The 64,324-nt window shown below is 47.4% G+C and overlaps 6 protein-coding genes across 10 annotated transcripts in view; 4 read left to right on the top strand and 2 right to left on the bottom strand.

Moving 5' to 3' along the window:
• Positions 1-6,108: 6,108 nt before the first annotated feature.
• GALM (galactose mutarotase) lies at positions 6,109-20,994 on the top strand. Of its 2 annotated transcripts, none has more exons than XM_059467923.1 (8): positions 6,109-6,381; positions 6,818-6,972; positions 9,687-9,893; positions 11,258-11,339; positions 12,288-12,429; positions 12,521-12,695; positions 13,176-13,287; positions 20,489-20,994. In XM_059467923.1, the coding sequence occupies exons 1-7, from the start codon at positions 6,186-6,188 to the stop codon at positions 13,251-13,253; spliced, it is 1,035 nt and encodes a 344-aa protein (XP_059323906.1). In that variant the 5' UTR covers positions 6,109-6,185; the 3' UTR covers positions 13,254-13,287; positions 20,489-20,994. The 2 variants fall into 2 exon arrangements, with proteins under 2 accessions (XP_059323906.1, XP_059323905.1); XM_059467922.1 differs by lacking the exon at positions 20,489-20,994 and adding an exon at positions 16,476-16,919.
• SRSF7 (serine and arginine rich splicing factor 7) lies at positions 16,200-22,527 on the bottom strand. Its single transcript, XM_059467925.1, has 9 exons — positions 22,454-22,527; positions 21,936-22,116; positions 21,627-21,803; positions 20,664-20,738; positions 20,474-20,575; positions 20,051-20,104; positions 18,005-18,049; positions 17,430-17,465; positions 16,200-16,513 (listed from the first exon to the last, which is right to left on the bottom strand). The coding sequence occupies exons 1-9, from the start codon at positions 22,479-22,481 to the stop codon at positions 16,459-16,461; spliced, it is 753 nt and encodes a 250-aa protein (XP_059323908.1). The 5' UTR covers positions 22,482-22,527; the 3' UTR covers positions 16,200-16,458.
• Positions 22,528-22,576: 49 nt separating this feature from the next.
• On the top strand, positions 22,577-28,063 carry GEMIN6 (gem nuclear organelle associated protein 6). 3 transcript variants are annotated; one of them, XM_059468279.1, is made up of 3 exons: positions 22,577-22,810; positions 24,835-24,980; positions 26,802-28,063. In XM_059468279.1, exons 2-3 carry the CDS (start codon positions 24,853-24,855, stop codon positions 27,175-27,177), a joined length of 504 nt encoding a protein of 167 aa, XP_059324262.1. In that variant the 5' UTR covers positions 22,577-22,810; positions 24,835-24,852; the 3' UTR covers positions 27,178-28,063. The 3 variants fall into 3 exon arrangements, with proteins under 3 accessions (XP_059324262.1, XP_059324261.1, XP_059324264.1); XM_059468278.1 differs by having other exon boundaries at positions 22,589-22,835; XM_059468281.1 differs by lacking the exon at positions 22,577-22,810 and adding an exon at positions 23,515-23,648.
• Positions 28,064-28,650: 587 nt separating this feature from the next.
• LOC132070600 (serine/arginine-rich splicing factor 7-like) lies at positions 28,651-34,924 on the top strand. Of its 2 annotated transcripts, XM_059467460.1 has the most exons (9): positions 28,651-28,754; positions 29,104-29,284; positions 29,425-29,601; positions 30,559-30,633; positions 30,753-30,854; positions 31,368-31,421; positions 32,668-32,712; positions 33,344-33,379; positions 34,038-34,924. In XM_059467460.1, exons 1-9 carry the CDS (start codon positions 28,733-28,735, stop codon positions 34,060-34,062), a joined length of 717 nt encoding a protein of 238 aa, XP_059323443.1. In that variant the 5' UTR covers positions 28,651-28,732; the 3' UTR covers positions 34,063-34,924. The 2 variants fall into 2 exon arrangements, with proteins under 2 accessions (XP_059323443.1, XP_059323444.1); XM_059467461.1 differs by lacking the exon at positions 32,668-32,712.
• DHX57 (DExH-box helicase 57) lies at positions 34,274-51,710 on the bottom strand. Its single transcript, XM_059467459.1, has 24 exons — positions 51,683-51,710; positions 50,141-50,339; positions 49,276-49,428; positions 48,835-48,999; positions 47,708-48,510; positions 46,181-46,371; positions 45,929-46,050; positions 45,472-45,667; positions 44,620-44,744; positions 43,427-43,560; positions 42,571-42,625; positions 42,078-42,274; positions 41,531-41,647; positions 41,117-41,213; positions 40,513-40,686; positions 39,783-39,983; positions 39,061-39,337; positions 38,407-38,502; positions 38,224-38,307; positions 37,967-38,104; positions 37,476-37,550; positions 36,949-37,083; positions 36,417-36,617; positions 34,274-36,322 (listed from the first exon to the last, which is right to left on the bottom strand). Exons 2-24 carry the CDS (start codon positions 50,332-50,334, stop codon positions 36,179-36,181), a joined length of 4,074 nt encoding a protein of 1,357 aa, XP_059323442.1. The 5' UTR covers positions 50,335-50,339; positions 51,683-51,710; the 3' UTR covers positions 34,274-36,178.
• Positions 51,711-58,185: 6,475 nt separating this feature from the next.
• The window catches only part of ARHGEF33 (Rho guanine nucleotide exchange factor 33), a 22,749-nt gene continuing 16,610 nt past the window's right edge, over positions 58,186-64,324 (top strand). Inside the window, exons 1-2 of the mRNA XM_059469158.1 lie at positions 58,186-58,207; positions 61,461-61,510. Of these exons, the coding sequence (XP_059325141.1) occupies positions 58,186-58,207; positions 61,461-61,510 (72 nt within the window). The remainder of the gene's footprint in view (positions 58,208-61,460; positions 61,511-64,324) is intronic.

The following is a 64,324-nucleotide window of genomic DNA, read 5'->3' as shown; positions in this document are numbered from 1 at the left end:
AATTTCTGATACAAAAGCAGAAAACAGCCCAAGAGGTTTATGAAAAGGCCATAGGAAACCCAGCTTTAGTTGCAGCAGTATTATTAAACTCAAGCCTCAAACAGAAGAAACAGGTGGGCATGGCAAAGGGTCCTTTATCCAGCATTACCTGGGGAGGGTGAGGATGCTCGTGTAGCTCCCTGCTGCTTGAGCTCTTTTGGAACAGCTCTGTGCTTCAGCTGCAGAGCTGTGCAGGCACAAACCTGGGTGTGTGCTGTGCCTAAATTGGGGAGGGGGTGGGGGGCAGATCTGCACATCTACACGTGGGAAGCAAGTTCTTATCACCTGCAGCCTGCAAGCCAAGCACATCCCCCTCACACATGAAGGCCCAGTTTTGCCCTGTGGTTTCCCCAAACACCCCCCTCCCTGCATCTCTGTGTAGCTGTTGCTCAAACAGGAACTGTTTTGCCTTCACAGCCTTTAGCAGATGATGCTTTAATCTCCCTTTGGCATCTCCCTGCCAGTTGCCAATGCAGCCATGTGCACATCTGAGAGCAAATTTTCTAGGACAGCACTGGGAGGTAAAATGCTTTCCCTATTTGTTTTCTTTCTGCTTCCATCCTAGCTCCTCCTGCTCCCTTCTCTGACCCCTTTTTATACCCTCTCCACCTTTTGCTGGCCTCTGACTGCAAAAGCAAGCTGGCACTTGTTGCTGGTGCTGGGTGCTTATATAGGTCAGCCCCTGTGAGTCAAGAGTCTGAGCTGCAGTCAGCCTGCAGCTGCTCCATGATGCAGGAGGGCAATCAGGCTTACCACTTCTTGTGCCACTTGCCCTGCCTCTCTTCTGCTTCCTTGGCAGATCCAGAAGGGCCATGCTGTGCCAGCCCACCTGGCTGCCAGCTGCACAGAAATCCCTGATTTGTCAGTCCAGGAGCCCAAAGACACTGAAAGACCTTTCCAGAGCCACCAGCATGGGGCTTGTCCTACTGCTGGGAAATGCTTCTGCACAGTGTCCTTTCAAGCAGACATCCAGAGCTGCAGTTTGAAATGTCACTCAGAAATGCTCTGTGCCTGCAGATGGAAGGGGGGAGGTGGCATCTGCCAGCTGCTGGTTGCCCTGAAAGGCTGTTTTGTCCACTGTGAGACCCCCTTGCCCTCTCCAGAGATTCAGGTCCATACAGGAGTTGCCTCACCAGAGAGAAAAACGTTGAATGATGCAGAGCTGCTCTCCTTGTCACATTCCTTCTTGGCTTGCTTAAACATTTTTGAAACTCCTCTGAGCCCCCCACACAGTGTTTTGTAGGGTCCTTAGCACTGAAAATCAGCATGAGCCTCAGTCCCTCTCCTATCAGCTTTCAGTAACAATAAATTGAAAGCAAATCCAAATCTTTGCCCCATCAGAAACCGCAGCTGCAAAGCTGTCCTATTGTTTCATGAGCTACTTTTATTTTTGAGCCTTCAGGCCTGTGGCACATCCTCTGCAAAGGTTAAAATCAAAATTTGCTGCACAGGCATAGTGAGGAAAGTCTGTTTCTCAGCATACTTGAGAGTCCCCAGCCCCCTCCAAAACGAAATGGAAGTGTCTCTGGTTCAAGGCAGCCTCCACGGCAGCGAGCTGCAGGAGCTCTAAGCTATTATTTTAGTTCCCAAGAAAAGTAATTACTATAGCAACCAACAGATCCGAATGGCTCTTTGGCTGCTGCCGAGACACAAACAACTTGCACACAAAGGCACGTCAGAAACATGCTGTGTCAAATGTTCTCGAGTAGCTCTGTGTTTTCCAGAGCTCTGTAAAGTGTGGGTAACAGGCTTCTGAGAAATGACTGCCAGAACGACAGCAAGCAATTGTGCCGTGCCACAATCCCAAAATAACCTAATCAATGGCTCAGTATATTTGCCCCTGAAGAGATGAAGCAAAAAAAAAAGCAGAGGCTCCATTTTAAGCCTGTGTGCCTGGAAGTTCCCAGCAGAGCTGAAGAAACATTCAACAAACAGACAATAAAATGGTGGGGGAACGTCTCTGCTTTTGTTCTGCCTGCTGATTGCTGATTCCAATTCCCTGCAGGCTTCACGTGCCAGCTCATCCCCTCGAGCTTGTGCAGAGAGTGTTGGAAAAAGGGATTTAATTACAGCCTTGTAATGCTGGAGGGTGTGAGAAGCAATGTCTGTGTTCCTCTCTGTGTCTGTGCAGCAACCAGCCCCCACGGATCACATCTCCAGCTGCAGTGCTGGGCACTGCTGCTCTTACTGAACAAGGAAGTTTCTTGAGCAACAGCAAGCTGTAACCATTGGCATTGCTTAAGTATTACAGTGTTTGGAGTGTCCCTGTCACATTCAAATCAAAATGCCACTGGTGTGATAACAGCTGAAGAGCTCCTGGCCTCTGCCTGCAATGCTGCAACCCTTTGTGGTGCCGAGACAAACACCGTGGGTTCCCCAAAACAAGAGATCTGGTCCAAAAAACCTGGTCCAGGAGAATCGTCAAAGTTTCCTCACAGGACACACACCCTGTCACCTGTCTCAAAGATAGTGAGTGGCATTAACATCCCTCTCCTGTTCCATTGCAGAAGGCAGCTATGATGAAAATGGAGGTTATGGGTCTGGGTAATTCAGAACAGAGTTGGATCCTATAAGTGAGCATAACACATCAGAAACCTGAAATGCCCTTTAAAATTATTTTCTTAGTCAGTTGAGTCCTCAAGTCTCGCTCTGTGTCCAGAATAAACTGAAAATCACAGCTGGATTTAACATAAAGGCAAAATGAAGGAAGGAAATGTAGTGATGTAATTTATTACAGAAGTGCCTGATGACCAAATAAAAAGAGATCTCATAGAGACAGAGTTTCGGTTGACTGTAGCCCTTTAAGCAAAGTTACTTTATTTTGGATTAAAGAAAATCATGGGGGAAAAAAGCAAAGTATTTTGAAAAATATATTGAAAAAATAAACTAGTCCTACAAAAATAGCATAAGTATGTATAATATCCAATGCTTCACTTTTGTTGTGCAAAATGGTAGCTGCCCTGCAGGCACCTGGAATTTCCAGGCTTCTGATCCCAGGTAAATAAATTCTCCTCTGTAATTTTTCTCATAACTATTTTGTCATAGGAGTTGACTGTATGTTAAACGGCTCCTTTTAAAAAAACGAACAAAAAAACCCAACCAAACAAAAAAACCCCAAAAACCCAAACAAAAACCCTCAAAACAAGCAACAACAATAACAAATTTCCTTTTCACAGTGTGCCTTTTTACCAGCTTTGTGGTGGGGGAAAGACAGGATCACTCACAGGCTGACTTCCCAGCTTGCCTTTTGTAAAAACAGAAATGTCTTGCCTGGTGTAGACGAGCTGGGAGCAGTGGGACTGGGCACATAACCTGCCTTCATGTCACTCTTTTTCTATACCTGCTGTGATAGAGCAGATAAATCCTTGTTCCTCACCAGCATTTTGCATTTTGGCTTGGGAAGACTGCTGCATTTCCAAGTGTGAGACAGGGCAGATAAGGACTGGAGAGCTGATGCACTTCCCAGCTGTTTGTGCAGAGCTGCAAGGCAGAGAAGTGAAACCAAAGTCTGAGAGATGAATAGCGAGCTCTCCTGAGCACTCCCTGGCTGTGGAAGTGCCCTGCTGCCAATGCCAGGTGTGTTCAGCCCCAGTACTGCAGTTTTCTTCTGGAAAGAAAGAGGAGAAAATGAAAGGAGCTTGCATTTGACCATCAGTCTAAGCAAAACTCTGTCACAGTGAACAAGGCCCCAAAACCCCACTTTTTAAAAAGTAGGTATGACTAAAAAGAAAATCCAGTGTGGTGAGATGTTGAACACGACTTGCTTGTATCCTGCCCTCCCCCTTGCTCACCTCCCCCAGTCACCAGGGGCAGAGGGGCAGGATGAATGTGAAGGTCAGCCAGGAGAAACCCTCAAAGTCATGAAGCAGGATTCTTGGAATACCTTGCTCAGATCCTGAAGCTGACATTGCTCCTTACTGTTCCCTGCAGGATTCAGGCTCGTGCAAGCTGGTTTCTTTTCAAGTTTATCTGCCAGTCTGAAAATTGTGGGGCTGGTTCATGAACAGATTGGTCTGTGGTATTTCTTTTGCAAGCACATAGCCTTAGATGGTCACTGGGGCTCGAGTGGTCTTGCATGTGTGAAGGGAGGTAAAAAAATCAGTGTTCATGACTGTTACATCAGACAAAGAGGTGGATCTGGACCTTTTCTGGTGTGAATCAGAGAAGTAAATCAAAATGGCACCACCTCTTGTGTTAAAACCCTCACAGCTTAATGAAATATTGTCTTTGCAGAGCAGAAATCCTTCCTGTGTCTGGAGAAGTACATTAAGAGAGAGGTGCTGAGGGAGCTGAAGTGCTAAGGAGTGAACTTCTGGGAATACTCTGCACACGAAAACACTCCATGAATCAGTTATAAATGAGACTGACCTCTCATCCATCCATACATCCATAGCATTCCTCACTTAAAAATTTGGGCTGCTCCCTATCCTGTCTCATATGGGAGGTGCTGTTGATGAGCAGAAAAAAGGTAGGTTTGCTTCAAATGTTGTTTGTGGATAGAGAGCACGGGTTGTGAAGGTGCAGAAGGAAACACAGGAGCTGCCTTTGCTAACAAAGAAATGCAGATTTCCAAACCATCTTTGCCCAGCCCCGCGTGGGAGGTTCGGTTGCTGTGTTTGCTTGGAATTTGTAGATGGTCTTGTCAAAAGACGATGGCTGTGTTGGAAATTAATATTTAGCAAAGTCTGGTTGACCAATGGAGTTTTTTTGGTGGGAGTTATGGGTTCTTTTAACAAATTTTGAAAATGGGCTCTCATAGAAACACAACCATACCAAATTGTAGTGAGGTGTTCTTGTGCCTTGACCACTAGAGAGGTCAAAAATGTGCACATACATCACTTAAATGTTGCTTGGGTTTTCCCCACAGACTGAAAATACCTGCAAAGACAGGCAGAAGTTGGTATTTCAGAAGATGATGGTTTTTAATGGAGTCTGGGTCAGAGCCACAGCTTTGATAATAACAGCAACCCGGCCAGCAAATGCCCTGAGCCTGATTTCCAGCAGCATCAGCAGGCGCTGCCTTGTGCCTCTTGTGGAGGGGCTAAGGGAGGGCACAAGGGGAGGAAACAGCATTTTGTTGTGCCACGCTTTGCACGGGCCGCGAGAGCCGTGCCGGTGTGATGCAAGTGGGAGAGAAAAGCTGCGGGCAGAGATGCTCCGGCCCCCGAATTTGCGAGGTGGCGGCTGGGCTGCCCGGCCTGGCAGCGCCCACAGCCTCGCTCCCTCCCTCGGCATCCTTCCCTCTGCCCCTCGGCATCCTTCCCTCTGCCCCTCGGCATCCTTCCCTCTGCCCCTCGGCATCCTTCCCGCTGTCCCCGGTATCCTTCCCTCTGCTCCTCGGCATCCTTCCCTCTGCTCCTCGACATCCTTCCCTCTGCCCCTCGGCATCCTTCCCTCTGCCCCTCGGCATCCTTCCCTCTGCCCTTCGGCATCCTTCCCTCTGCTCCTCGGCATCCTTCCCTCTGCCCTTCGGCATCCTTCCCTCTGCCCCTTGGCATCCTTCCCGCTGTCCCCGGTATCCTTCCCGCTGTCCCCGGTATCCTTCCCGCTGCCCCCAGCATCCTTCCCTCTGCCCCCTGCAACCTTCCCTCTGCCCCCAGCATCCTTCCCTCTGCCCCCGGCATCCTTCCCGCTGCTCCTCGGCATCCTTCCCTCTGCCCTTCGGCATCCTTCCCTCTGCCCCTTGGCATCCTTCCCGCTGTCCCCGGTATCCTTCCCGCTGCCCCCAGCATCCTTCCCTCTGCCCCCTGCAACCTTCCCTCTGCCCCCAGCATCCTTCCCTCTGCCCCCGGCATCCTTCCCTCTGCCCCCGGCATCCTTCCCGCTGCTCCCGGCATCCTTCCCGCTGCCTCCAGCATCCTTCTCGCTGCCCCCTGCATCCTTTCCGCTGTCCCCGGCCCCATCCCGCTGGCCGCTGCCCCGCTGTGACCGACGTTGAGCGGCCACAACCGTTCCGCGCTCCGCTCCGCTCCGCCGGACACGGCGCGGCTCCGCCCCGCACGGGAAGCGAACAAGGATTGTTCTGGCTGCCCTTTGGAGCTGGGAGTGCTCCTCTCCCGCCGCCATTGCTTCTTCGTCCTGAGCGTCCTTCCCGAGCAGGGTTGCGGCTCCCGCCGGAGGTGCCGGTGGCCGGCTTTTAGGGAGCGATGACGACGGTGCGGAAAGAGGAGTTCGGGCGGATGCCCCCGGAGGAGGGAGGCGGAGAGGTGGAGAAGTTCGTCCTACAGTCGGACAGCGTGAGAGTGGAGATCCTGTCTTTTGGGTGCATTATCACCAGGCTGGAGACAAAAGACAAGGATGGGCAGTTTTCAGATATTGTCCTAGGATTTGACACTTTAGAAGGTGGGTCTTAATACGTGTATTTGAAAAAAAAAATTAAAAACCCACAATCAGGCAGTTTAACTAGCACTTACTGGTTTATTGCCACACTGCCTGACCTGCTTGTAAGGCGCCCTGCGCCTCCAATCATGGGCTGAAGAGATACAGTTTCTGCTGCCTCTCCTGGGCTCTCTGGTGGATGTGGAACAGGGACACTGGTGGCAGTGTGCCACTCTGTTGGGGCAGCTCTGGGTCATTCCTTAACAGGCAGTGACAGAGGTCTTTTCTTCAAATCTGCAAAGAATACAAGATCCCATCAGGCTGCGTTAATCAAAGATGCTCACGACTAATGAGCTGTGTGTCCTGTGAAACGCTGGGACTGCAGTCACCTATTTGGCACTGGAGACTGCCCATTCTGTTCCAGTGGTTCTGTTTAACCGTGTGCTGTTTCTCTGGCCAGGTTACACGGCGAAGCACCCGTACTTCGGTACTGTCGTGGGCCGTGTTGCCAACAGGATTGCAAATGGGAAGTTCAGTGTGGACGGGAAGCAGTATCAGCTGTTCACCAACAACGGGCCCAACAGCCTGCACGGAGGAGCCAAGGGGTTTGACAAGGTGAAAATCCCAGTGTTCTGTCAGCATACAACCTGTGGGGCTGTGGCAAGATGTGTGATGTCTGCACCCCTGAACCCTGTAGCATTTTCTGGTGGTTATTGAGTTAATCAGCTCAGAAAGTGCTGTGAGTGCAGAAACAGGGGGAAGTGAGACAGATCCTGAGAGCTGCTGGGTTGGCTTGTCTTTGCCTGAGTTTGCAGGACTCACTTATGTCATCCTTGGATGCTGAGCAGAGGGTTGCTGTTCTTCCTCTGTGTGACTGCAGCCCTGAGCTTCATGAGCCCCTGAGTTCTGACAGGGTTGTTCTGAGCAAGTGCTGCTTCTGCACAGCCTAGGTTGGGACATAGCAGTGAGAACCTACCCTCAGGAGCAATGGAGGCTCCCCAGGCACCAGCCGCACCACCTGGAGTACATCATGGAGTTGTGCAAGTGCCCAAAGAAAGTTTCCAGGGGAACAGGGTCTGTCCATGCAGATGCATTTCCACCTGCAGTTTCTCGGCTGTTACCTGCCCATAGCTCCTCCAAGAGTCAGAAGGACATGAGTCTGTAGAAACTTATCGTTGTTACTTGCCTGTGACTACACTCCCAAGTAAGGTGAGAGCAGGGTGGTGCTGCAGGTTCAGTCACTGCACTGCCCCCTTTGGTGCTGCTTTCATCCTGCAACAGGTCCCCCAGGCTGTCACTCTGACTCACAGCAGAGGGGGATTAGCTCAGGCCTGCAAAATGCCCCAGGATCCAGGATCACTGTCTCTCCTTCCCAGCCCTCCCCTATGACCTCCTGAGATGAAACAACCTTTCCTGGGCCCCAGGGCACTCAGCTTTTTCTCTGTCCTCCCAAGAGCTGCTGCTCAAGTCAGGTATTTGTGTACAGATGATAAGAGTAGTGGAGGATCTCTTCTCTTGAAAGCCTTGCTGATAACCTTGCTCCATTGCAGAGCAGGCTCAGAAGTCGCTGCTTTCCTGAAGCCTTGGGTTTTGTTGGATCAAATGCATTTGTAACCAGCAAGTAGATCATCCACCATTTCCCCCAAAGAGCACATGAATGTGCTGGTGCAACTGCTTTCATGGGGTTAATGTTTTTTTTTTTTTTTTTGTGAAAGGAATCCAGGCTGATGAGAAAAAAGCCAGGGTCCCTGAAAAAAAAATCACAGTGTGAACTGGCATCAGGTTGGGATGAAATGCTCCTCAGCAGCCTTAGGAAAAAGGGAGTACTGGGGATAGCTTGGCAGAAGACAGTTTGGGTGGTTTAAAGTTTCTTTCTGCGCCCTGCCACCTGTGATCTGCAGCTGAAAGCATGCATTTCCTCGCACCCAGGGCTTCCAGGCTGTCTTCTGCAGGCAGGGGATGTGGTCTCTTCTTCTGCTTCTTCACCTTGCTTGCTTGCTGAAGTCTCACCAGCTTGCTGGGGACAGGGTAGTGACATCTCCCAGCTGGAGCTTTGTGTCCTCTGGCCCACAGGGCATGCTTGGACGCCTGCCCAAGACCCCCTCCAGCCAGGAAACAGTCACTGTTCAGAGACAGTGAGCCCTAACTGATCAACCCCAACAAAGACCACATACTGGTATTTGGCTGTGATTATCTTGGTCATCCTCTGAGCTTTTCCTGATTTTGCAGACATCAGTGCTGCGGTCAGCGTGTGGTCTGATGAGAGCATCTTGCAGCTGCACTTACAGGGCTGCAGTGTGTGACCACACTGCTGGGGGATTTTTGAAAATAACTCTCTTATCTTTGAGAAAAAATAGTGATACCTGTACATTTCCTGGGCTTTAATAGCTTTTTTTTCAAAGGACTTAAATAGAAACTCGTACTTAAAACCCGCAGCATCCTTTCTGTAGCCATGGGAGCTGCAGTCAAACTGCACGCTGTGGAGGAGGGCCTACTCTGCAGCCAGGTGTATTTGTCACCTTCAGGTTCTGTGTTTGGTGAAAATGCTGTCTTTTGACCATGCCCCATGTTGGTGATCTCTGTGTGGGACACAAGAGGGATCAACTCAACAGCATTGAGCTGGCCCAAATTCCTAAATCTGTCCCCTTTGATTAGACAGTAGCTATTCCTCAGGGAAATGTGAGGCTTCAGAGAGCCTCTTGTTGCACATCCATCCTCCCAGCATGAGGCCCAGGCCAGGGCTAAACAGGCTGTCTGGGCAGCTGTGTACAGTGGGCTGGCTTGCTTCCCTTGCCAGCATGTTTGGCTCCAAGCTGAGCACTGGTGCTGGGTGCTGGCAGGGACAAGAACCAGAGAGGTCCCAGCTCTCTGGATGTGTCTGACAGCATATCTGGTACTGTTGAACCCAACCCCAGCCCCTGGGCAGGAGCCCCCAGTGTGTTCTTACACTGTCCTAGTGCCAGTGCTGGGTGGCAGCTTGTTGAAGTGGTGTTGCACATGAGAAAATCTATGGAAAGGGGGATAAGTCCAGCTGCAGGGCAAAAATCAAACATGTGGACTCCCGGGCATGGCATAACACAGGCTGGAACAGACCCCCTCAGACTGCCAAATTGCCTCCTTTGTTTGGCTGCTCAGTGGAAAGCTTGTTCCCTGCTGGTGGTCCTGGCTACCAAGTGCTTGTGTTTTCTTGGGAAAGGTGATTGAAAAAGCCTTTGTTTCAGTGTAGCATCCCTTGTGTGCCTTTTGTCCCTGTTTCTAGCCCAGCCTGGGGCAGGAGGGAAGGGCACTGTGCTCCCATTCCTGTCCTACCAAGGCCATGCTCCGTGCAGGTTCTCTGGAGTGCCGAGGTGCTCCCAAATGGCGTCCGCTTCTTCCGGCTCAGCCCCGACGGCGAGGAAGGCTACCCTGGTGACCTCAAAGTCTGGGTCACCTACACCCTTAATGGCAGGGAGCTGGCCATCAACTACCAGGCCCAGACCAGCAAGACAACCCCCATCAGCCTGACAAACCACTCCTACTTCAACCTGGCAGGGCAGGTAAGTGTGGGGAGATGGGTCCTGTGGAGACACACTGTGCAGGGGAAGACAGCCTGGGGACCTGTGGGATGGTCATTGGTACCAGCATGCTGGTCTGGGGACACATCATGGTTTTGGGGACACAACAATGAAGGTTGTCTCTGTGCATCATGGGCTGCATGCAAGAACAGGACCGAATCACGTGGATCTCAGCTGAGGACACATTGTCTCAGGGCTTCTTGAACAGACATCCAGCTGAGCATGTTGGTTCTCCTTTTGTGTGTAACTGGGGAATTTTGCTCTCTCCTTGTCCCTTGGGAAGACTGAGGAGGTGCAGAGCTGGCATGCCCCAGTGGTGGCCTGGCATTTCTTACTTGTGTTCTATTGGCATTTCAGAACAAGAGAGGGGGATGCAGGTTGAAATCAGGGCCTGGAGTGGCAGCACCAAAATACCCAGGTCAAAATGGGCAGAAGAAACATCACAGAGAGGGGGTGTGAGATAGCCAGGATTGCAGACTAGCAAGGTTGCAGCAGCAGGATGCAGAGGGCTCCCACCTGTACAGGGTCATGTCAACCACATGGACAGTGAATTGCAGCTGTGTTTTAATCTCACAGTTTATAACTGGGCTTGGAGAAAAAGGATCTGAGAAATGAAGTGTTGCTGGGCAGAGCCATAGGATAATACAGTGCAGTCACACTTGGGTGTGAGATAAAAGCCCTTAAAAGTGTTTGTGAGAGACAACTCAGCCCCTCTGAGCAGGACCCATGTCAAGGCTGCTGCCCTGAGAATGGCTGTGCAGTTTCTGGTGCTGGTGCTCCCAGGGGTGCAGTAATACCAACACTTGCACTGTGCAACCCAGGCGTGTTCCAGGGGAACAGGAGACCTTTGGGCATGAAATTGCTGCTCAGATTAGATAGTGACCTGAAGGCTCAGATTTGAGCCTGCTCCCCTTCCAGCCCAGCAGGTTCCCTGCCAGCATTACTGAGGCTGTGGAAGAGGAGGAGGAGCACACCCCTGCAGCGATGCAGATGAGACAGGAGGATGGGTTGCATTTCCCCTTGCTTGCTTCCTTCCCCTTCTCCCTGCAGCTGTGTGCTCAGTACCCAGCATGTTCTGGCTAGTCAGTCTGCAGGGTGGTAGCCCTCAGTGAGGTACAAGTACAGATTGATGGCCTCATCCCTGTGGGATTTACAGCTCCTAGGGCCCATGAAGGTTTTTGCCCAGGCTAGTACCTTTGTCCTGTGCCCAAGATCAAGACGGAATGAGGGCCAGGAGGTGCTCCAGGCACTACCAGATCAGCTGGGGCACCACTGTGGACTCTCACTTCACAACTGTGCTTAGGGCTGCTTGAACAGGAATCCCAGCATTTCCCATCCTCCTGCAGGGCTCCCGGGATGTCTATGACCACGAGATCTCCATTGAAGCAGATTCCTACCTGCCTGTGGATGACACCCAGATCCCTACTGGTAGGTGGTGCAGCACTTGGGGCACCAGGTGGAAGAAGTGATCTCTCTGAGCAATGTTGGTGGGTGTGGGGAGCAGCTCTGCCTGGCAAGGGGGACACACCAGCAGCCAGGGGACCCCAGGCACAGCTGGGCCCTCAGTTTGGGTACAGTCCCACTGCACATGAGCAGGGTGGGCAGAGCCAGGTGCTGGCAGCCAGGTCCAACACCCACTCAAGGGAGCAGGCAGGAGCAGCTGCAAATGGGGCCAGAGGCACGTGGGATGTGAGGCTGTTTTGTGGGTCCATCCAGGAGACAAGATCCCTGTGGCACCTGGAGGAGTGGATTCTTTGGTCCAGGTGGCTTCTGCTCAGCTTGGTGTGCCATGCTTGTGGACAAATAGGGCAAGAGCTTAAGGCCATACCCAGTCTGTGCCCCACTTCTCCCTGCTGCTTTCACCATGGAGCTGTTTCACATCTTAGTTGTGGCTAGCTTGCTACCCCTGCCTTTTGCAGTTCCTTCTTGTGTGGGTAGACTTAGTCTTGGGGTGAAAATAAGACTTGTGCAATTATTAAAGACAGACCCCTTGTGTGCAATACCTGCTGTATTTTATGTAAGTGCCTGGACTAGAACAGTTTCTTTTTTTTTTTCAAGGCGTTTATTCTGCCCTCCATGCAAAACCCCTCACCTTTGGGTTGGGCTGACTGTTTTGCAGTGTGCTTAGTATGTCCTGGGGTTGTTTGTGCTGCTTTATCACAGGACACTGTATGCCCACAGCAGTCTTAACAAGGACAAGGGAGAAAATGCTGGGTTTGTACATATACAAACTTTCATGTGTTTTCTTGCTCCTTGGCTGTGCTTTGTCCCTGCTAAGCGCAGCAGTGTCCCCAGGAGCTGCCAGCTATGCTGGGGGACAAATAGGCTTTGCTGGCACGTGGCTGAGTGGCTGAGCCTGCTGTTCCCCTTGCTTAGGGGAGGTGGCCGCAGTGCAGGGCACTGGATTTGATCTCCGGCAGCCTGTGGAGCTGGGCAAGCACTTGCAGAAGTTTCACCTGGGTGGCTTTGACCACAACTTCTGCCTGCACCAGGGGCAGGATCGACGCCTTGTGGCCAGGTAGGCTGGGACCTTGGCAGGATCCCCACCCCTGGACCAGGGGGTGCCCATTCAGCCACTCCCGTGTCATCCTCCACTGGCATCTCCGCAGGGTTTTCCACCCACCCACTGGCAGGACCATGGAGGTTCACACCACCCAGCCTGGCATCCAGTTTTACACTGGGAACTTCCTGGATGGTTCCCTGAAGGGCAAAGGTGGTGCCACATACCCCAAGCACTCAGCTTTCTGCCTGGAAACTCAGAACTGGCCTGATGCTGTGAACAAGGTGAGCTGTCCATTCCCCTCCCATGGGTTACCTGGGTCCTGTGGCAGGGGACATGGCCCCACCACCCTCCGTGTCTCTGGGGCCCTAAATGTAGGAAGAGTCTGTTTGTCAAGGGAGCACTGCAGACACCAGAAGTGAGGCAGGCACAGGTCACAGCAGCTTTAAACAGGGGTCAATCAGTGCAGCAGGGACCTGCCCTGTGCAGCCCAGCTTCTCAAAGGTGTGGGGTCATGAGCAGAGGGCCCCACTGGGGCCTTGCCACATCCTTCATATCTGAATCATTCCTCACAGCCTGGATTCAACCAGCGGTGGGACTCACCCACTCAGCCCACTGGCAATGGTGGGTGGTTACACACTGCTGCTGGAAATGGCTGGGGGAGCTGTGGGAATATGCCTTGGGAAGAACAGAGGAGTGCAGCCATGCTTGCTGGTCCCACAGAATGTGTTCACAGTCACTGATGTGCTGCTGCTTCTCCCCAGCCTCACTTCCCCAATGCCCTGCTCCATCCGGGTGAGGAATACAACCACACCACGTGGCTCGTGTTCAACACTGCTTGAGGAGAAGGGCTGCTGACTCCCAGCACTAAGAGGGGTAAGTGCCTCCAGCAGCTGAGCCAGAAATCCTGCCAGGTGCCAAACAGAGCTTTCCAACTACCTGGGTGAATGCATCTGATATGGGAGTCTTTATCCTCCTCTTTGGTTTTCACACGTGGTTTCTGCTGGCTTTAGCTCCTGTCACCACCTCTGCTGCTGTCTGGTCTGTGCAAAAGTCTCACACTCTGTCCAGCCTCTGACCCTGGGCATTGGGTTTTGTTTTGCAATAAAAATGCACTGAAAACACCTTTAGGGACATGACATCACAGCTCCAACCACAGCAGGGGAATATCTAGTAATATTCATGTGGAGCATGTGGGAAGGCTGATGCAGTTGTGGTTGTTTGTTACAACATCTGCTCCTTCCATCAAAGTGCTCTTTCCAAGTGGTGTGCAGTGCTCATGCAGGATAGCTTTGAGGAGGACAGTGGATTATCCCAGCTGGCTGGCCTGGATGCTCTGGTTAAACTCCTACGCTCTGTCTTGGTTGCTGAAGTGGCCACACCCATTTAGTCCTGAATATACAACTGCAGGAGAAAACCCATCATCCTAACACTGTGTTTCCACATGAAATCTCCAAAATCTTTTATCAGGGAACTATGTGATGAAAACCTCCATGTTTCTGAGGGTTCAGAAAAATTGGCACAAGCCAGGGGATGACAGGACTATCTTGTTAGGGAGCTGATAGCCCACTCCCCAGGGAAACAGGCACAGTCCTTGCATTAGGCACTGTGTGCCACCTTCTCCTGCCATGCTGCTGCACCCAGGGCCTGCAGCACTTCACCAAGCCTCCTCAGCTGCAGATGCAGGAATGCCCTTGCCCCCGGGGGAAGTGCCTGGCCATGGGGCTTGCAAATGTGGCAGGCTGTCACAGTCAGTTCTGCCACCCTGACACCGAAAGAGGGCCCCACTACCGCCCTGCGTGCACAGGTCACATTGCCTGTGAGGGCTGGTATCCCTTGCAGAACAAAGCCCACCAACAGGGAACAGCAGGTTGGAAACCAGGGGAACCCCATTTTCCCTGAGAGTGGGGTTTGCCCACTGCACTGGAGACCTCGGATACACTTCCCTTGTCCCCACCCCCAGCCAGCCTGTGTGGGGTGTGCACACCCTGCCCAGAGGCACAGGGTCACAGCAGCACCTGTCCCACAACGCACCCCTGTGTCAGGGCATCTTTTCCAACTGCTCACAAACACTGCATGGAATTTGTGGTGAAATCCTTCCAAACTCGGGCTAGAGCTCAGTTTTGGACAGCACAGCTGCACAGAAGCACAGATACCATCTTTGTCACAGCTCCCCCTCTGCACCTTACTCAGTGCTGGCTGTCCTTCAGAGTGTGGCTGCCCGCACCAGCACAGCCCCACTCCCTGCTCAGGTTCTCACGTGTGGCTTTAGAGGAACCCCAGCCCCCCCAGAGAGACCCCAGGCTCTTCTGCTCAGTGTTCCAGTGTCTCTGGGTACTGAAAAACAGGTACCAGTAGCGCTGTTGTGTCAGTCTGCAGGTTTATTGTGGAGCAGGTTTGCCTTGAGAGTACAGAAAAGAAAGGGTAATGAAATTCCAGAGCAGTGGCGTACATGTGCCTCTCACCAGGTACTCAATGCACAACCAGTAAAATAGTCCAAACATGTATCACAGGCTTCAGGCATTTGAGCTAAATCACTGCAGGGTAACAGTTGTGTCAGCTCTGCCACAGTGGGATTTGGTGAGTATGGCCACAATCCACCTGGAACACCAATGGCCATGGTCAGCGCCAGAGAAGATCCAGGCACAGTGAGGACCAGGAATGAAGGCCAGAGGATGCTGCAGCAGAACAGCACCTTCAGGATCTGGACTGTTGACTCATCCCCCAGAAAAGCTCCATGCAGTCATTAACAGGAAATCTGTTTCTTGAAAACCATGTGTTACCCCACGTGTAACCAAACCATCTTGTAACTTTATTTAAGCTGTTTTGCTGTGGTTTACACAGTGGAAGCAAACTGCTGGTAGAGTTCATTGGAAGCCCTAACAGGCCTGGCTTTCCATTTCTGTGCTTACTTGCTGCTGAAACTGGCCTTTATTTCTGCTAGATAGCCAATCCCAGCAAGAAGAAAAGATGCTTTTCACCCCTCTGCCTACCAGCTTTTTGTTCACAGTCCAACATTGTTGCCAGTCCCTTGCTGTGATCTGTGTTGAAGTGCTTTATCATGCAATTCCTTCATACAGAATGAGGACAATTTGACACCCCTATACACAAACAATGACTCCTGCAGGTTGTGTATTTGCTGTAAGAAATTGGGATCATTCAACAAAGCCATCTCCAGGATAAGGGCTGCTGGACAACCATACCAGATTCTGTGAAGCAGGTTAGAACTCCTGAAGGCAGCTGATAATCTTTAATTTTAAAGATCTCCCCTCAAAAAAGGAAAACAGGCCTTGAGGTATTTTAAAGTGTTTTCTTTACATCAATAGCCCAAAGAACTAAAATCTGCAACAAGTGAAAGTAGCAATTGTCAAGTTATTAATAATTTCTATTATCTTTAAAGGTTTCTGCAGATGTCATTTGCTTAGAAGATATGTTTTGGAGGAAGGTTTATCCTTAGATTTTTGAGGCATCTGGTATCAACAGTCTAACACCAGAGAATGAGCTTTGCAGAAAAATGAATGCCCACTAAATATCAAGGAATGAAAAGGGCATATGCAAATTTTTATCCATCTGCAGACAGAGATGGTATTTAAATTCCATTTCAAGGAGAACAGGAACTGATCCTTTCACTGAAGACCATTCAACAGTAGGTGTGAAAAGTGGCTACCTTGAGAAGACACCAGCTGGGATAAGTGGTTCCCATTTTAGACATTTTTCATCCACGTTACATGGCACACAGCTAAAATTACCCAAACGTTAACAGAAGCAGCAGGGTTACTACAGAGAAGTTTTAGTTAAAAATACACATTTTATTTCAATGTGCCAATAAAAAAGTCCCACATTTTCATATCACAGGAAGTTAATTCATACAATAAAAAGAGACCTGTGCTAGTCTATTGGTGTGACTAACTCAGAAGACCCAGATCATGCCAAATTTTAGTTGATATACTCTTCTATCTACATTCTTACATTTACAAAGACACCACAAAATCCCTTATAATAATGTAATCAAAATAACTTTCTTCCTAAAAGATTAACTTCATAACTTTAATCCATTCTTTCAGGACTTGCACTTCGTTGAGGGCTTCCTGATGGTGAACGGCTGAAAGGAAAACAATCCACAATTAACATTTCAGTAGAAATGCTTGGGAATCACAAATCCAGGAAAAAGCAACAGGAGTATACCCAGACTCTGGCTCCCTTGAAGCACTTCTTATATAAAATAACCAATCACTACTGACAAAAATTAACAGGCTGATGATCTGGAGATAACACTTTTTTTTTTACTGTTATTTTTAAAATGAGATCTCTGTAAGGCCATCCAAAGGGTATTACTTATAGTGACCTCCAAAGGGGCAAGATACTTCTTCACTGTTCTGATACAGCAGCTTGTCAAAACCTATCACGGTGATCACTCAGCATTTAGGAGCACTTTTTCATGCCCTTGTGATTGTTTGACACTTAAGTTGTAAAAATTAACTATTAAAGAATTCTAATTAGGGAAAAAATTGCTGCTGATTACGTCATTCCACATATTCTACACATTACTCTGTGCATATAAACAGAGAGAGAAAACTATTTACTGACTTATGTGAAAGAAAAATATAATCTAACAGCAGTGAACATAACAGGCCTGATCTTCCATTCCTGACTGCTGTACCAGGGTACTCCACTCTACCTTCCCCAATGTCAATGTAGCTTTTAATGAGACTGAAAGTTGATTTCCTACATTTATTCTATGCTTTAAGCTCATCAGTCCCTGTGCAATAAAACTGTCAGTGAAACAAAAGGAACAGGGGAGCAGGCAACAAGACACTGCTACATAACCCTGAGCATTTATCACCACATGTACATATTACCATAAAGAAAGCCATAACCACAACATTATTGCTGTGAAAGAGATCTCAGCAAAATACCTTTCCAGTACTTTCCTACAAGCAGCAAACTCCTCAGCAGAGATGAGGGCAGACACTAAAATGCTCTATGGAGTCTATGCTATTGGTAGGAGACCAACATACCTTCTCTTTGGAGACGCTGACCGGGACTTGGACCGGCTGCCAAAACACAACAGCACCAATGCAGCTTCAATGTCAAATCAACTTTTATGTTAAAAAACCCCCCAACCTATCAGAAAGTGAATTATAGGAATCTAGCCAGGTCTTTCCAATGGTAGCTTTCAGATCAACTTTTACTCTGACAGGGATTCTCCATTTATTTAGCATGGAGATGCATTCTAAGCAAGGGGTGGTACTAAGGTGAGGCTTTGAGAAAAGCAACATCACCAGACTGCTGTTTTATGAAAAGCATTAACAGAGCTCAAGGTCTTTATCTGATGGATAGAAAATGTAACATAACTGAGCACAAAGGCACAAAAAATTAGTACTGTGTTGGAAACTACCAAGAGTTAATAAAAACCCAGAGACAGGTAAAGAACACATTCCAAAGAGCTGCAGAGGAAATGCTGTAATTTCTGTTGTATCACAGAGATTAGCTGGGACCCATGTTAGGGGGGTATTTTTCTAAAGGACCAGGCTCTGTTAATAATGCAAACCTAAATTTGAGATGCTAGTGCAGGCTCTGTGTGTGTGCTCACCTCTTAGCTGGCGAGCCAGACTTTGATCTGCCATGAGACCTAGACCTGCAAGAAAAAACACAGCTCAGCAGGGAAACAGAACATGCAGGTTCCCACATTTGGGACAGCAGGATTCACAGCCAGTGGATGAGCACTGTCATGCTGAGTACACAGAATCCTGCTAAGTTTCCAAAGAAGCCTTTTTACATGGATGCTGCATATGTTGCTCTGTACTTTGGTTTGGTCCCTAGCTGATGACCAGTGTTTGCTGATGCAGATGGGGGAACACAGGAACAGCCCAAATCCTGACCAGTATTTTCAGAGCTAATAAAAAGCCATTTTTATAAAAACCTAAATTTGCAGGTTTTATTAGACTTGAGCAACATCAGCAGACAGCTCATTCCTAGAAGTATCTTCTCTGTGAATTTCATCTTCTATATCCACTTACTTCAAGTATTTTTTTAATGTTTGAACTTAATACTTATGAAAAAAAATATGGAAAATGTGGACACCTTTGAGGCTGCTGCATCACAGGAACACTAATACTGCCAGAAAGCCTCACTGAAATTTTGAGGTCCCCCAAGAAGTGTTCTAATTCCACATCCAAGGCTTTCCACAACAATTTCTAGATATGTGTTGTGGCACTGTCAAACCACAAATGTCATGTACTCATTCAGTCAGTCTCCCTCATGAACCCAGAGCCTGTCTCTGTGTGCAATGCATTCCCTGGGCTCTTCTGTAAAGAAATAATCTTTCAATTACATAAGCACAATTCTTCTGCCACTTCTGGCTGGTTGTACATCTGTAACTCCCTATGCCTCAGTCACTTAATCCCTACTTACAAGTGTCACACAACAGTCCAGAAGTGTCACTACAAGTATCCTTAACCCTGCAGAAATCCAGCATGGTACCAGGAGAAAATAACGGTGGTAAAATCAAGATGTTTTCCTCTTAGAAAGTCTGCAGACCGTGGCTGTTTCTGGCTCATCACTGACAGTGAACAGTGCTGAGCCATGATTAAGTCATGTTGGAAGAACAGTACTAAGATTCAACATGGTTTAGCCACAAGTGTACCCAGCCAGAGAAAGGCACTGCTCTGCTGCCTTGGGCAACCTTCTTCTCTCTTTAGCAGATTCTGGACTACTTGTGCGAGTTTCTGCTCTTAACTAAGCCATGATGATCTGGTCTTCATCTCTCCTTTCCCTTAAAACTCCCATCATTGCTTGCTGTCCATCCTCAGAAAATGCCACTTTCAGCTGTGGGCTTTTCCACCTGCTCCCTTGATCTGAAGCCATCCTCTATTTTCCTGTGTTTCTTTATGGTTGACTGTTCCTCGTTTCCAAGAGCAGCCATTAAAACCAGGACAGCAAGCACAGGGATAGGCTGGGCCATAAGCAACTCCACATCCAGAGCAGAATTTCCATTTACTCTTGTTCTTGTCGAGGACAGCCCTGCTGCCAGGAGAAGGCTCCATGAAGCACAGGCTGCTCTTACTATCAAGCAAAGTTTAAGGGAACAAATAACATCCTGTGTTCCTTTAGAACCTGACTGTTACTCTTGTGACACATTTATTGGTACAAAATAATTCTGACAGGTGTTTATCTCAAATCAAAATCAGCTCCTGCAGACTGACACTGATATTCAACAGAGCTGGAATTGCAGCTGTAACGCTCAGGACACCAGCAAGCCCTTCCAGACTTGCCTGGCTGCAGACAATAAAAAATTAACACACTACTAAAGGGGCATCCTGCCTTCTCAGAAAAATAATGGGAAGAATCCCAATCCTGTGTGTGCTACACAAGGAAAAAGAAACTTTTGAGATTAATTTTACGTTTGTTAGCTGTTAATGCAACCTGATCAAACCAGTATTTCTGATGACTATGGTGACCTAGTGGTGTGCAAAAGAATAAAAAGAGGGAGAACAATCTTCTGCACTGCTTTTTAAAACACAGACCCCTAGGTCAGTGAAGGGAAAACACATCTTTTCCTGGAAAAAAACCTTAACAGTTGTTAGAGAGCCTAATGAGACTTCTAAGTAAATTTTACCAACTACCCATAGTCACATACCTGCTTCGGGGCCATGTAACAGATCTGGATCTAGATCTGGATCTTGATCTAGACCTGAAATTTAAAATGGAGATAAATTAAAAAGAAATAAACTCAAGAAGAAGTGATGACAATCACAGCACTATATAAATTAATGTCTACTTGTGAACCTAAGACATACATGATCATAGACCTACATGACCATTAGACATTTTAGCCAAAGAAATTCAATCCTGGTAGATGCCACTGTCTCAAGGTAAGGTCTCAAAACTCATTAGCACTCCAGCGAAGTTAACTAGGATTATCAGAAACTTTTAAAAGCATGCTGACTTCTACAGGTCACAGCATCTTTTGCAACCTGCTATACAATACCTTTTGGAATCTAATTAAAACAAGAAAACACCAACAAAAATAAATCACACAGTAAAAATCAGTACTAATTACCTTGATCTCTTCAAGGAACCCGACCGGGACCGGCGGGGAGACACGGACCTAGACCTACGAGGAGACACGGACCTGGACCTACGATAGGAAGCTGACCTGGACCTGCAAAGAAAGCAATTCCAAGAGTTGTTCAAGTGAGGCTTTTTCTAAGCAAAAGAAGGCAACAAGAATAAGACAAACTCAAACACACCTCCTACCACGGCTGCGGCTGCGTGACCGGGAATACCTTCTCCCTCGGGACCTCGAGCGGGATCTAGAGCGGGACCTGGGTTTAGGTTAGAAAAAACAGGTATCAGCAGACAGCTGCAGAAACCCACACGTGTGAGGCCCTGCTGAAGTCAAAACTTTTTTCAGACAACTAAAGAACTAGCATCTGTCAGATGGAAAAATGTCTGGGCCTACTTGTCTTGAGCATTTTTACTACCTAGAAAAATGTTAAAAGCTGAATTACATTGCAGAATTACATTAGAATAGAAAACACTGTAATGCGTATTTAAAATAAACCTTGCAAGTTTGCAGGTCGACCCTCTTTGGCCCAAGGTCTAGCAGATCTAGACGATCTAGAAGTATCTATAGGCGAGCGCTGCATCTAGGTAGGTGTTCTCTTCAATCTAACGACGATCAAACTGACAGCCCAATGAGCCAGGGTGAGGCTTGATTGACGCAAGAAGATTTTTCTAGGTGGGAATGTGGTCAATCTGGTGTTCCTCTTTCTAAACCGGAGGGGGGCCCCAATTGAAAGCCAAATTTACTGTTACGGCGGTCACCGTCTCAAATTTTCTGCCCTTAAAGAATAAGGTGAAGCTACGTGTAGATGGCTCGAGGGGATCTGGCCTCTTATGCTGATCACCTCAAGGTCTAGGAGGATCTTAAGTGTCGGATTTGCAAGGCGCCTCAGCATGAAATCTTAAGGCTCGTGACATTCTGAATCAAGGCGACTGACTCAAACGAAGAAACCTGAAAGGTTTTGACCAGGTTGATTATTAAAATAGTAACATTTGATAGAAATAGCAACAAATTGTAATATACACCTAAACATTTATTCTAGCGTTAAAGTTTAAAGAAAACTGGTGTAACATTGTGTTCTTTGCTAACAAGAACTACACAACAGCGAGCTGGCGAAGCAACGCGGCCGCCCCGGGCCCGCACGTACCTGCTCCTCCTTCGCCGGCTATAGCGGTGACAGTCATAGGCATAGTGGCCTTTCTCACCACACTCGTAGCATCTGTCGTTGGGGTCGAAGGGGCGCCGGGCAGGGGGCCGATCGTAGCGGGAGCGGCGCGGCATCCCTGTGGATACTTCCACTCTGACCCTGGAGCCGCAGATCACCCTGCAAAGAGTCCACGAAGGGTCTGGGTCAAACCTTTCAGTCCATGACAGAACTACAGAAACACAGGGACCAGCGAGATAAACCCCGCTTCTCTCTCAGTAGCCTCGGCAAACACGCGGAATGGACACGTACTTCCCGTCAAGTCCACGGACAGCATCTTCAGCATCCCGGGGGTCTTCGAACTCCACGAAGGCGAACCCCGGCGGGTTCCTGGCGATCCACACGGTTCTCAGCGGTCCATAGTAGCTGAAGGCTCTCTCCAGCTCGCCTTTGCCGGCGCCCGTGCCCAGGTTGCCCACGTACACCTTGGTCTCTGAGGGGACAAGCGGGCCGGGGCTCAGCGCGGGGCCGGGAGCGGGCTCGGGCTCAGCCCCCGCCCCGCCCTCCCCCGAGCCGCCGCCATCTTGTCCGCGCGGCCGCTTCCCGCCTTCACCGCGAGCGCCGCGCGCCCCGCCGCGCGTCCTCCCCCACGGCCGCTGACGCAAAATGGCGGCGGCGACAACGGCGGCGGCGGCCGCATCGCCTTCCTCCCCTCCCCACCGGCGCCCGACAGTCGTTAAGCTCCCCGCGGCAATCGCCTCTCTCTCAGACACGTCTCGCCTTCCCGCCCGCGCAGCCGCCCGCCGCCCGCGGCCCCCGGGAGCTCTCACCGCCTCCATAGCGGCCGTAACGCGACATCCCGACGGCTCCGCCGCCCGCGCGCACGCGCCGCCGCACGCGCCTGCCCCCTGGCCTGCTCCTCCGCCTCCCCCGCGCCGCGCGGAGCCGCGCATGCGCCAGGGGCGGGCTTTGAATGGGACTTGGGGCCTGAAATAGGAATTGGAGGCGTGAGTGGGAGCGGGAGAGCTTTTTCCTGAGAAAGCGGAGTCCCCGTCCTTCTCCTGGTGCTGCAGGTGACCATCTGCCCGATGGAAGTAAAGCCAGCGGGGCCTTTCTGTCCTGGCATCTCCTGAGTGGGAGCAATCCTTGGACGCATCCAGTATTGGAGGTGATATCCCCATCAGCTGGTGCGTAGCCGCCGCTGGAGTGCAGGCCAGTGCTTATTCTTAGAGTAAAAACTATTAGATTTGTTCTCCCTGCTTCCTAATAAACGAGCTGTGGCTGAAAGAAAGCAGTAACTGAATGCAGTGGCACAAGCCATTCATACACAATCTCTGTAGTACTGCAGAGGCTGAATTGAGAGCTCCAAAAAGAAAGGAAAGAAAAAAAGGAAATAGCTCCTTTAAGCTTCCAAAATATGACTGTCTCATTTTACACCCTTTATATTATTTTGTGTTAGCACTCACAAAACCATTGCATGTTTATGTTCACAAATTCCTGACAAGTCACAGAATCAGTGACTTGGTTCATCCCCAGGAAGCTCTGCCTGAGTGCTGCTGATATACAGCAGGTGTGGGGTGGGTGTTGGAATCAAGCTTCCCACCTTCACGGCGGCACGGCAAAGCCTGCTAAAAGCAACCCAACAACCAGGCAGCAAAAATACCTTATTTTTATGTAGCAGATGCACAGAGCGTGCATCTACCCCTATTAACACACACGGACTAGTCACGGCCTGGCATGTGCAAGCTGCAATCTCCCCGCGCCAGCAGGAGCATCCCAGGAGCAAATCCAGCTCCAGAGGGGCAGAAGGCAGCGGCATTGAAGGGCCACACGCCCCCCGGGCTCCTTGTTTTGCGACCCGGCCTGATGCGTGCAAGCCTCTGTGTCGTTTATGTGCCCTCCGCAGCTGTGAAATCCCTCAAGGCAGCGTTTGGTGCTAACCCGGGCCGGGGGAAGGCGGCGGCGGTGCCGCCCGGGGCAGCTCCCGGGAGCCTTCGGCGGGAACACGAACGGGAACTGGGGCCGGTGAGCGGGAAAGCGGGATGGGGAGCGGGACTCTTCCTGCCGGGAAGGCATTCCCCGGGAACAAAGCGCCCTGCAGGCCTTTGTGCTCCCCGAGCCGCGCTGCGCCCATCGCTCTGCGGCCCCGTTCGGGGCGGTGCTGCGGGGAAAGACTGGAACTGCGCTGCTGGTGCTCCAGCGCAGGGGATCAGGAGGAGAGGGTAGGATAGCGCTTGTCCAAGGCGGTGGAAGGCCTCGGGCGCCAGTACACAAAACAAAGCGCTGAACTCTCACCTCCAAGGTTTTGTAACAAAGCAGAGCAATAGATGGAGTGTTGGATGCAACGGGAACAGTGGGCTTTGAGGCTTTGCTGTGTGCCTTTGGAAAACAAGCGGACCCTGTGGGGAATTACAGAAGTGCAGCTTTATGCAAACCACTTGTGTAAATGTCTGCTTTTAACAAAAAGCAAAATTTGCCTTTTTTTTTTTAAAGACAAATCTTTACATGGAGGCAAACCCAGTCCTGACGTGAAGAGTGTGAAAAATGCATATTTTATGATTGGCTTTTCGCAAATATTAAAATGAATATGTGTTATGTTAGAAAGTTATGCTGTATTAATTTTCTTAAGTAGTGTGTTAAATACAGTTTTAGGTAATAACATAAGGTTAAAAAAGAAACTATGCTATGTAGGATACTTTTTTTCTAAGGAAAGGAGTTGCACCGAGACAGCAGCCACAGGACACCTAAATCTTTCAGAGAAAGAGAATTTATTGCCCCATTATCAGAAAAAACGAAATTCTTCCTGCCTCGTTCATCTATGAAGATGCTGTTAGAATTAAGAGGAAGAAGTTGATGAGGCCAGAGAGAATCCTTTGTTTGAATGGAATTTATGCATCATGTATGTGGTGTATGAATATGCAACAGGCTGTTGTTTTTAAGGGTTAATCCTCTGTTAACATGTGTCCTTTTTCCAGGCTTATGCTACCCAGAAAAGGTACCTGGACCTCCATAACGCTTTTGTTTCTATTGTCTTATATTGTCCTAATCCAAATTGTCCAAAAAATTTATTACTCTAATTATACTGCTATTTTTAGAACCATTTTATTACTATTAAACTATTAAAATTTTAGAAACAAGTGATTGCTGTTTTTCACAAAGACCAAACCAAAAAGATTGACTGCATCTGCTGACTGATCTGGTTGTTTTCTAGGTCCTGGATGTAAGAAATATGAATGACTGGCAGAGAAAAAGCCCTCTAGACTGGCAAACGTATGTGAACAAATTGGTCAAAGTTGTTGCAGTTGAGAAACATGAATATGAAGGATGGGTTTTAACAGTTGACCCAGTTTCTGCCACGTAAGTACCAAAGCTTTTATGTAAAGCAAGATTTTTAGGAGGAGAAAAGATTCCAAGGCTGAAACAAACTTATTTGGAGCAAAAATTGCATGTCATCTTGTTAATTTACAGTTTCTGGTGATGGCTGCAGCCTCCTTGTCTTCCGGTTTGTACTTCCTGCACACTTCATCTCTGGCTGAGCATGGGAAACTAAAAAGCCCTTGATTTAGAGCAAGCACTGCTTAGCAACAACTAAAATATCAGTGTGCTAGGAATGTTATTCTCACTGTAAATTCAAAACTCACCACTGTGCCAGCTTCTAGGAGAATTGCTCAAAAATCAGCTCTCTACCAGCTAAATGCATGTGCTCAAGGTGAAAGTTCAGAGCTTGCAGCCAAGGCTCCAGCAAACCCAGCTACTCATGCTAAGCAAGTAAAGCTAAGTGAACAGCATATCAAATCACACAGTATTATAATTCCAAGTGACTTACTTTAATTTAAAACTTATGTGTTAAGCTATACTATTGCCTCTAAAGAGTCTTTAACAATGTGTTAAAGATTGCTTTTGGTCATATACGAAACCCTGCTTTACAAAGAGTGCTGGAGTGTTTTCAGTGCTTTAGGTGTTGAAATCCTTAGCCTTTGTCCAGAGTTCTTGCATTGATGCCTGGCTTTCCACTCCAGCCAGACACCCAGGAAGGTGTTGAGGCTTTTTTGGAGAGCAAGCAGGGAAAATCAGGGGCACTGGACAGAAAGTACCACACATCTCTGATATCCCAAGTGAGTAACTTGAAAACAGGTTTGAAAGGCAAAATGCACCAGGGAATGGGCAGAAATTTGTCTCCTTGCTGCCAGAGCTCTTTCATACCTTATTGGATGTGAGCTTGTCCCACATGAACACAGGCTGGAGGTTGAAAACTAAAACATTCAGCTTCTGATGTGTTTCAGAAGAATTGGTTGCTGCTTCAGCTCTGAAGTAGCTCCAGTAATCTCCTGAAGTTTCCTATAATTTTGTTTAGGAAGGTGCATGGAGCTGTGAGGGATTCTGGTGATGGTCCAGGCTGAAATCAAGGCATATCTCACTGGACACATCCCCCAAAAAAGGTCATTACTTCCACTAATGGTGGCAATAATAGGCTAGTGAAGTACTGGCACCAAGTTCTGGAATTTTGCTTCCCACAAGAGGAAGAAAATGGTTTCTGATGCTCTTTGTTGATATATGAGGGAGAGATCCTAGAAATAGAACCAGCTGCCTTCCTACTTGCATTTTAGGACTTCTGGGATTCAAGTGCCCTTGGGATAACACCAGGCTTCTACAATGTGAGCCTGAGCCTGTTGTTGTGTGTATTTTCATTTCATAAATTGGCAACAGTCATTAAAAAAAATTATTTTGGCAATGATCAATAAATATGACTTTCTTCATTACAAGGTTCTGGTGTTGTTAGCTGCCTTCAGCATTCAAAATGCTCTATGTATGAAGGTATCACTGTTTCTGAATGTTGAAATGTTTTAAGTTCTTCAGCAGTGTTGGAAAGCTGCACAAAAATATTTAGATTTCCAGACTTTATTTTTTTTGAAGAAAAGTGTACATTAATATTCTGCTTGATAGTTAGCGTCTAGAGTAGTTTCAAATTCAAGACCAGCAATTCCCTGCAGAGCCCCACATTTTTAGTATTTTAAGGGTATAGCAGCATGCTTTCCAAAGGAAAATGCTGGGTGCTGGGTATTGCCTAAATACCTGGGCTAGGCTGATGCTAATGAGCTCTTATCTCCAAAACCTTGGAGGCTGCTTCTCAGTCTTCACTCAAGAACAGGAACTTACACAATCTTCTTTCCTTGACAGCATTGTCCTCGCAACATTCCCAGAGAACGAGAAAGGATCTATATCGTTCATTATGGGCCACGCTGTCCAGGAGGTGGAGGTCCTGCAGGAAGGGGACAGTGACATGGAGCAGCGCCTCGCCCACATCCTCGCGCCCGAGGAAAGCCAAGCCTACAGCGCGGAGGAGCTGGAGAGGAGGAAGAACGCCTTGAAGACGTGGCTGGAGAGCAACCACATCCCCGTGGGCGAGCAGGGGGAGCTGGGCAGGACGCTGAGCGTGGCGGGGGTGCTGAGCATCGAGCCCCCGTACGGCCCCGAGCAGTGCAGCAGCACCAACGAGATCATCCTGGCCCGCGTGCAGGGCCTGCTGCAGGGCTTCCTGCAACAGCAGCGCTGAGCCAGGGCTGCTCCTTTGGACTCCAGGAGCTCTCCTGGTTTAGGAACCAACCTCTTTTAGGAGCTCTCCTGGGTGTCAATATTCACTATTTGCAGAAACGCTGCATTTTGGGTACTTTCGTCATGATTTTTTTGTATGTAAAGGAAGGAATAATAATAAACTCAAAGCACAAGCATTTTTTCATTTGCTACTTTTATTAGAAGCAAACTGTTGGATAGTGGTGATGTATTAAACTGATCCCTCAGCTTAGAGTTTTTGTAACAGTATTGTAAAAGATGATATATCATACATTTAAATGTTTTCCCTTTAAATGTATTTAAATGTTTTCCCTTTAAAACCAGTTTAATTATCTAGTGCTGAAGGCATGTTTATTTGAACTGCTTGCCAGATTCTTTCCTTTTTTTCTTTAAGAAAAAGAATTATGACACCTGGACTTCCCAAACCAAATTTAAAAAATGTTCAGAAAGCTGTTTTCTTTTGTTTTCCTGGCTGGTTGGTTGGTTGTTTTTCCCATTACTGTTCTCCTAGTTTAGAATATAAACTACAATGTATGTCCAGGTTTGTAGAATTATTAGGGAAGGTTAGTAGGCAAATAGCAGGTTTAAAACCATTACCTGTCTATATTTGTTATTTTAGAGCAGCAGTGCTTGGAAAACCAGTGTTCTGTAGAAGGAAAATATGTTGCAATACAGTAAGTTTGTGGTTTTTAATGCTCTGTTTCTAGTTTATGCCAACACATGATGCAGGAATCATTATGTGATTATTCCTGAGATTATTAATGTACTGAGGAACATTTAGAGCTTTCATTTATCTCAGTGTATTTGTTCTGCCTTATTTGGAGATAAGCTCATTGGTATGCTCAAATACAGCTGGGAAGTCTGCCTAACCCTTGTTCCTAAAAGGCTCTCCTCATTCGTGCTGGGATTTACCTAGAATTACTTTTCATCTGTCAGGTTTGTGTTGATTTTTTTATCAAAAAAAATGGTCGGCTGGCCATCCATTACTGTGTGTGTCTCCCTGGAAAGGTTGGGAGATGCCATCACACAACAGCTCCAGCTGCATGTTGGATTCGAAGGGCTAAACCAGGGCCCAAACTCCCAAGGCTGCTTGGGATGGACCCGAGGTGTGAGAGAGATTTGGAGCAACTTGGGGATGCCTTGTTCCAAGGAGGGCACCGCTCCTGGCCGTGGAATAAGGACCATGGATGGCGTCAGCTCCTTCACCCTCAGCACAGGCAGCAGCCATGATGGGTCACACAGGAGGGGTGTAAAACACAAATAGTTCCCGACCGGTCTGCCCCCTCAGAGCCGGACAGGAGCTCTCACTGGGGCTGCCGGGGTCGAGCGTGTGCCCGGGAGGAGCGGGGGCGGCCCGTGCCCCCTCACGGCCCCTCAGGCCCCCGGGGCCGCCATGGCCGCCGCGCGCTAACCGCCTCTCGCGAGGCCCGCGCGCTGCGAGGCACGGCCCGCCCCGCCCCCCGCGCGGCGCGCAGGCGCAGCGGCGGTTCCTCTATATAAGGGTCGCGCCTGCCCGGGCTCGCGCTGTCATCGGGAGGATGTCGCGATACGGGCGATACGGTGGGCACGGCGGGGACCCTGGGGCGTCTCACAGTCGCGTCGGGGCTTCCCCTATGGGCAAGGGGGCGAAGGGAAATGTGGCGGGAGCGGCGGCGTTCGTGCCCCTCCGGCGGTGGGAGAAGGTGATCGTTCCATCAGGCGGCCGCGGAGAGGGACGATGGCGGAGGGCCGGGGTAGGCTGGGAGCGGCCGCCGCGGCCGCGGGGTCTGCGTGAGGCGGGCGCGGCCCTGCGGGAGCGCTCTAAGATGGACGCGGTGTCAAAGATGGCGGCGGGGAGGGAGCGGGGGAGGGGCGGCCGCGTGCCCGGCGCCGCGCGCGGCACTGACATGGCGGCCGCTTGTCCCCTCAGAGACCAAGGTGTACGTGGGCAACCTGGGCACGGGCGCCGGCAAAGGCGAGCTGGAGAGAGCCTTCAGCTACTATGGACCGCTGAGAACCGTGTGGATCGCCAGGAACCCGCCGGGGTTCGCCTTCGTGGAGTTCGAAGACCCCCGGGATGCCGAAGATGCTGTGCTTGGCCTCGATGGGAAGTACGTGCATGTCTGGAACTCCTTTGAGGCCCGCAGCCCTCGATTTCCCTACGCCACACTAATCGGGGATTTCTCATGCTCGTTGCTTGAGCGCGTCAGAGGAAAATATTCCTTTCGTTAATATCTGCTGTGTCTTGCAGGATAATATGCGGCTCCAGGGTCAGAGTGGAAGTATCCACAGGGATGCCGCGCCGCTCCCGCTACGACCGACCCCCAGCCCGGCGCCCCTTCGACCCCAACGACAGATGCTACGAGTGTGGTGAGAAAGGCCACTATGCCTATGACTGTCACCGCTATAGCCGGCGAAGGAGGAGCAGGTACGTGCGGGCCCGGGGCGGCCGCGTTGCTTCGCCAGCTCGCTGTTGTGTAGTTCTTGTTAGCAAAGAACACAAATGTTACACCAGTTTTAACTCTTAACTGTCATAAGTCAACAGGTGTATATCACAATTTTTTTTTTGCTAATACATATAAAATGTTACTATTTTAATAATCAACCTGGTCAAAACCTTTCAGGTTTCTTCGTTTGAGTCAGTCGCCTTGATTCAGAATGTCACGAGCCTTAAGATTTCATGCTGAGGCGCCTTGCAAATCCGACACTTAAGATCCTCCTAGACCTTGAGGTGATCAGCATAAGAGGCCAGATCCCCTCGAGCCATCTACACGTAGCTTCACCTTATTCTTTAAGGGCAGAAAATTTGAGACGGTGACCGCCGTAACAGTAAATTTGGCTTTCAATTGGGGCCCCCCTCCGGTTTAGAAAGAGGAACACCAGATTGACCACATTCCCACCTAGAAAAATCTTCTTGCGTCAATCAAGCCTCACCCTGGCTCATTGGGCTGTCAGTTTGATCGTCGTTAGATTGAAGAGAACACCTACCTAGATGCAGCGCTCGCCTATAGATACTTCTAGATCGTCTAGATCTGCTAGACCTTGGGCCAAAGAGGGTCGACCTGCAAACTTGCAAGGTTTATTTTAAATACGCATTACAGTGTTTTCTATTCTAATGTAATTCTGCAATGTAATTCAGCTTTTAACATTTTTCTAGGTAGTAAAAATGCTCAAGACAAGTAGGCCCAGACATTTTTCCAACTGACAGATGCTAGTGGTGTGTTTTTGTTGTTTTGTTTGGTTTGGTTTTTGGTTTTTCTTTTTTTGATTTATTTTTAAATCCTCTTTTTAGTTGTCTGAAAAAAGTTTTGACTTCAGCAGGGCCTCACACGTGTGGGTTTCTGCAGCTGTCTGCTGATACCTGTTTTTTCTAACCTAAACCCAGGTCCCGCTCTAGATCCCGCTCGAGGTCCCGAGGGAGAAGGTATTCCCGGTCACGCAGCCGCAGCCGTGGTAGGAGGTAGGGCTCTGCCTTCTGTGTTTTCATTCCCACTCCTTCCTCTGTGGGCTTCTTCATTTTCTGTATTTGTTATGAAAAGTGCCTTGCAGTGATGGGTTGGTGTTTGCTTTGTTTTGTAGATCCAGGTCAGCTTCCTACCGCCGGTCCCGGTCGATGTCTCCTCGCAGATACAGATCCTTCTCCCCCCGCAGGTCCCGCTCTGGTTCTCTAAGAAGGTCAAGGTATGTGGTTGCTGTTAAACCCACAGCATTGTTGAAGGGCACATAACGTGTAGCTAAAATATCAACTATCTATATATATTTATAGCATTTATAATGTAATCAGTAAGTTTGTTTTGCAATCTGTATGTTGGTAGGAACCTTTGTGGTGCATAAGAGCTACTCTGAATACTTTGTTTAAAATTTAAGCATATAATTTTGGAACTGCTCTTTCTGAGATGTTACTTTTTTCTTTTTAACATTTTACCAAAGTTACAGCCTTGCTCTGTGGTTAAGGTTTCCAAATTCACCTACAAGTGTACAGGGTGTAATTGCTTAGTCCAGTAAGACCTGGAACTCATTTTACCTGCATGGCAGTACTGACCAAAGGTGCTACAGCCTTCTAATAATAAAAATTACTTCTGTCAAACCAACAGATCAATAAAGTTCTCAGTCTTCTGGACATTTACAGTAACTGGTTTCTGTCTCACCTGTATGAAGCATGTGGTACTAGAGCTTCCTTTGTTTTCTTTCCAGATCTAGGTCCAGGTCACGCTCCAGGTCCCGGTCCGTTGTATGGCCTCGAAGCAGGTGAGACACTCGTTTTGATTCAAACCAGTGATGGATTTGGTGTGTTGTTTGGTTGTGGTAGTGTGTTGTTCCTTATTTTTTGTTGTTTTGTTATTTTTTTTCCTTCCCTGGGGGAATTTGTCTGGAAGCACTTAGCAGGCTGTCCAGCAGAGCAATATTTACACTCAGTAATTTATGCCTTTTCACAGGCAAAAGTAGTGGTGTACAATTTAAGGTTTGTGGAGGTAATTTTTTTTTTAAAGTTAATTCTTAGGTATGTAGTAAATTGAGGATGGTTTTGTGTGCTGTGCTGCCTTAGCAGTGGAGGAGATGGTCATGCTGCTGAGTACCAGTTCTGGGTGGTTGTGAGCATTCCCATCCTCAGTAACTGTGACCCAGTAGGAAGTTGCTTGTTACCAGACAGTGGCTCAGGATAGAGACCAGGAAGGTTTCAAAGCAGTGGCACGTAATGTTTTGTTTAACATGTGCCAGCAGTGTCCTTGTAGTATTTTTGTGAGTTAACAGGCCAGGTAAAGGTGAATTTTTATCACCTTTCAAAAACACTTCTGAGCAGAAATAGAGCAAAAGTATTCTGCTTTTTTTGCCAAGCGTGTTGAATGGAGCATTCTGATGTCCAGTGATAGCTTGAATTCTGACACTCTAGGAAGATGTTTTTTAAGTAACAACAAATATTTAAGTTGATAAAGTAACATAATAAATGTGGGAGGAAAGTTTCACTGTTCAAGTAGATTTTAATTCCTGAGATAAACTGGGAATAGTTTACTCATTAGTAGCCAGATATTGGTGCAAAATCTCTATTATGCTGAATAAAATTGGCATTGGGAACTTGAGCTGAAGAATGCTACAGCCCTTCAGCACACGCACTTACTTGTGTGTGTAAGGCCCTTAATGTGCTGTTAAAACGCTTTCTAAGATGATCCTTGAAACTATTCTTGCCTTTCTAGAAGGGATACCTGCAGGTAGGAGGGAGGTGTGGGAGTCTGCTCGGGTGTTTTGTGGAGCTGGCAGCTGAAGCTTTGCTGGGGAGCTTCCTGTGCTTGCACTGGTGCCTTGTGATGAGTGGGGTCTCTGCAGTGGGAGCTGAGGATTCCCCTGGAAGGTCCTGGGGAGGGCCTGCAGCAGCAGAGCCTTCCCTCTGCCTGGTGCTGCTGCCTGGGGTGAATTTGCTGTTGCTGGTGTAGCTAACTCTCCGTGTGTTGCATGCCCACTGGCTGCTTTGCTGAGCTTTATTTTTCTCCTGTTGTAGGTCTGAGTCTCATGGTAGATCTAAATCTGGCTTACCTGCTAAAAGGTGAGCGTTCAAATACAAGTACCACTCAGTTGGTTTTTGGTTTTGGTTGGTGGGGTTTTTTGTGGGGTTCTTCGGTTTTTTCCCTCATCGTTCAAAATCTCTGTTTGGACTGGTATTTCAGTTGCAGGGTTGTTTTTTTACTTTTATAACTGATTTCAAAAGCATTTTTCATACATTATGGGTTTTTTTGAACAGCTCATTTTTTTGTGGGACAGTAGGCAATTCTTCCAGGATTTTGCATACAGATGTTACACACTCATTATTACAAAAAATATTTTTGGCAAGATTTGGGGCATGTTTTCTCCTACCTTTGTTCTTAATTAAGTGTCTGTAGTTCTCCCTGTCCCTAACTCTGCTCGATTCACTGCTCCTGCTTTGCAGGGTCACTGTGATTACAGCAGCTTTGGAGCTGTGTGTTGCTCCTTTCCTGAGGGCTCCAGCTTCCAGCATTTCTCCTTCTCACCTGCAGCTTCTTGCTTAAAGTACCTGGGTACACTTGATACCAGCAGTGTCAGTGCATTTAACAACACCAAATTGTTCTGGTTTTAAATGGTCAGAAGTGGGTACTGAGAACAGCCAGGTGTGCCAACCACACTGACTGGTCTGTCTGTCTGTCTTTGTTTTTAAACAGCCGCTCAAAGTCCAGATCACCATCTCCAAAGAGAAGGTAGGAATGTCTTAAAACTGGAGTCTGTCCTGGGGTTCAGTGGCACTTGAGCTGGAGCAGTTCCTAGAGAAATTGGACAAGGATAAAAGCTCAGGATTTTTACTTGCCTAAATCTGAACTATGAGAAGATGAATTGTTCATGGGCATTTCCTGCTGCTGGCAGTCAGAATGTCACGATACAGCTAAGCAATAAGAATGCTGCTGCTAAGGAAACCTCTAATGAAATGTTTCTGAGGAATTTAGAATCTAGGGAACAAGTGAGTAATGTAAGGTGTGGAGCAAGCCAATGAAGTGGTGTGGGATTAAATTCCTGCTGGTGACTCCTGCGGGCTCCGGAGTTGCACTTTTGGCTTTGGGCTTTTATCCTTGCCCATTAATGTGCTCCACAAAGGAAAATGTTTTCCTGTGTTACCAGAGAGAAGTATGTGCTGGAATTGAGATTTCTGAGCAGGCTTGATGTCTCAGCTCTCTTACTTAAGTCTTCAGCTTTCAAGCTTAAAGCAGTTTTAAAGTGTAAAATACAACACTTCTTTTATTATTTGAGAACTGTAAATGAAAATAGGGGCAGAAGTCTAGAGGAAGCCTGGGGTGGCATGCACAGTTTGTTGGTTTTGCTGTAGGAGTTGTTCTTAATGGTTGTCTTTTTTTTTCCTTTCAGTCACTCACCATCAGGAAGCCCTTGAAGGAATGGAACCCCTAAAAGAATGGGTTCAAATTTAAGAAGTTTAGTAAAAAAGTTATTTTGTTTACATTATAAGGGATTTTGTGATGTAAGGGCTTAGTCCTAGAAGGCTGTTTCTATTGAATAGCAATTGGCATGAACCTCTATCTTCTAAAAGTCTTGTTAGCAGACTAATACAAAACTCTTCTGTTGTGTTTGTGTTCTGTGATCTGAAAATGTTGGGCTTTTTTTTTTTTATTATTGGTGCATTGAAATAAACTGCATTTCTAACTAAGAAATCAGTTGTGATAAGCCTGCTGTTCACAGTTGGGATGGGGAAGCAGGCAGTGTGCCCCTGGGGTGATAAACAGCAGGCAGGTTGGGACAGGCAGCACCAGCTGGGGCAAAAGGTACCAGTCTGTTGTGTGTATACTATATGTCTATGTTTGTGTACCTTTTTTAGGAAGTCTGAGGGGTTGTGTGGAGATCACAGGTCCTAAGCACAACCTGCAGGTTGTGTTCAAGCAGCAGGATCTGTGGGGAATGGAGAGCTCCAGTTCCTTGTGTGTGCCTGGTTCCATCCTGGCAGTGAAGTGTACCCTGGGAAGGGCCTTGCTGCTGTGCTGATCTGTGGTTGCTGTGGGAAACCAGACTAACCCCATCTCACCAGGCATAGGGTACTGAACTAATAAAATAGTTCAGGATTTTTGCCAATTTGCTTTATCTTTGCAGTTGATAATGGCTGTTACCAGAATAGCAGGGAAATTTTGGAGTATTGGGTAATTTTAGCAATGTTAGGAAGGACAGCATGCTGTTTTCCTGGAGTGGCTGAACACCTGCCTGCCCAAGGGAAGTGGGAAATAAATTCTTTTGCTTTTATTAAACTGTATTCTCTGTGTGAATTTCTCATATCCCAAGCTTCTCCCTCCTCCCAGTGCCAGCTCCTGGAGGTGGGAAAGAAAAGGGAGTGGAGGCAGCTGGGGCTCATCCATCCCAGCAGAGCTGCAGTGGCCATTCTCTGCACAGGGATGTTGGGCTTGATACTGCTGTCGTCTTCCTCACAGGAGCCTGTGTTGTGTGAAACTCAATTGTGTATTTTTTTTTAAAACCAAACTCCTAACAATGTCCCTCCCTCCACTCATCATGCCTCAGGCTGAAGGTTGTAGATCAGACTGGTGCTGGAGGCAGTGTTCACTCTGGTGACACAAAGGTGACAGCCCAGTCCTGTCACTTAAGGCATTTTGGTATTTGAGCAGCTTGGCTGCAGCAATGCTCAGCACTGCAATTAAAAGCAAGACCAAAGGGAGGAAATAATAATTCATTATTGCTACAGCAGCCCAATCCTCAGAGCAGGAGTTTGGCTGAAAGCTTCCAAAAGTGGGACTTCATTCCAGCTGTGCAGGGTGGCAGGAGGATACCCCATCCCAGAACATGTTAGCAATGGCATCTGCCAAGAATTCATATTAATGCACTACAGCAGTCCCATCTCAGCTGTTTTACTTATTCCCAGTGCAGGAAGGGCTGGAACAGCCTCTTTTCAAGGAAAATGTCCACACTGTCTTGGAGTTTAATCTTGCCACCAGAGTAACCTGCACTGATCCAAAACCACACACCAGTACATCTCCTTACCACAGACATTGTCTGAATTGCAGAGCCTCAATGCAAATCTAAAGGTGCTCACTTGTACAAGGGCTTTGGGTTGAACTGTAAACAGGATTCCTGGTCAGCCAAAACTGCCTCAGTAAAGTCTTAGTTAAAATGTAGACTGAGTTTAAACCAATTTGGGAACAGCTTCCTATGCCACGTGCTGCCTCCAGCTGTGACTATTACAAGAAACAGCTGGATAGCAGGTGTTTGTGTGACCAGAAAACACTACTACCAGGGCACAGTCCCATAAAAAACACTCAGGTTTCTATTCCTTCTGGAAGAGCTGCCATTTTCCCAGAATATAGTGTAAGCCACCTTAATTTCAACAAGCCAACAAACAAAAACCCAAAACTCAACAGTACAGTTGCCAACTTGTTTTTCCAGAGGGCAGTGCCACAGTTTAGACCAATAAATACGTCAGGACACTGATGTTACTTGGTTTGTTCTCAGGCAGCAGCCATGGGTGATCCTTACAGCAAACTGTTCTGATGTCACTGCGTGGTCACAAGCTTGACAATCATCCCGATGATCCGAGAGCCTCGGGGGCACATGCACAAATCCATGCTGGGGTTCTTGATTTTATCCTGCAGCAGCTGGTCCAGCTCGCAGCGCAGCTCCTTCACCAGCTCAGCCACCTGGCACACGGTAAAGCAGAGACAGGGGTAAGGCTCAGCTGCAGCCCAGCCCTGCAGCTCTCCCGGCACGGCCGCTCCTCCTCCTCCTCCTCACCTGGTGAGAGGCAGCCACGAAGCGGATCCAGCCGTCGTCCAGGGAGATGACAAAGTCGCCCTTGAGCAGCTGCATGTGCACCTGGCCGCCGCCCAGCAGCACCAGCGGGTACACGGACACCATGCTGCAGTCCCGGATGAACACGCGGCTCGTCTTGATCTTCTCGTGGTACACCAGGTACGGGCTCTCAAAGTGCCTGGTCTGGGACAGGGACACAGCAGCCTGGTCAGAATGACACTGCTCTTCCTGCCTCTGCCACATGGGCCAGCTCTGCCTCTTCTGCAGCACTGACCCTCCTGGAGACCCAAAAGAGCTGCTAACAACTATTGGCTGCAGTTCAACTCTGTGTCCAGGAGGACACTCCTAACTCAGGAATGCACTGTTACTTACAGTCCTAACGCAGGACTGTTCAATCATTAAGATTTTTTATTTTAAACAATAATAGGGATCCTCACTGTAATTTTAAACACTCAAGCAGAAGTGATTTCTTTGATAAAAAGAGAGCATGCTTTGCAGAAAAAAGCATCCTGACCTGATAATTCACAGACGAAGGATGAATATGAACATAACCATCATTTTTAGTAACAAACTTCAGCTCTTCTGCTTTTGGTTGCATTTTGACTGCTCCTGTACTGGTCTTCTGGTATTTACCCTCTGGCTTTTTCACCTGTATGGTAAGAAAATAGGTTATAAAAATCTGCTGCACCAGAAAACTTTTTAACTTCACATTTTAAATTTTTCAAAATCAGAAATTCTGTAGTAGCAACATGTCAAGTCACTGGAGACACATGCTGTCCAACCCTGACTTCCTTTGTAACCTCAGCCTTCTAAAAAGGTGTAATTTTAAGTAAATTCACATTTCCTGCTGGCTTCTGTGTGACACTGAAATCAGCCTGTAGGAACAGCAGCAGTCAAGCACTACAAACTGGAGCTCTGACACCATAAGCAGCAAACTGGCAACCTAAGCCAGGCTCAAGGCTGCCACACTGAGCCCAAATGAAAGCAGGGTGTGTGGGTATGCTAGATCAAAGAAGGTAAAATGAAAAAACATTCTTTTACCTGGACAACATTGGGATACAGTGCAGCACACAGCATAGCTGAGATCAGCTTGATGTTATCTGCATTTGAATTTGCCTGTGAAATCAATAGGGGATCATTAGGGATCCTACAGTTCAGTCTGTAAAGGTAAAACCCTGCTCCAGGAATGACTGAATTCCTGAAATTAGTTCACTTTTACTGCTGCACTCCTGTGCTTTGTAGAGGAGGACAAGTCACTGCTCCTGCAGCCTCAGGTTGGACCTGAGCTGTGTTTCACCCACTATCAATGGAACAAATTGGCCACCACTGTCCTGGTGCCCAGATGAATTGTTCTCTGACATCTGGCTACAAAGTGGCTTGCACCCTAGAGAAAGCAAGCACAATCTGTCCCAAAGCACAGGAATCCTACAATACCAAACCCTGATCATCATGGAACCCCAGGACATGTCTGGCCCCAGTCTTTCTGAAGGCAGCCCACATGAAAACTGCACAGATGAAATGCTGTGAGTTACCTCCTCTCCTGTGGCATCCAACACGCCATCGCCTCCTTGGGACCACCTCTTCTCAATGTCCCTGGCTCTCAATCCCTCCTTCACAAAGCCAATGTCAGAAAGCAGCTCTGCAAACTGCCTCTTCAGACTGGCAATTTCCTACAACACACAGAGCACTGTGATGGCTGCCACACCCAGCATGAAGAGTCTTCCCCAGTGGCTCATTTCTGTCACTGGGATTCTGCCAGTCCCTGTGCCAGGGACAAACACTGACCTACCTGAAGGACTCTTCCTGACAGGAAGTTCTCCCTGCAGTAGTTGTAGCTTGCTTGAGAGCCCTCTTTGATACTTAAACGCCACCCCTGATTGAGAGGATGGGAGGAAGGCTTTAATAAAACATTTCTGGTTGGATATCAAACACATCACAAAGCCCCAAGAGAGGCTACTGAGTTTTAACTCACCTTATAGGCCTGGAGAAGAGCCAGGTAGTCACTGTTTCCTACTGCAAACTCCAGCTTCTTTTTGTTTGCTTCTTCCCTTTTATCCCATGGTGACACCTAGACAGGCAGTAACAGGTTAGTGTGTTCTTCCCCTCACCACTTGGATGAGCCATTCTAGAGCTACATGGCACATTCTCTTTGGTATTTTCACAGCAGCTCACAGGTCAGAATGCAAATTTTCCCTGCGGATAACAGAAAATACGAGGCATTCAAAAGAACACCTGATTCAATAGTCAAAGTGACAATGAAGACACAGACATCCAAACTGACCTCTGCATTCACAGCTCAGATGTGTCAGCTCCATCCATTATCACTATTTCACAATTTATATTACCAGTAGTTTTCACACCAAATTCAGACAAAATGAGTGCACTTCTTAGCTAAAAGAATTATCAAAAATAATATTCACTGTTTCTACTGTATATAAATACCGCTCTTGCTGCTATCACATGGTTTTGAACTTCTGCTTATAACTGGATTATTTTAACAAGCACTGCATTAACACATAAACAATTTGGGCTAAAAAGAAGAATTAAAATATCAAGTGTAGCGTGCTGCAAGTCACAATAGCATTTTGCTGCCACACAAAAACACCCTCAGGTTAAAAATACTTACAAAAGGTGACTTAAAGGCCAGGCTGGCTGCTATGGTCAGTGCAGGATCCAGGCAGCGGAAGATGGTGCCAAACAGCATGAGCTTGCCAATCCTGACATCCACAGGCAGCGAGGCCAGGTGGTATCCCAGAGGAGTGAGCTTTTCCTCTGGAGTTAACGCTCCCAGGTCCCGCAGCCGCACCTTCGATGCCTGCAAGGACTCGGTCCTGGGGGGCTCGATCAGTCGTGACAAGACAGAGTGAAGAGACTGCTCAGAAAACATCTCCAGGATCTTAATTCTTAAGAGGAGGGAAGGGAAAGTTAAAAGATAAAACAAAGAAAGAAAAAAGCAGCTTAGTTCCATATACAGGATAAAAACCCCACACTTCTGTAAAAACAGATTGAAAAAAGGAAATAGAAAACATGCATTGAAGCACACACTCCCTAGAAGAGGGCCTGTAACACAAAGCTGAATCAGGGAGCAATGTGGAGTAGTCAGTCTATAAGAACAGATTTCTATTTAGCACACTGAGGTTTGAAATAAAGTTTTTACTGCAACTGTAACTGATGCTGCTCTGTTTCCTTTCAGTACAAAGGGGTGGACAGTGTGCAGCAGGGACAGGAAGGCCTCTTCCTTTAACGTTGGCATGATGAGGGTGCTTGCTGTGGGTTGTGGCAGGTGCTCCCTGCAGCCAAGGAACGACATTCTGCACGCTGGCTTCTTCAGGAAACACAAGAGCTCACCTCAGACAGAGCTGCTCCAGGGGCACTCTCTGTATTTCTGGCAGCTGCTGCTTTACAAGCTGGTGGTTGTAGTGGTGGCTGCTGAAGAGGTGGAAGCAGACGCCCGAGGCCACACGTCCTGCCCGCCCTTTCCTCTGCAGAGCGTTGGCCTTGGACACAAAGGTGTCCTCCAGACTTTCCATTCCTTTGCTTGGGTCATATCTACAGGAGAGCAAGACAAAGGCTTGTATCCACACAGCCACAGAATGGTTTGGCTTGGAAGGGATCTTAGAGATCATCACATTTCAACTTCCTCTGGGACATGCAGGGACAGTTTCCACTAGACCAGGTTGCTCAGAGTCCTCTCCAACCTCGCCTTGAACCTTCCAGGGATGGGGCAGCCACAGCTTCTCTGGAAAACCTGTGCTAGTGCCTCCCCACAGTGAAGAATTTCTTCCTAATATCCAATCTAAACCTGCCCTCTTTCAGTCTGAAGCCATTTCACCCCTTGTCCTGTCACCCACCTTTGTAAAGAGTGCACAGAGAACAGGCTGGAGGCTGAGCAGGCAGATGCTGCCAACTTCTGTATGGATACAATTCCCACCCCTGCACTTGGAGCTGAGCTTACACTGGCTTTCTCCAACTCATGGCAGCTTTCTACAGCCCAAGTTTCCTTCCAGTTTTTCCCAGCTCTTTGGAAAACTCAAGGCTTGACACAGTTTACCAACCCCCAAGGAATGAATGTCAGTACCTTTTCTCTTTCATTTTTCCAGAGTCAATCACATAGACCACGTCATCGATGGTGACAGATGTCTCTGCAATGTTGGTGGAGATGATGATTTTGGTGACTCCTGCAGGAGGCCTGAGGAACACAGACTGCTGTTCTTCACTGGACAGTGAGGAATGAAGTGGATAAACCACACACCTGCAAGGACAACAGGACAAGATGCTCAGGGCATCTCCAGCCTCTTCCTTCTTGGGAACAATCTGCCTGCACACACTTTTGCCTCACTGGATACTGCCCAGAGTGTTACTTTTCCTTGTAACCATCCAAGGCCAAACACAACCACAACTAAATGTAACTCAGCAAACATTCTGAGATTTCAGCAGCCTGGACCATGCAGAGCACAAAATGGAAACCACTCCTCACTAGGGTCTCTAAGAACTTCAACAAGTGACCCTCCTGAGCTGAGGAGAAAAACAAAAGAAGGGAGCCAACAAGATAGAAAAGGATTTACCCTGACTGGAGTCAACTCACACATTTAATCAAGCTAATTTATCCCTGCAGGCTTTGTGCAGGAAATGACTCTTTATTTATGGGTAAAGACTGACAGTTTTGGAGCTTTTTGCCTTACCTCTTGCTGTGCCTGTTATTAAAAAGAGCATTAGTCTGAAGCTGCTCATAAAGCATCTTGATTTCTGCTAGGCCAGGCAAAAATATCAACACAGCACCTATGTATGTAAATAAAAAAAAAATTAAAAATCACTCAACAAAAAGGACAGCACAATATTTTATTAATGTGCAATTATTGTACTAAAAAAGCACACAGGCTGTAACAGTCCTTCACAAAAGACTTCTCAAGGTAGACAATTTTCTCACCTTCCCCCTCCCATGTACATCACAAGCTTTGGAACTCAACTAGCAATTTATTTTTTTTCAAAAATAGTTAGTAGCTACAGAACCTCTGCATGAAAATCATTAGCTTTGGGCTGTCCAAGAAACTTCCAAGAATCTTCTTTCATTTATCTCCCAAGGACAATAAAATTACCTGGGGGGTATGAATGTCTGCCAGCAACTATCCATTCCAGCAAGGCTTCAATTAATTCTAGATTAACTTTGTCCAAGTCCATGACAGACATTGTTTTCAACACTGCCTTGCTAACTCCTGGGAAAAAAGAAAAGATGCAGTAAATCCATGCCTTGGAAAAAACATCTGTGGATGCATGGGAGCAGTTACAGCTTTGTTTAAAGAGCTGAAGAGGGCAGATCCATGCTGTGCCTCAAGCAAAGCTGCTTCAGCAAGAACAGATACAGAGAGTAAAACGGGACTAACAAAGCATCTGAAAAGGGATGGAAAGAGACAGTAGCTGAAAATTGTCCATTTTCAGATGCTAAGAGCTAGTTTCAGCCAAGATCTTTGTTTGTAGTTTAAGAGAACAATGGGTTCTCTTTTATTTTTTTTTAAACTAGAAGGAAGTTTCTCATCTAGAACTTCACAAGAGCAAAACTCTGAATTGTAGATAAGCATTCAGCCTACAGTGATAATATCCCACGTTCTCTGTGTGCCAATTTATTAAATTTAAGAAGGAGTTCACCTTTATATCGTGTAAGGAGCTGCTTCAGAGTTAATTTCTGGTCTGGATCTGAATCTCTGACCACGGTGTCAGCGCTTTCCAGAAGGCCAGCACGCCTCAGGTCCTCCTCTACTTCTTCAAATGCAGTTCTTTTGTGCCTCCCATTCTGTTCTTGCTTTACCTTCCTCCTGTAGGGACTGCTGTCCTCTAAAACATACCTGGGCAGCAAAAGAACATTTGGTAGTGTGGAAAGAAGCCTAACAGTCTTCTTCTAATAATTAACTACAGAGATAGGGTATCTAAAATATTTTTAAGTCTGATAGGAACTTTGTACAAATCATAGATAATATGAAGGTCAAGGGGCTTTAGTAGAGCTCCAAGAGTGCAGGTGATGAGGGAGATCTGAGAGGATTTACATTTAAAATAAATGCCCAGAAGTAGTGCAGTCTCAAGGTCAAAAGTGTAACCTCAACCTCACCACCCAAATACATCTGAGAATGTGTGAATTTCACACCTTGTCATTGCAATCACATCTTCCAGAAAAAACTGGTCCACAGGAAACGTTCGCCCTGAAAGAAAACACGAGAATAAATCTATCTACACAATAAATCTATCTGCACAATAAATCTATCTACACAATAGCATGGAGAAAAGAGGAAAAATACCAAAGATTATTGTAATTTTATACAGGTTATTATGCCATGCACTGGCTGCACACCTCTCATCTACACTGCACTCCTCAACACAATTTCTGACTAGGACAAACAGTGGGTGTCTTCCAAGCATGGAGTGTTCAAGGCCAGGTTGGATGGGGCTTTGAGCAACCTGGTGTAGAGACAGGACATCCCTGCCCATGGCAGGGGTGAAACTCTAAGGGCCCTTCCATCCCAAACCAATCTAGGATTCCAGGGTAACATGCACAATGCACTCACACAGGTAGAGAATGGCAGATACACCTGGGGGAACACACCCATGTTCCCCTCCAGCTCCACACCATAACTCAGCAATTTAAAAGGCACATTGGGCTAAATGTGTACACATCCAGCTGGACCTTCCCACTGATCCTTTTCTCACAAGGATACAGGAGAGTCTTCAGCTGTGGTGAACCTAACCCAGGGAACCATGTCATGCACACACCATATGATGATTGTCTTCTGAGGAGAGAAATTCTGCTGGTATAGAGACAGCACAAAAATGTCAACATTTCCAAGTCCTTTCTCTCCTAAATCTCATCAGTCTCTCCCTCTAAGTCTTCAGCATCAAATTTCTGGCATACATCCTCATCATGAACTGAGAAACACTTTGCAAAAAGAAATGGTGAAATCAAATCTCTAAAATGATGAATGACAATAAAAATGAATGGTTTTCACCTGGTATGTTGATGATTGGACAGGAGTGGAAGTACTGAGAGAAAAGCTCAGCATTCAGGGTGGCACTCATCAGTATAATGCGCAGGTCTGGCCTCTGAACCATTATATCCTTCAAAACCAGCAGCAGGAAGTCACTGAAGAAAGCAGGCACAAGAACACTTGAGTGTCTTCAGCATTAACTTTCAGGTTATTTTTCTCCCATCTGTCCACCTTCCTGGTGTTTTCAAGAGCACAGCAACACCACCACAGAAGCATGAGCTTGTTGGAATGGCCCAGTAAAAAGCAATCTGCAAATCTGACTCTTTTCTGGTTGTCCCTTACTGGAGTGTCAGGATTACTCAGCAAAACCATTTAAACAAAAAGTTTTATAAATGACTTACATTAATGACAACATGGGAACATCAGATAAGAAATTAACTCAAAGTAACAGATGAGTCCTTTTTGCTCCTCTTCTTCACTGGAAGAGTTACTCAAACTTACCCACTCTTCCCTGCTCACTTTATTTTTCCTCTATATTTATAGCTTTTGTGGCATGACTAGAAGACTGGCTTGAAGTGATTTTAAATGAGAAGGAAGAGGAATCCTTGAGAGACACAAGCACTTTTAAGTGGCTAAAATACCACTTGAGCTGCAGAATAATGGGTAAGAGACAAGGCCTCTCAGAAACCCATTGCACTGCAGTGTTTGACAAGGAAAACAAAGAAAAGGATGCTTGCCATTTAATTTACAGAGATACTGACAGACATCATCTTTTGCCTGTGATCAGCAGGAAAGTGAGGTAAAACTGCAGGAGGCTAGAGCAGGATAGGATGAGACTGTCTAGTAAAATCTACAGACTGGAAGGAAATGGGAGCATTTGTCCCTTGCTCTGCTGAAGCCTGCATGTGAAGAATTATGGTATTTGATAAAAGTTGAAACAAGGAAATTGTAAGAAACAGCTTTGGTTAAAAAGTTACTTAACCCTCCAGCCCTATCCAAAACCTCTTTGCAACACTGCTGCAATGTGAGGGGTGCTTTGGAGGCACAGCAATTTCTGAGAGACATTCTTTCTCACAAGCTGCTGCAGCACAATTTCCTACTGCCCCCAGACTCCTTCCACCATCCCATACCACTGCCACAGGATCAGCTACTGGCACCTTAGCCACCTTTGACTGTGTTCCTTCATTTTGCTTACAGGATAAGAGATTATTTACCTTTCTTCTGTTCTTTCGTGAACTTCATCAACAATAACATGAGTGACTCCCTGCAAAGTCAGATCTCCTTCCAGCCTTCTCAACAGCACACCAGTAGTGCAGTACAAAAGCCTGGTAGCTGAGGACTTGAAGGGTAAGACAAAGCATTCAGTTCACTCTGGGCAAATTAACACAGTGCAAAGAGAATATGTGCTGCTGTAAAGCATTTGGTTTCAGCTCAGGGCCAGGTTTGAATGAGAGAGAACAAGCAAGCCCTGCTGGAGATGGATTTTTATTTCTTGACCGACACTGACAACACCTGCTCATTACCAAGGGACATTGCTACCTATCAAAAAATATGAACTGCTTTTTCTGTGGATACTGTTTTCTGATAAACAGCTCAGATCTCTCTTCCTAGGAAGATTTGGTGAGTCTCTTTTTTAGCATACATCTTGGAAAAAGCAATCAGCTGCAACACAGACAAAACTTCACTTCCAACACAGCAGTTTCTGTCTGGCTGTAGCTGCACCCTCAGTCTCCACTTGGGAGACACATGGGAATGGCAACAGGCAGAAAAGCAGCCAGCAGCCTTCCAAAGGACAGCAGGATTACTCACACTCTCAAACCCCTTCACCTCCTCAACAAAAAGCAAACCCACAAGCCACAGCACTGCACTCTCATTCTGCAAAGTGAACTGTGCAACTTGAGATGAAATAAAATAGAGAACGTTTCATAGTATTTTATAAATATAGATGATACAAACTTGCTTATCTCACTGCATGGCAGGTTTAGGGCAGAGATTCTGTACACTAAAGAAGCACTAAGCACATTTTAATAGGAGTAAATGAGAACCAGCAAGCAAAGCATACGTACCTTGACACTTTCCAGACGGATCTGATATCCAACAGTGAGTCCAATCCTTTCTGTTCTTTCCTTGGCTACACGTTCAGCCACAGAAATGGCAGAGATCCTGCGAGGCTGAGTGCAGATGATGTTTGCAACTCTGCTTGGAGAGCCTTGCAATGAAGCATCCAAGATAAACTGAGGAATCTGAGTGGTTTTCCCACATCTGCACAACAAAATCAGGAGTTAATTAAAAACCCCACAAATGCAACACCTTCCACCCACATAAATTGACTGCATTCCACTGGAAATTTGCTTTATTTTATAAGTGTGATCCTTCACATGCAGTTCACCTAGGACTGCTGTCACTGGTTACACTGGTCACAGATGAGCCACCACTCCAACCTTCCCAGAACATGGATCATATTTCATGTTATTCTGTGTATACTTTGATGTATAAAGTCTGTATGTGCAATCACACTCTTACCCTGTCATGCCACTCACAACAAGAACTTGGTGGCTCTCAAGCAAGCCCAGAATGTTTTCTCTCTCTTGCCATGCAGGGAGCTTCTGCCTTTCATACAGCATGGACTGAAAGTGCCTGGAAGACTGATGGACAAAGACAGCACAGCCGTAAGAACACCACTGGGATGGAACAGAACCATCTGAAACAACAGCTTGTCTCTGTAATATTTATTTCTCTAAAGTAGGAAACAAAACTGTGTTCTGCACACTGTACCTTTTTCTGCCGAAACTGCGCGCAGATTTTGACATTTTCATTGTACACAGACTTTGCCTGCACATCATACTTTTTGGAAAGCTTCTTTTTCAAGTTCACATAACTCTCATTCTCCACAACAACTTGTTCAGGCTCTTCCTCCTCCTCTTCTGCCACCACCTCTTCTTCCTGAGGCTCTGACACTGTTGAGGCTTGAGTGTACAGTTAAATACTTGTTATTACTAAGGAATAGTCAATGAAGGAAAGAGGGACAAGTTCCAGCAGCATTTCCAACAAAGAACCTTGTTAGACTGGGCCTGAGGGTCTGCAGGACTGTTTCTGACATGCATTTAGTTCAACACCCCCAGCAAACCTCCCCTCACCTCACCAAATCACCCAGAGCTTCTCCAGACCCGTCCCACTTGTCCCCACCCCTGCACCAGGGTCTGGGTGGCCACACATGGTTATGTGGTTTGCCTTCCTGCAAATTCTCCATGTGCCTCAGCTCAATTCTCCAACACACAACCCCTTCTATGCAGTACCAAATGCTTATAAATTAGGGTAGTTTTAATTAATTAAGTGTTAAGTCACTGACTAATACTTTTAAACCAAAGCTGAAACTGGACCAGGTACTTCAGTGCCTTTGCCTATCAACTGAAGCAGGATTTGTTCAGACTGCCAGCCAGCCCTTGAAAGTTTTAAGGCTACTTTTACTAAAAAAAAAAAAAAAGAGGTATTTTATAACATAAGGAATATTTTATAACTAAAGAAAATTATTTTGGATCTTAGTTTCTGGAACAAAGCTGTCTTTCTGCAGAGGTGCTCAAAAAATGGAACACTTTGTCTTACTGCAGAAAAACCACAGTTTGTCACTATTTAAGAGCTCTACAACTCAATGCACTTGAACACTGTCTTGAAAAAAGCCTGCCTTAGATAAAAGTAGGTTTGGAATTGAGAGCTGGAAAGTCACCCTGCCACAAGTGACATAGACTCAACTCTCCCCCTGTGAAATCAACCTGTCTGCACCAGCATAAACAGAAAGGGATGATACTTGAACAACACTCTATAACCACTTTCCACATTTGCTCAGCCTTAAATCCACCTTTGTAAGTTAATTTTGAGGAGCTGCTGGTAATTTTAAATAATCTAAAAAAAGAGGTTTCTGAATTGATGAGTCGCAGATGCAGCAAAGCTTGCAAACAACCTTCCCTGTTCCCTTCCAAGCATACTTCTCTGGTCCATTCTGAGTTCACATCCCTCAGTGCTTTCCATTGATTGTGTGGCAATGGGCATCTCTCACTCTGCCAAACCAAACTGCTCCCAGAACTCAGTTCTGGGCAGCACAAAACCTTCTGCTGCAGATTGATTATAGAAGGAACTTCCTGAGGCACAGACAGATCATGGATCTGGCTCACCACATGACTTCAATCTCCAGAAATAGATTTGGAACAGATGGCTGAACTGGGGGCTCTGCCTTATCTCTCTTTTTTCCTTTTAAATCTTTCTGACTGTTCTTAGCCCAGAAACCATAAAGGAGATTTGGTGTACCTTCAGCCTGTTGATTTGAAGGAGCTGCACTCTCTGTCTGTGGCTTTACAGGAGGTGCTGCCAGCAGGGGGACAGGAGGAACACTGAACTTGTGGTGAGTATTGCTCAGGAGCTCACTGATCTCGTGTTCATCTTCCAAACAAGTCACCAAGGTGTACACCACTGGCTCATGAGACTCTGCAGCTGCCAAGGCCTTTCCAAAGAGGAACTCAGCAATGTGCAGACGACAAGCAAGAGGCAGATTCTCGTCAGTGGAGTAAAAAGCCACAAGAGGTGCTTGAAGAGGATACTTGTTCTCATCAGGAAATCTCACTTCAAGTTCATAGACGGGACCATCATTATGTCTGAGATGAGCATCGTCTACAGAGTTCTTGGATGTGTTTAGTGGATGGTTTGGAGGGAATTCATGTCTAAATCTGCATTTTGAACCAAACCTGCAGCCTCCTTGGAGGTAAAATTTACATATTTCCTTTGAAGTCTGTTTTGCTGTGTCCCTTGTACTTTTTTGTTTAGATTTACTGAACCTGTGGGCCAGGTAGTCCAATTCCAAACTGAAAGTCCAAACACGATTTTTAATCCTTTCTACAAACTTTTCTCCATAAATTGACCTGAGGGCAAAAGCTTCTTCTTGTCTCTGCTCTAAACACTCCTCTTGACTGGCTTCAGCAGCTGCTGCAGAAACCTGCATCTTCTCCCCATACCTCTCAGAGAAGCACTGCAATAGCAAATCCTCCAGTGATGCCCCAATATTACCATTGCAGGATCTCAGCACCGCCCTGCAGCGCTCACAGTCAAAACCATACCTGCACCAAAACAGAAAACAGGGCAACAAGTGAGTGAGAGGCTTGTGTGAAGCAAAATAACCACAGCAAGGGAGCATGCATGGCACTGCCTCACACCTCAGAATGCAGCATTTCACAGTTTCAGGGTTTGATTTCCCCACTCCACTACAGAAATTAAACTCTTCAGAAAAAGCTGTCACATATAAAATGCTCCCAAAACAAGCAAAAGTACTGAATAACTATTAACATCTGAGCAAAATGGATGAAGAACATGAGGAGGGCTTACAGAGTATTGAGACCAGGGATCTCCCTCTTGATGATACAAACTATTCAGTAAAGCATCACCTGGAGAGTTTGTGCACAGCAAATGAAGACACTTCACTGTCCACAATTCTGTGCTCAGCTGGTTCAGCAGACAACCTTGGCATTGCATCAGAAGCTTCCTGTTCTGTTGACCAGCACTGTTCATCATCCAGGTAGTCAGGCTCATCATCATCTTCTCCAGCTACACTGATAAAAAGAGTTAGCAAGTTAAAATGAAACAAAATTAAAATGTTGAGTAGACATAAAACTCTGCCTCTGCAGTTTTAAGTCCTTCATTTAAATGGTAGATTTGGCTACTCCTTTCCCAGAGTTAATATTGTAGAATATTAAGAAAGCAGAGTCAAAACCATAGGATTTGAGATATAATTAAAAGTTAAGGGGAAAAATACTGTTTCTAACAGTATGCCTGCTAAAGCATGCTCATGCAGAGAAGCTGGAAGTAGTGCCTCCATGTAAACTAACTCTGATTCAGGTGCCAGCTCCTGCCCTTGCAGCTCTTGAAGGAGTTCTTTCACTCTTCTCTGGTTCTCTGATGTCATGTGTATGGTCTGCAGAGGCATTTTTGCTTCAGGCCTCTGCTTCATCTGCCCTCCTCTTCTGGCAGGGGCACTTGATCTGAAAATTAAAATAAGACACAATCATGAGTTATCTGCTGGCTCAAATGTTCTTGACTGAATTGGGATGTTGGGGCCCAAACTTATAATTCAAAACAGGAAAATCAAAATAAGAGAAATCCATCACCTAAGGATTATTCAGCTGGAGTCACTCTTATGTGATCATGATTTGTAAGTCTTTATCTGTACACACATGTGCATACATGTATTGTATCCTGTGTTGAATCCAAAATGATTTACTGAACACTTTGCTAGGTAAAGTTGTTCTTAGACTACAATACAACCACATATTTCTAAGCTTAGATGAGTCAGAACTCACACAGGATGCTAAAATAATTCTAAATTGCTGATTTTCCATGGCCCAGCTTCTGTTCTGTAATACACAGATATTAATATCCTGTGTTTATTAATGCGGTCTGACCAAAAGTGTCCTGAAATTACTTTATGACCAAAAAAGAAAATCAGAGGTTATAATCCTTAAAAAATAAAACACTTAGCTAGGTATCAAATCTATAAAACATTATTCAAAACAGACATGTAAAAACTGCTTCATACTGAAACACTTTCATCACTCTTTCACTCTTTTTTATATTCAAACACATCCAAAAACCAGCCCCAAATGTCTATGTATGTCAACATACAAAAAGTATCTCAAATGGTCCAAAGTATCCCAAACACCTCTATGCCAATTCCCCCCAAACCAACAGAAATACCTGGATTTTAGCCTTGGTTCCTCAAAGAGACAAAAATCATCTCCATCGTCCCAAATTTTGGTTGAACATTTCCTACTTCCACCAAGCTGAGGCTTGTTTGAATGGCCACTGCCACCTCCTCGTTTTCCACCGCCTCCTTTGCCTTGTCCTCCTCCTCTGTTGGGCTTTCCTTTTTTCCTCGCTAACCAACTCATGTTTCCTTGAGGAAGAAGAGGAAAAACCAGTCCTTAGTTGTGAAGGTGATTAAGCCCATCACCATGTGTATGTCTGAGCACACATTATTTGTTTTTTGATGTGACAAGGCACCTTCTCAAACCACTGTTGATTGTCTGCATGTTGGTGCATCTGTATGCACCTGGAGCAAAAAGTATTCTTCTGGAACATCGTTTAGTGAGTTCTATGGCTTTAGAAAACAAAAGTAATATTCCTCAGCCATAAGCTGCAAGTTTGACAAAACTCTCTTTCAAAAGCATGAGCCTATCACTCTGATGGAACCCTCTTGGACACAGAAGCCCACAGGACAAACCTTCAAGGGAGATTTCACAGAAGCCTCTGCCCCGTCACTTTTGAACTCAGCAGTGTGTGCAGGGCTGAGACTAAAAGGTGGAAGGGGAGCTAAAGCCCAAAATACAATGTTTTTTTCCACATAATCTCACACTGGGCTCCCTTCTGCAGGGAGCTGCCCATGCTGCAGAGCCTGGCCAGGGGAGGGACTTCTCTCAGCAGTGTCTTTCCCAGCGCTGACAGCCCATCAGCACTGCCCAGCATTAATACATCCTCCTGCGGCACCTCCTGCTAATGGGAAGCTATTGCAGGGGACAGTGAGCAACTGTGGGCAGCCCGGCAGGAATTTATTCCCTGGATCTTTGCACTGGCACCTCCACAGCCAGGACAAGACCTGATGTGGCCGCACACAAGTAACGGCCCAAAGGAGGGCTTGGGAAAGAAGCAAGTTCCCCTTTTGTGGCTGCTCTCCCCACTCCAGCTCCACTGGGGCTGCACAGGAGCTCAGAGCCAAGCTGACCCCGCCCGGGGCAATTCGGCAGAAGTGAGGGACGGAGAAAGGAGACCGTGGCAGGTGTCCCGAGGGAGGAAGGAGACCGTGGCAGGTGTCCCGAGGGAGGGAGAAAGGAGACCGTGGCAGATGCCCCGAGGGAGAGAGAAGGGAAACCATGGCAGGTGTCCCGAGGGAGGGAGAAGCGAGACCATGGCAGGTGTCCCGAAGGAGGAAGAAGGGAAACCGTGGCAGGTGCCCTGAGGCCTCTGTCACACACGGTTCCGTCTCCTTCCTCTCAGCTCAGAGCACAGAGCCCCGGGCACGGTGCAGCTCCGTCGGCTCGTCCCGCCCTTCCCCACGGCACCTTTCCCCATCCCGGCTGTCTGGGGACCTCCATCCTCTCCCAGTCCCGCTCTCCCCGGACCCCATCCCCTGCCCACCTCCCCTCAGCCGAGCCCCCGCGCAGCCCCTTCCCTCCACCCCCGCTCTCCGCGGAACCGTGACACCCACAGAGCTTCACCACTCCTTTTCCCCAGCTTTCCCACCTTCCTGCCCGGTACCTCCCGGACTCCCCGATCCGGATCCGCGGTGTTTCCCTTCCGGGCCACGGCACCTCCGCCCGCCCCGGCCCGCCCCGCTGCTGCCGCCCCGCCCCGCTCCCCTCGCACAAGGCCCGGCGCTGGGAATTGCGTGTGGCTTTGGGCTGCCGTACGTTTGAATATCTCTGTGTGTGCGGCTGGAACAGTGACACCGCTGTTTGTTCCTTAGCAGGCATGCTGGTTTTTAAAGTAGCTCTCGTATTCTCGAGTGAAGACGAGAACGATGCTTGAAAATCTTGCTAGGTGCTCGCTGCACCAGCCCACAAGTTCCTGAGGGAGCTGAGGGGGCTCGGCCTGAAGAAAAGGAGGCTCAGGGGATCTTCATCACTCTCTGCAGTTCCCCAACAGGAGCAGCCAGGTGGGGATCAGCCTCTTCCCCCAGGTTACAAGCGACAGGATGAGAGGAAAGGGCCTTAAGTTGTGCCAGGGAAGGTTTAGATTGTATATTAGGAAATGTATTCATAGAAAGGGTGGCCAAGCACTGGGGCAGGCAGCCCAGGGAAGCACCATCCTTGGAAGCGTTAACCCCGGGATGTGGCACCTGGGGACGGCCATGGGTGGTTGGTGGGCCTGGCAGTGTTGGTTGATGGGTGTACTCAGTGATCATGGATGTCTTCTCCAACCTTCACTGCAAAACCCAGTGTGTGGGACTAAAAGGCAGGAAAGTGATACCAGTTTCAGGGTGAGGGTGACACAAGTGACAAGAGACCCCAGAGCTGTCACTGAGGTGGGGAAGGCCTCGCTGCAGGTCCCTGCACACACAGGGTCACCCATGACAGCTGCCCTGCAGCACATCCTGTCAGGTCTTGACTCCATGGATGGAGACTCCACAACCCTCCCAGGCAACCTGTATCAGGTTGGAGTTTAAAGAAAAAAAACTACCACAAAAATAAAAAGAAAATTTACACACTGGTTTGTCTGTTTAAGAACCACCACAGCCCCCAGCCCAGAGACAACACCTCTCATGAGGATGCTTCCTCAGGGTCCTTCTGCAGATGGTGGGCACAGCCACCACTCTGATGGTCCGTTTGGGTCTGCTCTGCCCCAGAGAGGCAGAGCATTCCTTCCCCACCACCCCCACATGGGGAAGAATGGTTCATAGCAACGCTGCTGACTCATTTTCTCTGCCACCCAAAAGTGCCTGCTCCAGCAGGGCTTGTGTGCTCCATGGACCCACCTCTGGGAGCAGCCTGTCCACAGGAGATGGAGAGTCAGCTCTGGGAGAAGTGGCTCTCTACAAATGCGTTGCATGGTCTCATGAGGTTTTGCCTCTGAACTAGCCTCTGCCTTCTTGTCTTGAAGTGAAAATACTTCTATTCTCATACATACATACACCATTCTCCTTTTCTAGTGGTAGACTGCAAAAGGACACCTGAGTTTGTGCTTGAGGGGAACAGTTGATTTTGTTATATTTTCTTCGTTTTGCTTCTGAACAAAACAACAACAACAAAAACCCAAAAAAACCCCCAAAACACAACCAAACAAAAAAACACCAAATAAAAAAAACTTAAAAAAGAAATACTGTGTCCACTGTCCCTAGACCTTGACTTCATAGGTAGCAGCATCTGCCAGAGAGCTTCTGTTAATTTAGGAGCCTGTCCTTTCAGCTCCTTTGCTATGGCTTCACATTTCACATTTTCTGCCTGGAGGGTATCTTTGAAGCAGATCTTTGCCTTTCAGGGAGAAATTAGTCTGCCTTTTGTTACTGTGCCTCCTCCTTTATGTCTCCCTGTTCTTATGCTTCAGAGTAGCTCGGTGGACTGGCCCAAGCACTGCCCTGGCAGCCCTACTTGCATTCTCCACATGCTCCCTTTGGAGCAAAGAGCCCTCCAGTGAAGGGCTGATCCTCCTTAGGGAAGAAACTGAGCAGGTGTGGAGGGGAGGCTGCTGCTCCCTCCAAGCCCTTAATTATTTTTACTCAAAAGAAAGTTTTTCATCATCTAGCAAGAAACAGAAAATACTCAAGTGCTGGTTCGTGTTGCTGCTCCCCTGCCATGGCTGCTTTGGCAGCCTTGCCCTTGGCCCCTGCGCCTTCTTGGCCCTGGTGTCCCTAGGAAAGCCAAGGTGCCAGCAGGCAGGGAGGACCTGGTCCCATTTCCCTGTCCCCAACTGGAAGTTGTCTTTTTTGGGTGCCACAGGAGGTCCTGAGCCTGGCAAAGCAGCAGGGCCACAGCAGCCAGAGCACGGCCCCACATGGCCCCACATGGCCCCGCTGCCGCTGCCGTCACTTCCCAGGGCTCCTCGCCCTCCCTCCCTCCCTCCCCAGCCCTGTGCAGTGCTAATTAAAAAGTCAGAAATTCTGCAACGCCTTCCTCCAAGTGCACAGTCCTGGTTCTCGCATGGGCACATGAGGATGTGACCTGAAGATTATATAATTAGAAGGTTTTTGTTATGCTTGCATCTCAAATCAGTGATTAGCATGTGACAGTCCCATCCTGGGAAACGTCAAGCCACCATTGCACTCTCTCTCTCTCTCTCTCTCTCTCTCTCTCTCTCTCTCTCCTTTCTTGCTCACTGCTAATTCCCAACTCTAGCAACCACCAGTGCTGAAGGATCTTCAGCTAGCCTGGGGTAAGTTTAAAATATACTCAGCTTGGGATGAAGAGTGGGGTTAATTATGCCATTTTCATATTATGGATAAAGCTAGAGCCATAACTAATTATATTGTGTGTGCTACACATAAAATGATATTTAAAGTGTTTTGCATCTTCAGCGCCCACAGTTATTTTCAGCTGATTTCTTCATAGATTCTGAATGGAGTTCTAGCTTCTTAGTGTGCTGGACAATCTTGTTAGGCTGCATTTATAGTGAGGTTTCTAAAACAGTTTAAAAAGGCTTTTTTTTTCTCTCACCATTTATAAGCTAAATTGAATTATCATGCTGAATTGACTTATTTGGATGACAGCTGCATTGGAGTTAGTTGGACAAAAAGTGCAAGAATGATGAGAGTAAATAACTGATTTTTTGTTCTCTTTAGAGGACTGGGGGTTGTTCTCCAAGTGGGATATTTAAAACAGCCAGCAATCTCAGCCAGCAGCATTGACACAGTCACCAGGAAGATCCCAAGCATTTATTTAGGAAAACTGTGGATGCTTAAAAACTGAAGCAGCAAAAGTGCACATGGATTCCTGCACTGCTACCCATGTCATGATTTCAGAAGCAGAATGAGGCAGGAAGCCAGGCAAACAGCAACCGTTCTGCTCCAAGCTAGGCTGTGAATGCTTTACTGAACCCTGCCTGCTTGCATGCTGAAGCTTGGTGTATCCCTCAGTGTTTTTGATCTGTGATCCTCTGCACAGCTGATTCTCTCCCCCAGCTGTGCCATTCCATGTGGGGGGAGTGCTGGCAGGGGGAGCACAGTCACACAGTTGCAGTTCGGGCTGCAGGAGCTGCCTCCCCTCTCTGCACCGTGCATGGCTTGTGCAGGAACCCCACTGCTGTGCTGCCTCAAGGGCACAACTCACTGGGACCTCATCCATCCATCCATCCCTCCATCCATCCATCCATCCATCCATCCATCCATCCATCCATCCATCCATCCATCCATCCATCCATCCATCCATCCATCCATCCACCCATCCCTCCCTCCCTCCCTCCCTCCCTCCCTCCCTCCCTCCCTCCCTCCCTTCTCCCTCAGGGATCTCATGGGAAGTGGGTGCTGGCCCAGGCTCTGTTGACAGGCTGGTTGCAGTGCCAGCTGCTCGTGCAAGGCACCAGGGCAGGGATCTTTGCTGGCCACCAGCACCATGGCAGTCACAAACAGCAGAAGTTCTTTGGATCCATCAGATTTGGCTGCTGGAGGGGAGATAGAAACAAAAGGGGAAAATACATCTTTTTGCCATGATGGAGGAATCTGGTGGCTTTAACACCTTCAAATTATTCTCTGGGCTTTACTCTGGAGATATTATTCTGACTAGATGAGAACTGCAGGAGTGTAAATGAGTTTTAGTGCTCAGCTCTGAAGAAACAATCACATCATTGCCTTTTCTTGTCCCTAAAGCAGGGGACCTGGGCTTGAAAGGGAGGCCAAGACTGCCTGGGAATGGCTCCCTGTGGCTGGGTACTGAGCCTGGCCAGTGGGGAGCTTGCAGAGGAGCCATAACATCTCCTTGTTGATGAGGGAACTACCCTGTGGTGGCTGGCATGTCAGACAAACCTTGGATTTGCCACAGCTGGAGGCCTGGTAGTGGTTTGGGAAAGGAGCTTCATGGAGGGCTTGCACTTGCTGCTGATGTGCACAGGGAATCATGTCTGTGTGTAGAGGGAGGGACTTGCTCAGGACTGAGACAAAAACACGAAGGGGGGGATCCTCTCCAGCTTTTAACTGCCTCAAGGGGGCTGTAAAAGATGGAGTTCAGAATCTTCCCAGAAATGCACAGTGAAAGGCATTGGGTACAAGCTGCAGCTAAGGGAAACACTGACTGGATGTAAGGAAAAATATTCTTCTTCAGGGTACTGGAGGGCCCAGAGAGGCTGTGAGGACTCCAGTGTGGGAACTGTCTAGACCAGAGCTGGACTGAGTCCTGAGGAAATTTGACATTACTCTTGATTTGAGCAGGAAGCTGAACTAGAGCCATGCCAGGGCTCCTGCTCACCTTGATTCTGTTGTGAGTTCAGGACTTGTCCACTGCCAGCAGAGGCATGGTTTGACCAAGCAGCCCCCATCCAGGGTCTTAGGGCCAAATACCAATCCTATTCTCCAACTCATTTTTGCACCCTTTAGGCACAAGCCAGACACTGTTCAGCCAGCTCAGGCTCCCTGAAATCCTGTCCCTGGTGAGGACAATCTTAACAGCTTCCCCAGCCACAGCTGGGGGGAACAGAGGACAAACCTTCACTGCAATCCAGGGCAAGGCTCAGGTTCTGTTCCAGTGATGAGGAAGGACTGATTAGTTTTGCTTCCAATATTCAGCAATTCAGGAGAACCAGGGAGAGAGAGGCAATGTTACACATTCACCGGGTACAGCAGTGAGCCCTAAATTCTGGAAAGTAGCCAATGTTAATGCAATTATTTAACATAACAAAGAACCAAGGGGTAACTCAGGAAATTGTAGGCTGCAGATAGAGGACACACAAAGACAGTTACTCTGGTAAAACAGATAAGATTTTCTGGACCCACTTAACCAAGGTCAACCTACTTTACAGTGCAGTCAGATAGCAAAACTCCTGGTTTGTCTGGAGCAGGAGGGGATGGTGGCATCCCCGGTGTCCCAGTTTCAAAGACTCACTCCTGAGCTCTGCAGAGGACACAGACTGTGCTTAAACATGTCCTTAACAGAACAGGCAAAAATATGCAAAAATGAAATCAATTAATTTCCAGCAAAATGCTGTTTTCTTTGTTTTCAGTGAAAACAGAGGAGGTTCATGTTTCTTACATATCTGTTTTGTCTTTCCTACTTGTTCCTCTTCCCCCAGCATTGCAAAAGCAATTCTGAATTTTAAAACTAACAGTTTCTGAATTTTTAAACTAACAAAAGTTAACAGTTTTCTGTTAAGCACACTGATCCTAGTTCAACAACCCAGTCTCAGGAATTTTCTGTGGTGCTGACGAATTTAAATTGGGACCAAAGTTTTAACAACTTTGCTAGTGAAGTTGAATTTGTCAGTCTGTTTTGCTCAGAGACACACACTTAAATACCTGGTCCTCAAAACTTCTAGAGAGATTTAGCTACTTTAAAAACAACTTGCAGTCTTGTCATTCTCTGGAATAACCTAATACCAAAAAAGAATGTTTTTTACCATGGGATTGGCTTGGGCACAGCATCATGCCCTGTTGTCCCTGGCTCCCACAGAGGCCACACCTCTGCACACTGAGGTGCCTTGCAGCACTCCTGTGTCTCCCAGTCAGGGAGGCTGTGGACAGAGAGAGCAGGTACAGCAGGACAAGTGCCTCCTAAAGTGCTGGCAGAACTGTGCAGCAGCATTCTGAAGGCAGTATTTCTGTGGCCCAAACACAGGTCTGAAGCAGATTTTGGGTGACTGGTTGCCTAGCAAAAAGCTGACTCTTGGATGCAGAACACCTGTGCAAGGTGTTCATGTGCTGTTCAAACTAGAGCATGTTTTGATTCAGTGTTCATACAGGAAGTACCTTGCTGAGAAAACAGTCTCTGTGGGACTACATAGAACCTTTTAGTCACCTGTCCATGGAAGCACAAATGGCCTTGGGCTGGGAGGGAAGTGTTTGTACCAGCATCCACTCTGTGAACCCAAACAGATCTTTAGGATGCTCCATTCTGTCTCAAATCCCTCCTCCTTTCTCTGTTGCCTGAACTTTGAGCAGCTCTGCTCAATAAACCCTTTCTGCATTTTCTGCACTCAGGGTTCAGATCAGCCCCAGCCCAGGGCTCCCATGTGGGCAGCTGTAAGCCATGGGATGTTCCCAGTGACCAGCCAGAGCCCTCCCGAGTGAGGACACGAGTCCCTGCGAGGACGCACTCCCCATAGCAGCCATGGACACAAACAAACACGAAGGTAAAGCAGCCTCTTATTTCACTTCTTGCAAGAATGAAAGACAGCAAGAGAGAAACATGCTCTCATAGGAGCTGTCTGCTGGCCACCAGCCAGGCCCCTGAGAGCACCTCTCAACCGTGGCAAATGTTCAGTACTTTCAGTTCTTAGAAATATCTGGGGGTTGACATTTTTATTTCTTATTTTAGAACCATTTCCCTCTCCTCTCTGGAAAATACTCCTGTGGCATATGTAATGTCCAATGTGGGAAGTCGTCCTTTTCTTGCCTCGTGCCCCACTTCTGCCTTAGGATGTAGAGAGACTTCTGGCTGTCCAAAGCTGTGTTTTACATGAGGGTGCTGTGATGAGGATCTGCTTCTCTCCCCCATGTGCTTTGTAGAGAGGGGTTCTTGTTCATATTGGTGCCACAACACAGATATCTGCACCAATCCCAGTCTTGCAAGCACCAAGATGTATCCAGGCCACATTGCTTGCATGCAATCAGTCCTTGTAAGGCTGGCTGCATTCTAGAAAATCTGAAAAGCTCAAATCCAGGGTTTTAGTGGTTACTGACTTCTTTCAGAGGAATGTGGTGCTTGCTTTCCACCCCAAACCCCTTGCATTGTGCTTTGCCCTGCCACCTCAGAGGCACTGTGTCCATATGGTGAGGAACTCTTGGAACTGTGAGCAGGGGGAGCAGCTCTAGGAGTGTCCACAGCTGTCAGCTCAGGAGAGAGACTGGACCACCTCTTTCCCTCTTAAAAGGTGCTTGGTGGTGCCACTATTCATGGCATAGTTATCGGAAAAGTTAATTTCTCTATTATTATGATGATTATTCTAATTTGATGAAATTAGGTCTATGTACCTAGGCCCTTACACTACAGCAGGCTGAAAAGGAAATTATCTCAGGGATTTTTTCCAATTAATTGTTATGCCCTCATGGGCTGCAGATGTTCAGTGCAGAAACTGGGAGATGCACAAAGTCCCTTGTTTCCCACAGTGAGGCTGTGAGGAGCCTCCTCTGCTTCAGCTCTTTGCAGTGACTTTATAGAAATTATCTGGGTTTTGACTGGGTACATTCAGAGAGTGCTCATGGCAAAGGTGGAAGTAAAGTCACAGTAGCAGTGGTCCTCTCCCCAATTCTGGTTTCACTCAGGAGCAATTCCTCACTTTTAGTAAATCCAAGGACATTATAGACTGATGCACAATCAAATCCACATGAAAGATCCCTACAGATCTCTGCAGGACATGGCTCAGGCCCTCTGTATCAGATTGAAAGACACCCAAAGAAAATTTGAGAAGGCTCTTCTTTGCTGTGCTATGCTTCTACCTGACACCTCCAGTCCTTTACAGAGCTCTGCACTCAATACACCCACCCATGTTGTAAAAACAGCATCTCCTTGTCCTGCCAGCACCTGGTTTGTGTTGTACTATTAATTCAGAAACTTGTCCTCTTGCTCTCTTTGAGTCAGTCCTTGCTATCCCACAGCAGGAGCCCAACAGACCTGGCATGGGCCTCAGTTTCCGTGATTCAGGAGAGTCACTGTAGACACAACCCCAGCTCCAGGCATCAGGAGAAAGTTCTGGCCAAAGGTCAGTTCCTAATTCATGTGGTTGCAGAGAAAATCTGAAAAAAAGAACCAGACAGGCCAAAGCTGAAGATGAAAACAACCTGTAATTTAAAAATTGAAACGTGGGACTTGGTGCAGGCTGGCTGATGAGTTCTGACCCCAAACAGCTGGCAGTTTGCAGTCATAGTCACTTCTCCCAGTCAGCCTGCTGCTTCTTGTTTTCCTAGGAGGGAGCATGAGAGGATATTCCCTAGAGGCTCAGTGTCTGACCCAGCTACTCAGCCCCACAGCTGAGAGAGCCATGAACACAGGCAGGAAGTGGCACATGGGCAGAGAGGAGCACACAGCCTCTCTGCCTCTCCCTTCTGCAATTCATGGGGGAATTTGCTCAAGTTCCTCTGAATCAGGACAAATCCTGGAGACCAGAACAGGGCCATTTCATAGGTGTCCTTGCTGGTAACCCACATTCCCCCTCAGGGGTAAAGAAAATCAGAATGGAGCTATGCCTTGTATAGCTCTGACTTCCAGGCTTCAACTTTCCACTGGCTGACTGTGCAGAGTTCTCCCTGCATGCTTTTCCAGCCTCTGCAGGACTGGATTTCCGTGGTCTTAAAGGCCCAGGTTGGAAAAGCACCAAGCATCTGTAGCCAGCATGGAAAGAAGGTGCTTGGCTTCCCCTGGAGTTGGGCATGGGGTTATTGGTCATGTCTGTGACTTAGCAGAGATGAGTGAGGCAAACACTTGGAGGCAAGAGAAAACCCATCTGGTGAAGTGGCGTTCCCAAGGGGAATGAGGAACAAGAGTAGCATGGTGTTTTCTGGGAGTGAGATCCAGCCTGATGGAGGGAATAACACCAAGGCCATTGGACTGCAATTGCCTCAAAGGGCAACGGCAGCACAGCCAGAAGTGATTTCTGTTGGACAACTGGAGGTCTCTGCACAAGACAGTTGGACTACATGACCTCTAAAAGGTCCCTTCCAACTCAAATGATTCCATGATTCTAGGATTAATGCCTAGAGATAATGTCTCTGCAGTGTCCAAATACTTCTGCAAAATAGATATAATCTCTTCCATCAGCTAAGTCTGTTTCAGCAATGTTAAGTTTTACAAGATCAGCTGGGATCACCATACCACAAACCCCAGGAATGACAAAACCAATGAAAAGGTGTACTTTTGGGAGGTTAGAAAAGACATCATTACCGCTTGGATTGCATTGTGACAAAATAAAATTTAAAATATATAGATAAGGTATTTTGCCTTTTGTGGAGGTGATAGAAATACGTACAGATATAATAGAGGACAAATCTGACTGTTTCAGTAGAGAAACAGATCAGTAGTGCTTTAGGACAAAAAAAAAAAACCCAAAAATAGTGTTATCTAAGGCTGGTACACAGAACTACACTTCACAGGGAGCAATTTAGTCCTAATTGCACATACAAGCTTTCTCACTTCCTTGCATGGATCAACTCTGGCCAGACAAAGGACAGCAAATAAGGTGAATTTAACATCTGAATTTAGGTGAGTCATTCCCATTTTATAATTGCAGTTTATTTTACAAAAGATATGGTGTTCAGACCTCCTAAAGTGAGACTTGAGTCCTTTAAAACTGATTTGTTCCTCAAGAGGGACTTCAAACCCTCTGTTCCAGTTATTAATAGCAGCCATTATAAGTCATTTTAATTGACTGAAGTTCTTTATTCCCACAGGAGGGACTGAAAGTGTGCCTGTGAGTACCCCTGCAACACAGATTTCCCAGGTAAAGATGAGCAAAATGCCCTAAATAACTCCAAAAGTTTAAAGAGTTACTAATATATAAACAGTAGTTAAAAGCTAAATTAAGTTGAAGGAAAAATGTAGGCATTTACAAGAAACATGGTGACCAAAACATGCACACTGCATGAATAAATACCATACATCTTGGGCCTCATCTTAAAATACCTTTCAGTAAAATTTCTCTGCTCACAACCAGTTGTATTTAGACAGGTGATTTGTGAGCTCAGCTAATTAAGCAGCTGACATCATTAGCACCAACTAGAGAATGTCAATTCACTGGGCTGGGGGGAGATTTCATGACTGAGCTTTATGAGCTTTCAGCAAACCTGCTGAACTGTCCCAGGAGCAATGATCTGTTGACTGACATGGGGCAGGGGTGTCTTATGCAGCTGGGGCCAAGTCTTCTGTGGGGCTTTGGGTTATCCTGGCAGCCTCCCAGCTCCTCAGACCATGGAGCGCTCTTGCCTGATAATCCAGAGCAGCCAGAGTGTTGAGTCTTTCTGCATGTCTTTGTCTGGCCTCCCAGCTAGAAACCCTGGTGATCAGTTCCTCCTGAGCTCTGTGCCTTGTCTTTGGGCTAACATTTTTGCTGCAATTGGACACCATAGATGCTGTAAGGTTGTCTATGACCACAGCCCAAGGAATATCCGTCCTGCAAGATGCAGTTTCAGCCTTTCCATAGTGATGTTTCCTACTCATTTCCAGTCTGCAGGAAATGTGACAGAGTTTTAAGCAGTTTAATCCCTGGTCTGGTTCAATATGGAACCATAATCTGAGAGAGGAAACATACCCCTGAAGTGGAAATCAGACTATTTGAGACCTCTCTTGCCACCATTGCAACATTAATGTCCATAATTGCTTGCAAGTGCACCATGGCAAGTGGAGAAGGCACTGCTTTCCATGAGCTACCCAGCACTTCTGTCATCTCATCCTCTTTTCCCATCCAGAGAGCTCCAGGGGTCCAGCACAGTGCATCCAACATGCACATGGACTGTGTGCTGGAAACACCAAGCACACATGTTGTTTTCCAGCTGACATGTGGATACCCTCCTGAGTCCTTACATGTCAGTCACCAGCTGGCTCCTCCCTTCTGCTTCAGCAAAGGCCCTCGGGAGGATGCAGTTACCAAAAGGGACCGCACAGATGTGGAGCAAGGGCTGATGGGTACTTGCAGCTCCCTTTAAGTCATCCTTCTCTTCTGTACTTTGCTGCTCTGACTGTATGCCTACCATCCTTGCCTAGGAATACATATGCTGGATATACTCCTAGGACCAGCTTCTTTACCACTGTACACCACTGCAGCTCTGCTGCTCTCCTGCTGTAAGGCCCTGCAAGCCTTCCTAATGCTTGGCTGTAGGAGTGCTGCCCTTAAGCACGGGAGTTAGTAGCTGTTCTAAAAATTAGTTGTTTCCTGGTAAAAGCACACATCATGCAACTGTGAAAAATCAGATCCAGGGCTTGTGTCAAACACTGGATTTTGTGCCTGATTGGTTTCAAGCAGTGTCCTCAGGCAGCCCTCTTTTGAGATACAATGTCTGTTTACTTCTTCAGAGCAGCCCCAAAAGATGTGCAGTGCTGGACAGTGGATAAGCTGGGGAAGCACCACAGACAGTACTCCTTCATGGCCACAGAAGGTTCTGCTCTTTTCAAGGATATATTTATAACAGCAGAATTGTTCTGTGCAGTATTTCTGTATCATGAGCCTGTTTTCTACTGCCTTTGACAGGCTCCAGCTCAAGGTCCCAGACAGCAGGTCCTGTTCTAGTGTAGGACTGAGGCAGCTGCCACGGATGCAGGTGCAAATGGCCATCCCTGTGGAGACAGGGCCCTGGACAGCCTGGCCAGTGCTGGGGGAACCTGTGGGGACACAGCTGCTCAGAGAAGGCAGGGCTCCCTCCCATCCCTTCAGTGGCAGCCAGGACAGTGGCCCAGCTCACCAAGGCTCTGCTGCCCTCTTTCCATCCCACTCCCTCCTTCCATAAACCATCCCCATCTGCTGTGCAGAACCATCCTCCCTGGGCTGCCTCAAAGCCTGAACAAATCTTTAGGCTGCAAGACTGTTGTTATATTTTACAAATGTCTCAAATTGCTGGCACCCACCAAGAGAGAGAGGGGAGACTCTGCAGTTTTGCTGCCTCGGCTCCAGGACGCAGCATCAGTCCTGTGCACCCTTTGTGAACAGCATGGCTTTTCCACACAGAGCTGAAAATCATCAGGGCAGCAGGTGAACTAGGAGTCACGGGGCCCAAGAAAGACATACCTACAAACACAAGGCACTGGATACCTCACTGCTCTGCTTTGTCAGGTTTGAGGGCCACAGTCCAAAGGCAGATGAAGTCTGTACCTGGTACTAAATTATTTAGATGCCTAAATGCTTTTTTTGAACAGCTGTTGGACAGGTTTGAAGGACTCCCTGTGACTATGCAGATTCATTTATCCTCTAGGCATTAGTTCAATTTAAGTTATTGTTTCTTAAATTCCACAACTTAAATGTTAAATTACATCTTTAGTCCCATGAATAAGTGAGCCAGGGCAACACATTATGGTTTAACTGTTGCCGTATTACACAATCTGTCTTTTTTGGTATGTGTTGCACTTAGAAACTTTGCAAACACAGAGTTGGCTTGACTTTCCAGAGGGTCACAAACCTGTGAAGTACCTCTCTGGTCCTGTAGGCATAGGCCATCCCTGTGGAGACAGAGCCCTGTCACTTGGCCAAGACATGGGCAGGGCCTGATACCTCAGTGGCTTCCATCTGTTCTAACACTTATGGGATTAAAGGATGGTTTTCTACAGC

The sequence above is a fragment of the Ammospiza nelsoni genome, chromosome 3 (genome assembly GCF_027579445.1).
Source record: "Ammospiza nelsoni isolate bAmmNel1 chromosome 3, bAmmNel1.pri, whole genome shotgun sequence".
In the NCBI taxonomy this organism is placed as follows: Eukaryota; Metazoa; Chordata; class Aves; order Passeriformes; family Passerellidae; genus Ammospiza; species Ammospiza nelsoni.
Note: the sequence above shows the minus strand (reverse complement) of the source record. Positions and strands in the feature narration are given on the sequence as shown.

Bases quoted from the DNA above. Each gene is read 5' to 3' on its own strand.
- GEMIN6 (XM_059468279.1), top strand. From the start codon at position 24,853: ATGAATGACTGGCAGAGAAAAAGCCCTCTAGACTGGCAAACGTATGTG. The intron at 24,981-26,801 runs GTAAGTACCAAA...TTTCCTTGACAG, and splicing joins GTTGACCCAGTTTCTGCCAC to CATTGTCCTCGCAACATTCC.
- LOC132070600 (XM_059467460.1), top strand. From the start codon at position 28,733: ATGTCGCGATACGGGCGATACG. The intron at 29,285-29,424 runs GTACGTGCATGT...TGTGTCTTGCAG, and splicing joins GTGCTTGGCCTCGATGGGAA to GATAATATGCGGCTCCAGGG. The intron at 32,713-33,343 runs GTGAGCGTTCAA...GTTTTTAAACAG, and splicing joins TCTGGCTTACCTGCTAAAAG to CCGCTCAAAGTCCAGATCAC.
- SRSF7 (XM_059467925.1), bottom strand. From the start codon at position 22,481: ATGTCGCGTTACGGCCGCTATGGAGGCG. The intron at 20,105-20,473 runs GTAATTAGTACT...TTTAAATTTCAG, and splicing joins GGTTCCTTGAAGAGATCAAG to GTCTAGATCAAGATCCAGAT. The intron at 17,466-18,004 runs GTGAGCACACAC...GTGTTTTGGCAG, and splicing joins TCTGGCTCGCCAGCTAAGAG to CCGGTCCAAGTCCCGGTCAG.
- GALM (XM_059467923.1), top strand. From the start codon at position 6,186: ATGACGACGGTGCGGAAAGAGGAGTTCGGGCGGATGCCCCCGGAGGAG. The intron at 6,382-6,817 runs GTGGGTCTTAAT...TTCTCTGGCCAG, and splicing joins AGGATTTGACACTTTAGAAG to GTTACACGGCGAAGCACCCG. The intron at 12,696-13,175 runs GTGAGCTGTCCA...GCTTCTCCCCAG, and splicing joins GGCCTGATGCTGTGAACAAG to CCTCACTTCCCCAATGCCCT.
- DHX57 (XM_059467459.1), bottom strand. From the start codon at position 50,334: ATGAGTTGGTTAGCGAGGAAAAAAGGAAAGCCCAACAGAGGAGGAGGA. The intron at 49,000-49,275 runs GTTAGTTTACAT...TCTTTTTATCAG, and splicing joins GAGCTGGCACCTGAATCAGA to TGTAGCTGGAGAAGATGATG. The intron at 37,084-37,475 runs GTAAAAGAATGT...CTTACCATACAG, and splicing joins TGTATCCCAATGTTGTCCAG to GTGAAAAAGCCAGAGGGTAA.